At 40.4% G+C, this 72,089-nt stretch overlaps 1 protein-coding gene and 1 pseudogene across 1 annotated transcript; both read left to right on the top strand.

The window, feature by feature from the left end:
* The first annotated feature begins 38,483 nt into the window (after window positions 1–38,483).
* Window positions 38,484–41,180, top strand: LOC111917842 (pentatricopeptide repeat-containing protein At4g39952, mitochondrial). The gene has a single exon (XM_023913479.3). The coding sequence runs from the start codon at window positions 38,638–38,640 to the stop codon at window positions 41,017–41,019; it is 2,382 nt and encodes a 793-aa protein (XP_023769247.1). The 5' UTR covers window positions 38,484–38,637; the 3' UTR covers window positions 41,020–41,180.
* Window positions 41,181–48,058: 6,878 nt separating this feature from the next.
* LOC111917847 (uncharacterized) lies at window positions 48,059–48,789 on the top strand (annotated as a pseudogene).
* The last annotated feature ends 23,300 nt before the right edge of the window (window positions 48,790–72,089 follow it).

The following is a 72,089-nucleotide window of genomic DNA, read 5'->3' as shown; positions in this document are numbered from 1 at the left end:
ATATACTCGCCAATCGCTCCTGCTCTTACCAGGGCTGAAGCTGCTCCCATGGAGTTCCTGTCACAGATTTTTGCCACAACTCACTACGACAAGGTCATCGACATGATTTTCTTCGATGTCTTCGAGCACAAGGCGTCGATTTCCATGCAGAGGTTTTGTACGCTGTTAGGGTTTGAACCTGATTCGCCGAGGGTTAATCCTGAAACCATTCCAATGGGTCATCTGTTCAACATGTTCTACAGCATGGGGTACACTGAGGTGCTCACAACGGTCACGAAATTCAAGAAATCGTGCCTGCCCCCTCAGTGGAATGGGATGTTCACTATGCTTTTCAAGGGCTTGTCTAAAAGAAGTGTTGGATCCAACGGGGCAAGTCATCTGTTCCTATCAATCATGTACGGGATCTACAATGGTATCAACATGGATTACGGGTCAGTCGTATGGAAACAACTAATTCAGAGTCTTTCTTCCACTTCTTGACATTCAGAGATTTCATATGCCCGGTTCTGGACTCTTGTCACTAAATGGGTGATGGACAAGTACCACATCCCCATTTTCGCTGGTGCTCCAATGTCTTCGATTGGTACTTTCCATACCACGAATATCATTGTCTCTGACTCTTCAAAATTTCCCTTCAACGGTTCTATCCCTGAAACAATGTATGGTGATGATCCTGCCGACAGTCCGATCATTAAAACGTACAAGGAGTTCCGACGTTCTGGTCCGAGAGACCTTACTCCAGAGATGCTCAAGTCGATTCATGATGCTGACAAGCCTGCCCCCAGAGGAAAGAAGGTTGATAAGGAAAAGCAGGTTGCAAAGGGAGCAAAAGGCCCATCTCCCAAGAAGAGGAAAACCTCCAGAGACGCCTAATCCCCTCATATGAAGAAGCGAAAAACCCAACCAAAGCGAAAGCTGATCATCGCTTCGTCCTCAAGCGAATCTGAGGAAGAGGGTTCTGATTCTGATGGATCTCAACGTGGTAACACTCCACCACGTTCGCCTACACCAGAGATTCATATTTCCACATCTCCAATTTCTTCTCCACCAGTTACAATTCCTATTTCTATTCCCCCCATAACCTCCACCACTCAAATACCATCCACCTCCATCCCAGTAGCACCACCCATATTTACCGAAGCAACCACCACCACCACTGCAGAAGTAAGAACCAATGTATCTGATACGGGGGTTAATACTGACGCACCCAAATCCACCTCAACACCCGAACCCACACCAACAACTGAACACACCACCTAACCCGAACCTACTACTACTACCGAACCTCTAGCTTCACCACCACCATCTTCTCCTGCTCATGCATCAGAGGGTGAAGAACCACTCCTTGGTGGGGAGGACATGACCTTTGATTCGGTATATTACAGTCCATTTCAAGTTCAAAGTGACGATGATGATGATGCTCCTGTCACAAAGAGGCATCTCAAGGAGCTATATGATAAAATCGATTCGCTCATCGCCTCATCTTCTACATCTCAGTCCTCAATATCTGAAGCAGCCATTCAAAAAATTGTTGATGCTTTTTCCAAAGCTCATCAAGTTTCCCTTGATTCCGCCACTGCAGCCATTGATTCCTCAACCAAAGCTTGTGAGCCGGCGACCGAAAAAGTCGATAAACTATTCACTGATGCTTCTTCCTTGTTGAAATCTTTACAGGAAACCGCTGAAGCCACCTCGACAAAGCTGGAACCCATTGTCAACCAACTGGCTCACTCAGTCGCATCAGAGCTGAAGTCGTTCGCTTCACTTCGTCAAACCATCTCTGACGATAACTCAGCTTTCAGAACAACCATTGAGGAGCGTCTCTCCGAGCTTCAAGAAAACTTAGCTGCTGAGAACTCTCTCATGGATGCTCTCGCAAGGAAGACTATCTCTTTGAAGGTCAAGAGTACTCAACTCTCCAACTCTCAACAGGAGATTGAGTCTCTTCGATCTGAAAGAGAGGTGGTTAAATCGTGTGTTTCGGATGTCCACTCATCTATCTCGAACATCCTTGAAGCACATGACCCGATCCTCAATTATTCTGTGAGGCGTGACCTTGCAGATAAGCTTGCTCCCGCCCTCTCTCTACTGAGGAAAATTGAGGGGCTCCTTGATTTTGTGTCCATTCTGAAACAAGGGGGAGAAAAAGTGAATATGTCTGAACTTCCTCTTACTTCAACAGCAACACACACAACCGAACCTCCTCCAGTAGGCCAAGCCTCCGGTTCCGGTGTAAAAGACAAGGGCAAGAAGATTGCTGAGGAGAGCGATGAAGATGATAAGGAGACAATTGCCGACCTTCTGAAGCGACAAGGTCGAGATAAAGAGGTTGACATCAGTGCTCGTGTGGCTAAAGAGGCTGAACAAGCCGAAAGAAGACAAAAAGAAGCCCACGACCTTCTCGAGAGTAGGAAAACTCTTTTTCCTCCGTGGACTCTTGAGAAGCTGATTAAAGAAGCCATCAAAACACCAAGTATCCTGTGGCTAGAACCTGTGATCTCTTTAGATCGTTCTAACACTGTTGACTCTCAGTTCGATATGCCACTGACCCGAAAGGCGTTTGTTTTTCATGCCTTTGCCAACATTGCTGAGTTCCCCCATCCTCATCCACGGTTTGATCGGGACTTAGTCGAATTTTATCTGAGGGCAGCTCAACCACAATACCAAACTTGGGGGGCTCAGAAAATCGTCAATGTTCGGGTCCTAAAGCCGTTCAGGGAAGGCAACTTCACCAACGTTTGGTTCAAGGTACTACGGGGATCTGCCAAGACCGAACATGTCATCTCACTTGTAGATCTTCACAACCTTAATCCCCATGATTGGATTATCTTGCACAACATCCTTCTTACAAACGAAGCAGAATATGGTCCAATCATCGACCACTTTAACAGGATGCTTGTATGATATGTCATGGAAGTTGCTCTGATGGATCAGGAGATAGCAAGCGTATTCAAGAAGAAGCCTACCATATCTCCTATTGGCTCTGCCAGTGATCTCAACATGATGCAGATGGGGAATATTGACCCAAAGAGAAACTCCGTCATGTTTACCAGGAACGAAGGACAACAATGTCTTTTCGCCTTAGCAGACAAACATGTCTACACCACTGCCTGTTTGGAATACGTTTTAGGGATCATCCATCGATGCAAGCAGAACACAGCGGATGATATCAAGTACTTTGATGATATGATTCAATGGTATATTCGCTTCAGACAGACTATCTTTGCACTTATCTCACGTCTGTTTGATACAACAAAGAAGGTTCCCGCTACTGGCCCAAGCAAGAAGAAATGATAGTCTCGCTCCAAATTGACGCAAAGGGGGAGATTGTTAGGTCCAGTATAGTGTTGCGTCTATTGGGCTCGTTAGCTGGTCCAATATATATCTCCGGTATGGGCCTGTCCATCCGTGAGTTTTGTAGGGTTTATTATAAATAGATGCTTGCATGCATCCTAGATAGAGAGATGATTAGAAACGATTAGAAAAGTATTGTTCAGAATATTCATCGTTCTTATTTTGTAACCCTAGAATCCTCTACAGTGGAAGTTCTTAGTCGAGCTCTGCTGAGGATCGAGTAATCTAATCATTCGACACATTCTGATTCATACTTGTGTTTCGTTTATACTATTTTTACGTTGATTACTTACCTGTTACGAAGATCTAATCGATCAAAGACTTAAATTATAACTCATCATGATATTTGTATGTTGTATGATGATATAGACCGGACCGGAGGGTCCAACGAGCTATGACCGGACCTAAGGGTCCAACGAGCTATGGGAATGGAGGGTCCCGCTGAGACACAGCGACCGGAGGGTCGTACTATATCCTCGAGTGGCGTATGTGCTGTATGTGGTATTTTGGGGAACTCACTAAGCATTTATGCTTACAGTTGTTGCGTTATGTGTTTCAGGTACTAATGATGAGCGCGGGAAGGCGTCGGCATGATTCATACACACACGCATTGGAGTTTTTGTGGAGATTCTGGGGAAATGTTTTGTGATAATAACATTGATACAATGTGTTTAACAATATTTATGAATGAATGAATGTTTTGAAAATGAAAAAGTCTTTTGAAAATTTACGTTGTTACAAGTTGGTATCAGAGCCTTGGTTTGAGGGATTCGGATGCATCTTCGGGCGTATCTGAACTCAAACTGAGGATTTGAGGAAATTTTTTTGATAAGGAAGTAAAACTTTTGAAAAGAGTAAAAAGAGTTTTGAAACGAACAGAGCAGAGTCGTGTGTACGATCAGCCAGCTCCCGAACGGGGAATCCCCAAAAAGTACCCTTACTTTATGTGTTATGCGATATGTTATGTTATGCATGCTAAAGTAGGCTAGGTATACATATTAGGACTAGAGTGGCCTGATTTGTGATGCCTTAGCCTTGGAGATTTTTGCTGCTGAGATGCTTTGAGAGTAGAGTACTTGTAATCCAAGACCTAAGGAGGAGGACTTGGAGTGAATACTAATGCGGTGTGGTCAGTAGTATTGGGCCCGTACTACTGGAGACACTGGATCAGTGGGCATTCCAAGTAAGAATCTTTTGGACAAAGGAGGACAAGTAGGGTTGCGCCATTGAGTATGTGTATGCTCAATTGAGTCTCTGATAATTTTTGTTGTATTTCAGAAGCATCATGGTTGGGACTCGACACACACACACACCTGAGAGCAGTGGTGTCAGCGACGAGGAGATCCGTCGATTGATTCATGAGGAGGTGGCTGCTGCCATTCGGGTTGAGATTCCCGAGATGTTTGGGGACATCAAAACCACATTGATTGAGACATTTGACGAGCGGTACGCCACATTGACTGAGGCTGCTGCAGTTGCAGCTACTGCTGCTGTTGCTGCTGCCAGACCTCAGGGAGGTGACTCGTTGTTGTTCCGGGAGTTCAGCAACACGAAGCCACCAGAGTTCGATGGGACGCAGGACTCGATTGCTGCTATGAGGTGGATCTGTAACATCGAGGGATGTTTCTATACGTGCTCTTGTCCAGAGCACTTGAGGGTTCGGTTCGCCTTGAACCAGCTCCACCTGGGAGCAAAGGATTGGTGGAAGTTCGTGACGGCGAACTTCACTTTGGTTGAGATTTCCGAGGTGACCTGGGAGAGGTTCACCGCTATGTTCAGAGAGGAGTATGTTCCCCTGGTGGAGAGGGAACGGTTGATTCAGGAGTTTTTAACCCTCAAGCAGGGTACTGATTCTATGGCAGTCATCACCAGGAAGTTTCATGAGAGGGCGATGTTTTGCCCTGAGCAGGTGTCGTTTGAGCAGGCTCGTATGAGCCGTTATCTGAGTGTGCTGAGGAGAGATATTCGGGAGTTCGTGGCGAACTCGACTTATTGGACATTTGCTGAGCTCCAGGCAAATGCTCAGAAGAGGGAGATCGAGTTGGAGACTCAGGCCAGGGAGGAGGCCGAGTCTCAGAGGATGGATCGGCGGCCGGCTCAGTCTCAGCTGGCAGCCAAGCAGGCTAAACCCATTGATTCGAGGTCTGGAGGCGCGAAGGGCCGCACTTGTGGGAAGTGCGGTAAGAGTCACGAGGGGACGTACAGGGCTGGGGTGTGCTACAAGTGTGGAAAGGAGGGGAATATCGCAAGGGATCTCCCCAAGGGATTTTCAGTGTGCTTTCATTGCAACCAGACCAGCCAATGGAAGGCTGAGTTCCCGCAGCTTCTTCAGGGATCAGCGCAGGGATTTGCGCCTGCTGCTAGGGTTACCGAGGTTCGGCCGGTGAAGGTCGAGGCCCCGAAGGCTCGTGGGAGGGCATTTCAGTTGACCGCAGAGGAGGTCCGCGCGGCGCCCGATGTTGTGGCTGGTATGTATTCTCTTTCCATCTTTTATTTGAGTTGAGTTTTGTCACACCCCAAAACCACGAACGGCGGAAACGTTCAGGGGTGGAGGACGTCATGTACAATATCACAACAGTGTAATATAATAAACAAGCAACAACATCATCCATTGCATTATAAGTAAAGTTTTAATACATGTGTTTTCTTTCAGTGTAGTAAGACACCAAAAATATACAATCAAAAATAAAAGACGAGACTTGTCTGCTCCGTCTTCTCAAAACCTGGCCTCCGTACCTGTCTACTGGTGACCTGAGAATACAAGTTATTTTGAAAGCGAGTATCAGCTTTAAAGCTGGTGAATTCATAAGTATATAAGTGTCATTGCCTTGGTTGTGAAAATCTGTTATGAAGGTCATGTAAATCGTTAAATGAAAATGTTGATGTAAGTATGAAATCCCTAGAAAAACCCTTATTTTCTATAAGTGAGAAATGTAGTCTTCTACCAAGACCCGAATGTTCTGTACGTATGAAGTGTAGTCTTCTACCAAGACCCAAATGTTCTGTTTGTAAAATGATAGTTTTTCCTTTGTGTAGACTAGTACTAAAAGTGCTTAGTCTAACTCATCGTTTATGTGAATGTGTCACAAAATAAGGTAAGCAGGAAAAACATAATATTGTAAGTGTTGTCACTGGGTACTAGGACCAACACAACATCGCATTAAGCGAAATGTACAACCTAATGAACATCCGAAGATTGTCCAATTTTCCTCTGTAGCAGCAGCAGGTGGGTGGAAGGGTTAGTCCCAAATCGATTTCCTAATATAAGTAGTAACCTTAGACCTCCAAAGATGGTCATCGACCACTGGTGCTAAACAGTGGGGTTCGGAATGGTATGTCCCGTCTAGTTATTCCCATTGAACCGGGATAAAGAAGACAATTTACACAGTATGTACTACTAAATCATCCTCATAGTCCTAAGTACAAGTATCCAGGTAAGTGAATACAGGATAATGCACCTATGTAAAAGTGTTCCTATATGGTATTCATGTATGTGTGTCCATGTAACAGGTAAGTATATGTAAACATATTCATGTATCAAGTAAACATCTGTAAGTACTCATGTATCAGGTAATGTACTAGTATAGACTCATGAATGAACTAACTCTTGTATGACTCCTTGTAATAGAAGTAATGTTTGATACCTTCCCATTATCCCTATGATAATCTACTGTAATATAACTAGTTGATCATGTAAGTTTACACACTCTTACTACTCAAGGGTGTGAGAAAACTAAATGAAAGATGCAAACTATAACATCAATACATATATAAGAATATAAGTGTATATGCATAGTTTAGTTCAAGAATGTAAAAATGGTTTTGTAAGACATCTTATGGGTTTTGAACAATAAATAACAATGACTTGATGTCATTTGAATAAATATTTCAAAAGTAAAACATTTGGTAACAATGTGCTTTTAGGATGTAAAACCATTTCATGCATCACATTTTGTAGTATGTGAAATCTATTAAATGACAAACACAGTTATAAAATACATATCAATAATTTAATAACATGTTTGTTTCTACTTGTATTCCCCCCCCCATTAAAGCATTTAAAATCATTTAAAACATTGATTAGGGGTATGAACTCACCTGTAGTTGGTGATTGGAATGAACTGAACGGTATCGGATTGCTAGGTGTCAAGCGAGGACTTGTGCACACACTACGATCCTAATGAACATATAATCACACATATATGCACTCAATTAGACACAAAGGACTAATTGATAATGTTTAAGACATCCTAGACATAGCTAACACTTTATATAAGTGTTTTAAGTCGTAAGGACTTCATCTAAGCTATTGTGGGACAGGGTACTTGAGTTTAGGGTTTCCAAAGGACCCTACAAGAGAGTTTACTCTCCATAATCCATCACACATGGAGTTTATGGTTGTAAACTCTTGAGTTTACGGCCGTAAACTCCCAAACATGTGTGTTTGGTGTGTTTTGAAGTCCAAAATGCTTTCTAGAATTATTCTAACCTAGTGGCTATGTTCTTGGAAGGGTTTAAGGTCTAGAAGTACTCCAAATAGGAGTTTACGGCCTCAAGGACATTTCCCCTTCGAGTTTACGGCCGTAAACTCCCTTGGGGTGTTTCCTTTGTTTCTTTCAAGCCTCTTGTACTAGTGGGATGTGTTCTAGACTTTTAATCCTAGCATATGAAGGCATTAGGCACACCTTAGTGCCCTTTTTAGGAGTTTACGGCCCAAGAACCATGTCTTGGCCGTAAACTCACTTGGTTAAGTGATTTTGGTGTGGTTTGGTCCTTCCATTTAGTGGGTACAATTTCTTGTAAAGGTCTAGGGCTTTAGGTGTCATGAAAACACCCTTTGTGATCATTTACATGGAGTTTACGGCCTAGGAGAGTTCTGGGCTGTAAAATCACTTTCATTTGTGTCATTTGATGTGTTTAAGACCTTAAGCTACTTGGGAAAATAACCTAGATGCAAGCCTTAAAGTCCTTAAGTCCTCAAATCACCATTTAGGGCTAGGAAATGGAGTTTACGGCCTAAGAGAGTTCTGGGCCGTAAACTCCCAATCTTGGGTGGTTTTGTGTGTGTTTTCATGTCCCTAACATGTATACCTAATGTTCTAAGGCCTTATCCTAGCACCAATGTCAGTTTTGGCTTTGTTTCGGGAGTTTACCGCCCAAGAACACCTTGGGGAGTAAACTCCTAGATCTGATGATTTAGCCATCTAAATCATGTTTTAAGCATCTAAAATGTATTCTAACACTACTAGAAAGAGTTACTCACAATCTGGGATAAAAACCCGAAGATCTGTCAGAGAGAAAATGGCGTTTCTCTAGCTGGAATTGTGAATAATGAATTAATTTAATTCAGAAAACTATTTATAGTCCTGAAATATTTTGACAGAAAATATTTTTATTCTCGAACTTGGATTGTAACATTATGAAACTTGAAATGTCCAAATTTCACAAACTCAGGAGCATCCACTCTCCTGATATCTCCTAAAGTGTAAACCCTAATGTACACAAACTTGTTCGGAAAAGTCTGAAAATCACTGAAATTGGTTTGGCTTCTATTGAATAGATATTGTTCGTACAAATGGAAATTTCGGGTTCTCACATCATCCCCCCGTTAGAAGGAATTTCGTCCCGAAATTAGAATTTAAGCAAGTAAGAAATTACAAATAACTAAGCAAAAAGGTGAGGGTATTTCAGTTTCATTTGATCCTCACGTTCCCAAGTGAATTCCGGTCCACGCTTTGCGTTCCAGCGCACCTTCACTATCGGGATACGGCTCTTCTTTGTTTGCTTGACCTCTCGGTCCATGATCTCTACTGGTTCTTCCACGAGGTTGAGGCTCTCGTTGATCTCGATCTCGTCGAGTGGAATAACAAGAGTCTCGTCGGATAGGCACTTTTTCAAGTTTGACACGTGGAAGGTAGGATGTACGTTACTGAGTTCTTTTGGTAGATTGAGCTTGTAAGCCACAGGGCCGATTCTTGCGAGAATCTCGAAAGGCCCTATATATCTTGGATTGAGCTTCCCACGCTTTCCAAAGCGTATCAAGCCCTTCCAGGGTGAGACTTTCAGTAGGACTCGGTCGCCCACCTGGAACTCCAATGGTTTCCTACGCTTGTCGGCGTAGCTTTTCTGTCGGTCTCTAGAGGCTTTTAGTCATTCACGAATTTGAACGATCTTCTCTGTCATTTCCCGAATGATCTCCGGACCCGTGAGAGTGCTTTCGGGAACTCGTCCCTTAGCTAACTGGGTATCACCCACTTCAGCCCAGCACAGAGGGGATCTGCACTTTCGGCCATAGAGGGCCTCGAATGGAGCTGCCTTGATGCTCGTGTGATAACTGTTGTTGTAGGAAAATTCAACAAGGGGTAAATGAGTATCCCAAGATTTTCCAAAGTCTATCACACAGGCGCGCAACATATCTTCTAAGGTTTGGATAGTTCTCTCACTTTGCCCGTCGGTCTGTGGATGGTAGGTCGTACTCATGTCCAACCTGGTACCTAGGGAACTTTGTAATGACTGCCAGAACCTCGAAGTGAATCTACTATCTCGGTCTGAGATGATAGATAAAGGAACACCGTGCAGTCTTACAATCTCCCTAATGTAAGTTCTGGTAAGTTTCTCCATCTTGTCTGTTTCCTTGATCGGTAGGAAATGTGCAGACTTGGTCAGTCTGTCGACTATGACCCATATGGAATCAAGTCCACCCGTCGTCTTGGGCAACTTGGTTGTGAAGTCCATAGTGATCCGCTCCCACTTCCATTCTGGTATCTTCGGTTGTTGTAGAAGACCGGAGGGTTTCTGGTATTCGACCTTGACCTTTGCGCAAGTAAGGCATTTACTCACGAAGGTAGCAATATCTGCTTTCATGTCAGGCCACCAGTATAGCTTTTTTAAGATCCAGATACATCTTATCTGAACCCGGGTGGACAGAATAACGAGTGTTGTGAGCCTCAGTCATGACCAAGTCTCTGAAGCCACCGTGTTTCAGTGTCCAGATCCGATCCATGAGGTATAAGGCTCCGCCACCCTTGACTTCCAAGTTCTTATCCATCCCTCTAAGGGATTCACCCGCCACGTTTTCAGGTTTCAAAGCGTCGAGCTGAGCCTCCTTTATTTGCGTGGACAAGTGTGAATGGATAGTTAGAGTCAAAGACTTGACTCTACGACCAGTATATTCTTTCCGACTTAGGGCGTCGGCTACTACATTGGCTTTACCCGGATGATAACGAATTTCGCATTCGTAATCACTAAGTAGCTCGACTACTCATAAGTCGAGATATCCCACTCATGATTTGGAGTTGGGAGCAGTAGTGTTCGCTCTCAAGATCTGGCGACATTATATGTATGGGGTTTGGTGTACAATATACACGGACCACAAGAGCTTGAAGTATTTGATGGATCAGCCCAACCTGAATATGCGCCAGAGTAGGTGGTTGGACGTGGTCAAGGATTATGATTGTGAGATCTTATACCACCCGGGCAAGGCTAATGTGGTAGCCGATGCATTGAGCCGTAGGGAGGACGACGCCCCAATTCGAGATGTTTGTTTGAGATTGTCAGTGATGACCTCGGTGTTGGATGCTATTTGTGGGGCTCAGGCTGAGGCTGTGAAGCCAGAGAGTAAGAAGAGGAAGCGAGTTGTCGGGCTGGTATCGGAATTTGTTACCTACAGCCGGGGGCTTATAACATTTTAGGGTCGAATTTGGGTACCGTCTGTGGGCGGAACGCATACCATTTTGATGGAAGAGGCTCATCGATCGAAATTCTCGATCCATCCCGGGGCCACTAAAATGTTTTTGGACCTGAAGAAGGATTATTGGTGGCCCTGAATGAAGAGGGATGTCGCATGGTTTGTAGAGAGGTGCTTGACATGTCGCAGGGTGAAGGCCGAGCACCAGCGTCCACATGGTAAGTTGCAACCATTGGAGATTCCCGAATGGAAATGAAAACAGATTACCATGGATTTCATCACCAAGTTGCCAAGAACCGCGAGGGTGTCGATGCAATTTGGGTGATTGTGGACAGATTGACGAAGAATGCTCATTTCCTGGCCATCAGTGAGAGCTTTCCCGTGGAGAAGTTGGCTGAGATGTACGTGAGAGAGGTGGTATCCCAACATGGAGTGCCGATCTCGATTGTCTCAGATCGAGATGTACGTTTCACTTCCAGATTCTGGAAGAAGTTTCTTGAGGAATTGGGTACGAAACTGCACTTTAGTACTGCATACCACCAACAGACTGACGGACATAGTGAGCGGACGATTCAGACGCTCGAGGATAAGCTTCGGGCATGTGTATTGGATTTTGGAGGGAGTTGGGACACGTATTTGCCCTTGGCGGAGTTTTCTTATAACAACAACAGTCATTCGAGCATTGGCATGCCGCCATTTGAGCTGTTGTATGGGAGGAGGTGTTGAACCCCTATTTGCTGGGGAGAAGTAGGGCAGCATGTGATGGGCAGTACCGAGATTGTGCTTCAGATGACAGAGCAGATCCAGCAGGTCAGACAGAGGTTGTTGACCGCTCAGAGTCGTCAGAAGAGTTATGGGGACAAGCGCCGGTCCGAGCTCGAGTTTCAGGTTGGCGACTTCGTGCTCCTGAAGGTCTCTCCTTGGAAAGGAGTGATCTGATTCAGGAGGAGGCGCAAGTTGGGGCACCGATATATTGGTCCTTTCAGGGTGATCGCTAAGGTAGACAGGGTAGCCTATCGTTTGGAGTTGTCAGCAAAGTTGGGTCAGATTCATGACACTTTCCACGTATCGCAGTTGCGAAAGTGTATAGCCGATGATTCGGCAGTGGTGCCATTAGAAGATATTCAGGTGGATGCGAGCCTGAACTATGCTGAGAGACTAGTGGCGATCAGGGATCAGAAGAGCAACGTTCTGAGGAACAAGGAAGTGCCTCTGGTGCAGGTCCAGTGGCAGCATCGGAAGGGGTCAGAGTTGACTTGGGAACCGGAGCGTGAGATGCGGGAGCAACATCCGGAGTTGTTTGCAGAGTGAGACTTTGAGGGCGAAGTCTGGTTCTAGTGGGGGAGAATTATAACACCCAGATTCTCAGGTATGATATTTGTTTCTTTATTTTTGAGTTTTGTGGGGTGACTCGGCGAGTTGGCGTCTAGACTCGCCGAGTAGGGTCGCGGAATCGTATGCGAGTTCACATCTGGACTCGGCGAGTTCATGGGTGGACTCGGCGAGTCCATGCTGTTTAATGAATCCTTAATTTCCAGGGTTTGAGACCCATTTAAAGGGCATTATGGCCGTCATTTGCGGCCACCAACCCCCAAAGAGAAACCCTAAAGAGATCTAGAGTGTTCGTGAGGTAAGGAGAGGCAATCTTTACTTTTTGTTGGTGAAATTTGAAGGAGAAGGTGTCCAAGGCAAAAGAAGGCTGAAGGAAGTGCAAATCTAGTGTCTTCAGGGATCAAAGGCTTCATATTAAGGTATTCCTTCGAACCTTCTCTAGTTTTGAGCATTGATTCATAGAGTTAGGGTTTTTAAACCCTTTAGAAGAAGAGTATGTAGAGTATTTAGTCCCCTTTTCGAGTTTGTGCTTTCGATCTGGACTCAAAGAGGTCCAGAGACCTAAACCCTTGGAGCTTTATGAGATTTTTGGAAGTCACAAGCTTAGAATGTCATTTTTGGGGCTAAATCACCATTTTGGACCATTTATATATTATATGTGTGTCAAGGTCCAAACTTTACGTGATTATCATGCTTGGGGAGGCCGATCTATGATTGTATGGAACAAATCTGACCTCAGGAGCTGTATAGAGTTTGTGCATGGCATGAACTCGCCGAGTCCGAAGAGCAGACAAGGTGAGTAGTATTAAGATTGCCCATTAATCACTCAGTGAGTGGACTAGCTGAGTTGGGTTATAACTCAGTGAGTCAGGGAGAGTCGGGGGGGGGGGGTCTGAGTTGAAGTGGAACTCGCCGAGTTGTTCTTGAGACTCGGCGAGTTGAGTCGGGGTGACCCCTCGATTCATGGAAGGTGGAACGCATCGAGTCAGGGGAAGAACTCGACGTGTCAAGAGAGGGATTAAGAGAGTCAGTGGACACGTGTGGACTCGCCGAGTTGCCCTTTTGCACTCGCCGAGTCGGGTCAAGTTCGACTGTTGACCTTGTTGACTTTAGGGTTGAGTATAGTTGTATTTATGGGAGTATTACTTTATGTGATTAGGCGGAGGCTAGATCATACTTCTTCCGAGTCAGATATTTTCCGAGACATCGAGGTGAGTCTTCTCACTATACATTACCTAGAGTGGTACTGTGCGATGACCAGAGGGTCTTATTTGTTATGTATGAGATTATGTGCTATGTGATATTTGTATGTTGTATGATGATATATACCGGACCGGAGGGTCCAACGAGCTATAACCAGACCTAAGGGTCCAACGAGCTACGGGACTGTAGGGTCCCGCTGAGACACAGCGACCGGAGGGTCGTACTATAGCCTCGAGTTGCGTATGTGTTGTATGTGGTATTTTGGGGAACTCACTAAGCATTTATGCTTACAGTTGTTGCGTTATGTGTTTCAGGTACTAGTGATGAGCGTGGGAAGGTGCATGCATGATTCGTACACACACGCATTGGATTTTTTTTGTGGAGACTCTGGGGAAATGTTTTGTGATAATAACATTGATACAATGTGTTTGAAAATATTTATGAATGAATGAATGTTTTGAAAATGAAAAATTATTTTGAAAATTTACGTTGTTACATTTAGATCGGTCGATTTTTAGCCAAAGTAATCTAAACGATAAGTGAATATGTCATTAATAGGAGTTAAACGATAAAAAGACAGTCGAAAACGGAGCTCATATGCGAAAGATATGGACGAAGCTTAGTCTCTACTCTTCGAGCGTTGCGAATTCGATACAGTTTTGTAAATCTGAGATAGAGTGAGAATTAGCCGACGGGATCTAAATGAAAGTTGTAGTACTCGTAAATACCAATGCGTGGATATACAGAACGTCGATAATAGAGCTCGTATGCGAAAGTTATCGACGAAGCTTAGTCTCTACTTTTCCAGCACGACGAATTCGATATAGTTTTGTAAATCTGAGATAGAATGAGAATTAGCCAACGAGGTGTAAATGAGAGTTGAAGATCTCATTAATAGGAACTCAACGGTAAAATGACAGACAAAAACAGAGCTCGAATGCGAAACTTATGGAGGAAGCTTAGTCTCTACTTTTCGAGCGTGGCGAATTCGACACAGTTTTGTGAATCCGAGATAGAATGAGAATTAGCCAACGAGGTCTAAATGAGAGTTGAAGATCTCATTAATAGGAACTCAACGGTAAAAATACAGACAAAAACGGAGCTCGTATGCAAAAGTTACAGACGAAGCTTGGAGACTACTTTACTATACAATTCCTATAAATAAGAGATGAACTCTTCATAATTTCCTCACACCTTCAAACCTTTCTTTCTCTCTCTAACTTCTCTCTAACCTCCCTAAACCCCTCCCAAGTCTAGGGAACCTCCCTATCACGAGAAGAAAGCCCCGGAGCGCCCGACGGCTCCGAGAAGAAAAGCTTTCGGCTCGGAAACGCTACTCCAGCAAAGCCCGGTTTTTAATAAAAACCCGTTGTAAGTGAGTTACCCCTATACTATATTTAATATAGCTTTTATTTAATTATAGTAACATTATTAGGACCTTAAAATAATTATTTGGGATATTATTATGAGTTATATTGAGTGTTATTTAACGCTTCTATAATAGTAATAATAGCTAGACTATTAATTAGTCGCGATTAACGTTCAAACTAAACTCTAGTGGTATTAATATTAGGTTTTGGTCAAGGAAAAATTGTTTTGAGATAACGAAGTGTTGTTCAAGTACCGAGTGACCACCTAATCAAGTGAGTGCATAGTTACTTTCAGCTTACACATAGATATGAAGTATTTTATATAAACTACGTGCTATGTGTGCTTATTATCTGAATACTTGCTATATATGTTGGATGAACGTTTTATACATGTTTTCAATGATTTAAACTGTATATGTATTTTACATCTACAAAATGTGTTGGGTAAAACATGGGTAGATGTAATAGTTGTTGTGTGACAAAATAAAATAATGAGAAGCCTTTTATAGATGTTATTGATGATCCAGTCATCTAGCGGAGTGTAGATGATGACCATGGACTATTCTAGACAGTCCAGTGGAACACTAGCAGGCTCGCAACCTGTAGGTGTTTATTTGAACTGTGTGTTTATTTGAACTGTGTGCTCACCAGATGTACTCCATCCCCCACATGGTTGCCTTATGGACATTTGTTGCTGAGGAATCCCCTTAGCAGTAGTGTCCATCCCGATGATAGTCCTTAGACTAGGTCCCTTGTGTTAGATGTTTTAGGGACGTAAAATGAGGATAACAGGAACGGGTAATCGGGTTTGTTTGGTTTGATAAAGCTAATAAATTATTTATTGTGGGTTGAAAACCCTATGTGCTCACCAGGCTCCCAAGCCTGACCCACTTAGTTTCTTGTATTACAGGTAGTGGCGCATGAGCATAGATGTTATGTCTTGGGATGAGAGATTAATGGATTTTAGGCCTGTAAATACGGAATAATGTAGTAAGGCCTATGTTGTATTGTTTATGCTTATGATCTGTATCGAACATGACATCCCGAGTCTTTTGGCAATAAAGCTTTTAAAACTACCTTAATAAAGACTATTTTGGGAGATGCAAGCCCACAACCATCTACTATGGAGTATGATAATCCTCATCATGATGCCACACTAAGAGCTGTCTGTGTACCATTTCCATCATCACATTGTAAAGGAACAAATGGAGCTTTCTATGGTTGTATTGGTCCAAATATAAATATTTGCATAAGAGGCATTAGTCTGTGTAATACTATATGTTCTTCAAATATGAGTAGTAAAATTTTTTATATGTAGGTTAGTCATTTTCAAAATAAAATTAAACGGTTTTGTGCTTACAATATGTCAAAAAAAATTGAATTCATATGTTTTGAATAACACATAATCCTTATTTTGTACCCAATAATATTTGTTTTCTTAAAATATGTAATTGATGGTTTTGAATAATTGATAAATATTTAAATTTTTTCTAATAAGACTTACAAACAATATCAATGATATATTGATTAAAGTTAAATTAATTTAAGTAACAATTAATAAGTAAAATTAAAAACTGATATAAAACTTATAGAAAAATATATGGATGCTGAAGAAAACAATTTGAAAGCTATCATATTATCTAAAAATGAAGAAAATACAAAACAATGAAAGATAAATGTACCTCCCAATTTTTGTAAATTTTATTTAACACTACATAAACCAATACAACAATAAAATGATAAGCTACTAATATTTCTATTATATTTTCCTAACATGTACATGCGTATATGTGCCTTGAGGACATGATTTGACAGACATAATCAAACAACTACAAAATTTAGTTTTATAGAAGTGAAGAAAATATATATCTTAGCTATTAAAGACGTAGAATTAAACGAAAACATACATCTAAAAACTTAGATAAGCCAAAAGGTACTTCTGGTAGATTTCGGATTATGTGTTTTTTATTTAAAATAAAATTTAAGAGTTTGTACATTCGAACCTATTTTATTTTTTATTCGAGTTTTCTTTTGTAAATCTAAAACCTTCAAAAATCCAAGAAATCTCAACCCCGAGCACTTCCATATCATTTTCAAATAGATACGTATTACAGCGACCTATTGTAAATAATTTACATAGATAGTTATCCTCTAATATATTAAAATGAAAAGAAGAAGACAAAATAACTACTTATGAAATGGTTTATTGGGTCTTAGTGACATTGTTCCTTTCACATTCATAAACTACTTGAAAAGAAAGTTAAAATTTAAAAGCAAAAATAAAATCAATTTTCAAAAAATAACTTAATTACTATCAAATAAACAAAACATATGAATTTAATTAGACTATAAATATGTTGTAATTATGAAGGATACTTAGTTAGACATAATTTACGAAATGCTCATTTGAGTTTTGTATACATTGCACTCACTTCTAGTAAATTAGTATAAATATATTCACTTCAATAATTCTTGAAATGTCCTCTCATATGAAGATGTTAAGGAATAAGCAATTTTTGTTTTCGTTCTTTATTCTTGGCCTTCTTGCATATGTGAGTTGATTTTTCATTTTATAAATCATTAGAGTATCTTAATGGAAATATCGTAGTTTAGAACTATAATCTATTATGAAAAAGTTGGATGACATAGTCGCAACACCTTATGATCATCTTTTACAATGTCAAGATAATTTGAAAATTTTTACATTCATCTCCATCAATATTTTACGTGTTAATTTGTTTACATGTGTGGTATAATCGTTATATTTGATGTTATGAAATCTTTTGTGCAATTGTAAATGGGAACAACATTGGCGACAAATCTTTTAAAACTAACTTAATAAAGACTATTTTCGGAGATGCAAGCCCACAACCGTCTAATATGGAGTTTGATAATCCTCATCATGATGCCAAGCTAAGAGGTGTATGTGTACCACTTCCATCATCACATTGTAAAGGAAAAGATGGAGTGTAACATCCCAAAATTCAAGGCTAAAAATTTCATTTTAATTAAGTCAATATAAAAAAACCGATAGTATAAAAACATCCATAGCGTCATCCATATCAAAACTAGTATGTCAATAATAACAACATGTCATAATGAAACATCATCAGAGTATAATCCCAAAGATCTCATATGCGGAAAACATAGTGTGATGAGCAGCGATCATGCTGGCTCCTTTCCTTTTGAAGAAGAAATACCTAAAAGCAAAACTGAAAACCGTAAGCATAATGCTTAGTGAGTTCCCCCATCATACCACATGCAATACAAATCACATACTGTCAGGCATACCGGGGTGCCCGGCCTACCCTATGTTGTGACATCCCCAAAATCTCGGCCAGAAAAGACCGATTTCATTGATGCTTTTTAAAATAATTTCATAGTAAATCCTTTTGATTTAAAAGAGTTGTGGAATTTGTTCCCAAAAACAAAATATGATAAAATAATATTTATCAAAGCATTTCATCAAGAGATGTGTTTTCATTATATAATGAAAAACTCGGGATGTCATGTTCCGATACAGACCATAAAGCATAAACGATAACATTACAAGTCATTGAACAAATATATACATATATAGACTTGTAAACAAAACAACTTGATGATTCATCCATCTTATGCCCTTGCGCCACTACCTGTAATACAAATATACTGAGTGGGTCAGGCTTGGGAGCCTGGTGTGCATATAGGGTTTTCAACCCACCATAAATGATTATATTTAATTTCACCAACCAACAATAACCCGATTACCCATTCCCGTTATCCTCACTTTATGTCCTTAAAACAACATCTATCTCAAGGGACCTAATCTAGGATTTTCATCGGGACAGACATTACTGCTAAGGGGTTTCCTCAACAATAGATATCCTAAAGGCAACCATGAGGGGGTAGAGTACACCGGTGAACACATCGTTCACAACACCTACAGGTTATGAACCTGCTAGCGTTCCACAGGACTGTCTACAAAGAGTTTGTGGTCGTTTTCCATACTCCGCTTAATAACTAGATCAACAACAACAAGATCGAGGCCTCTCATCTGTTTATCACACATCAACTATCTACCCAACATATTAGTAGATAAAAATATATATTTTTATACATAGTTTTAAAACTTGTATAGCATTCTCATTCAATACATATTTCAAACAACAGATAAGACACATACACATAACACGTATTTCATAGAGAATAAATCATATCTATGAGATGGAAGAAAGTGAATATACATTCACACATATAACAACAAAATATACACATAACACGTATTTCATATAAAATACTTCATAATTATACGTTAGAAGAAAGTAACTACACACTCACTTGATCAGAAGATGATCGGACAGCACTACGGCTCTAAGAGTGGTATTCTTCGGTGAAACCGGGATCATTTCACACACCGGGCTTCTCGCGGGCAGAGCTTCAGCCCAGAAACTCTTTTCTTCTCGGGATCTTCGAGCTTCAGGACTTGCTTCGGGTCTCGGGATGAACACCGGGGCTTCGGGGGTTAAAATAGGGCTTAGAGAGAGTATCGGGAGTGAGAGAGAAGAGATGGAGCAACCGAAATCGGCTGCCCCTTGAATTCTATTTACAGGGCAATAATTTCAGGTGCACCTGGTGAGTTTTTAATTCTCACCTCGTGAGTTTTGCAATTCTCACCTCGTGAGTTTTCTCACCTCGTGAGTTTTGCAATTCTCACCTCGTGAGCTCGATATGTCATTGCGTTGATCATGGCCACTTGCCCTAGAAGACGCCCATCAACTATTCACCTCGTGAGTTCTGCAATTCTCACCTCGTGAGTTCTGACACCACATTGGGTTTCGTACCCCGAACTTCATAAATTCATAACTTTCGCATACAATCTCTGTTTTTGACGTTCTTTATATCCACACGTAGGTGAGATTATGCTCTACAACTCTCGCTTAGACTCCATTGGCTAATTTTGACTTTAATTTTAATATAGTATTAACATATTGTTTTTAGTAGGCCGAGACAGGTAAACTCCGTTCGAAATTCATAACTCCTTCATCTGAACTCCGTTTCCGTCTGTCTTTTTATCGTTTCACTACTATCGATGAGATCTTCGATTCTCATTTAGATTGTTTCGGCTAAAAATCAATCGATCTCAAATCGAGGATTCGGGCTGCATACTGTTAAGTCGAAACTTCGGAAAATCATAACTTCCTCATACGAAGTCAGATTTGGGCGTTCTTTTTATGCACGCTCTCGGTTTAACGAACCCTACAACTTTCGTTTAGATCACTAAGGCTAGATACTGCTCTATCTTAAATTCATATTTTACGTCATTCAGCGTCGTGTCGGTTCTGTCACGAAACTTCGACAGGTCATAATTTCTTCGTTATAACTCGGATTTCGGCGTTCTTTATATCTCCGGAATTCTTGTTTCGACCACTACACCTTTATGTAAAAATATCGGGCTTCTCTCACACTTTACTTTTGACGTTTATTTTTATCCTTTATTAATTATATCTTTATAATTAAGTAATAAGCACACAAATACACATAATTCACATAATACTCAAATATTTTATCATTAATACTTAAAAAAAAGTTACAAGGGTTAACCTAGACTATTACATCAACGAAAATGCCTTGCCTGGAAACGCAGGCGTTACATATGTCAGGCATATCTTGGTGCCCGACCTACCCTGTTGAGCATACCGAGGTGCTCTTCCTATCCCATTCTCAGGCATACCGGGGTGTCCGACCTACCCCATGTCAGACATATCTGAGTGCCCGACCTACCCTCCGGTGTATCTCAACCGGTTACAGGGACTATTTAACCGCTACCACTACCACATAATAACATAACATAAACATATTGTTGTTGGATTAGGTGTCTAAGCCTATAACTATTTTGGTATGTACTTGACCTGATTATGAGTATGGTCCTTTGAGTTGCCTTCACCATAGCAACTGATAGGATGAACTAAGGAGAAAGAGGATTAATTATGATTTATTAATATATTATATGAATAATATATTAAAAGAGAAAGCATATTGTTTAATTAATATTGATCAAGAATTAATTTATAACTAAATTTATGGTCAAAAGAGATTAAATAAATCAATGGGACTGATACTATAATTATAAGATTGTTAAGAGTTGGGCTTAAGATCCATAAGGAAGCAATGGACGAATTCTATATGTGAGTCCATATAGAAATCGTCCAAAGCGGCCTTCTGGAAGGATCCTTGGGTTGCTTAGGGCCTAAGCAGCTGGATTAGGGTTTCCAAGTTGAAAAACACTAGAAGCCTCAACTAATAAGGACCCCTAAGGCTCCCAAAAATGTGGCTAACCTTCAAAGAGAAACCGTAGACGTTTTGGTGCCTCCTCCTTCCTCTCCTAAGTCGTCTTGTGCTAGTGGTGTTTGTGACTCCATTAGAGGTGAAACATTTGAGGCACTAAGCTTTCAGAAGTCAAGATAAAGGAGGTCTGTGATTGTTATTGCTACATAACAATCAAGGTAATGATTCTAACCCTAATCATATGTCAATTTCAGATTTGTATGCTAATCAATTAGGGTTTATTGCTTTGGAATTCAATGTTGTATGTTTACTAAGAAAAACTAGATCAAACCAATTAGGGTTGCATGAACACCATTGGAATGATGTTATGCTCATAACCCAACAGTGGTATCAGAGACTAGGTCGGTTTTCTAGTGAATAGATGTAAAAGTGAACCACCAAAGATCAAGAAAATCGAAAATTTTGGTTTCTGTCTGCCAGACTCGCCAAGTCCCTATATGGACTCGACGAGTTCCAAAGTGGACTTGACGAGTCCAAGGATCTGGTGCCTAGAATTTCGATTTTCTAGCCAGATTTTGTGGAGGATAATTGCCAAAACTCGTTTTTCTTGACAAAATCTGATTTTTTAAGTTTTGAATGGTTATCCTCATCAAAATTGATGAATTTGGTTAAATATGGATAATATAGGATTATTATTAGTCAAATATTTGACCTAGTAAGATTGAAAATTTTCAATTTACACCCCTTAGGTTTTATAGTTTAAATTTGAACTTAAAAGTTATAGTTTTTCAAATTTAAATAGTTAAACCCTAATGTTTTGAAAAGTTTCAAAATTTTCCCTGAAGTTTTGGAATTTAAAATTTAATTAAAAGGTATTAATTTTGAAATGTTAAATTCTAAGACCCTAGTATTTTGAAAAGGTTCAAATTACGCCGTATGGTTTTATTAATTTAATTAAGAGATTAATTAAAAGAGATAATTAATAAATCCATAATTATATAGTTTATGTTAATTAAATTAAAAGTATAATTTGTTAATAGATTAAACCAATTAGTATTTTAAAAGTATAAAATACACCCTTATACTATATAGAATTAAAAGTTTAATATTATATATGTATAAGTAAATGTCAGTCTTACCGTTAGTAGGCCTCATTCACGAAGCTTATCTATAAGGGGTGTTTAAGGAAATTGCCTATAAAATTGCGATTGAATGGGTATCCACTCTTACCCACCACACTCTTGACTAGTAGAGGGTTGTTATCCGAACGGGTAGGATAGGACACAACCTTCCATTATAAGTATAATGAAATACGAAGTAACTAAACAATCTCATAAATTCCCAAATCTTAGTCACTTTAGGAAAAATTTCGAGTTAGTGCTAATCCATGAAATTGCACATTGCACCTTGTTGGTCGTTAGTGAGCGTGTGTGGTTAACCAGCACACTAATATAGGACCAATGAAGGATGGAAATGGTTAGCTTGATGTTTATCAAAGATCAATGGAGCATGTGTGGTTAACCGACACATTGATTAGGTGATTTGTAACATCGAGAGTACCAAACTAATTTTCATGGTTATCCACACCTCGTTTGTGATCCTCGACATCCAAGTCACAAACTTGAAGGGAACAATCAAGATTTAAACATGCCATTGAAAAGTTCAATGAATATCAAAAGATCTAGGAGTTTCAATTCGTTTAAAACTTAAATTTCTTTTTTGTTTTTCATGGTGGAAATTGGCAAATCATCATTTACCTACCTTCAAATATTCTGCAATTTGGATTACGACATCCCTCTTCTATATTGTAGGATATTGTGTTGGATCCTAGCCTTGATATTTCATTTGGGTGTGATATCAAGGATTCTAATCAACTAACTTGAATTTATCCCGTTTTGTAGATGTCAATTTCTATCAACTATGGTCTTCCTGAATCCATCGGAAAAAGTTTTCCACTTGAAGATGATGTTCCATAATTAGATTGTGGAAATTGAAATCATGTTTTACTTCCTCCACCTCCTCCAATAATTCTCTCTGACCCACATGCTCGAAGACTTGAAAAGTTCAAGGTCACTCAAGCCCTATTGGCAAAAAGACACGAAGATGGAAAGTTTGTGTGTGCATACGTCTTAGAGATGAAGTCACACATTGACAGGTTGAGGATGTTGGGTGTCGATGTCTCAAGGAAGTTGGATATTGACTAGGTTCTTCAGTCATTTCCTGACTCATATAGTGAGTTCATTAGAGAGTATTATATGATGGACGATGACGTGACCCTCATTGATCTTACCTATTTGCTTATTGTTGCTGAATCAAAAATGATTTGGCGGACTGTCAAGCAAATTTGTCTGGTAAATCAATATCCCAACCTTCTATGGACAATGGCAACATTGGATGTCCAGAAAAGTTTTCTCTAAGAAAGAGAAAGGTTGATTCTGAGATAGTCCCGTGTACCATTCCAGAAGAATTCATATGTTTCTACTGCCAAAAGAGGGGGCATTGGCTACGAAGTTGCCCTGAGAGATCTAAAAGATGGGAGAGTCAAGATGTATGACTCTGCTTCAGGTAAAATCCACTATCTAACTCTATTAAGTTTTCTATTTTAGATTCTTAATACATGATGTGATAAGATTGCATTTTGATGTGTTGTAGGATCGAAGAAAAGAGAGGAAGCTTAAAGGAAGAAGTGAGCTAAGTCTGTTCATGAAGAAATGGATTTCGATCGCATGATTCGATGATCGGATTTTTGAGATGCTACTTAGAGAGTTATGATAGATTGCTTAGGAATATGTAATAGCATAGTTTTCATTTGAATTGCATTGTGAGGACAAGTTTTTCCGCACCTTTTTATAAATAAAATAAAATTTGAGTTTTGTCTTATTTATATCTCCCTGCAATGTTATTTGTGAAAATTAATGCTTGTGTGTTTCTATTATAAGCAATATTGAGTGGATGTGATTCTTAGTTATGTTATTTATGGTAGTGTCATAATTTTCTAAGTAAGGAAGGATTCCCATCGCCCAAGTTTCAATTGGATAGAAGCTTGGAATCATATGATTTGAATGATGTGATGTATGGAAATCTAGGTACTTAGGAAATTAAGACTAATTCCTTGATCACACAAGTATGTGAGTCAGGTGAAGGACTAAAGGACTAGAACACAATGTTGTGTACTGGTCAAGTCCACTACAAATAAAAATAAGATTATTCTTCATAATTTACTAAAAGTCTAGCAAATATGATTATGCTTACAAGATTAAGTGTAATTTTGAATCATTGAAAAGTTTCAATGAATGGCAGAATGAATAAGAAGAATCAATTAGACAGAAAGATAAAAGTTTATCCAATCTGAAAAGATGGAAGAGTACTTTAGTATCATGTTTTATGATCGTCTTATTGATTATGAAACCATATCACAATTGATCCTCTAAAGACACCTTAGTGCCTAGTATGGCTAAGAAGAGGAATCGGAAATTGTTGAAATGGTTAAATCAAATGGTGAATCATACTTCATTCCAAAATCAAGTCTTAGAGTCATACTCCAAGATTGTGACTTGAGTGGCACATCTTAAAAAGTTTTAACACACTCATCAAATATAGAGTAGGAAATTGGTTTTCTTACTCGTGAACGTTTGAAATTGGTAAATTGTGATGTCTTGGACAAGACAAAGACTAACTAAGACCAATTGTGTGTAGTGTTTGTCTTGATAAGAATACACACTAACTCTTGAATATTTGTTTGTCAAGAAATGTTTCTTGACAAGAGAATCTTATATGTCAAGAGGTCAGTGGAAGCAATGGTGGGACCTTTGATGGCAAGAAATTAAGAATGAACAAGTTCAGTCCATATAAGTTTGGATTTGTCACAAACATTGTCTTATGATTATGGTTATGACAAATTAACATGGATAGGAACACATACACCATAAAATCTAAGTGTCATAAGGTTTCTCTCCATGCCATGTAAATGATTGTGAGGAAACACTTTCACTAGGAAGATTCTAAGGAGTTAGATGTTGTGTAAATTGCATTCTCAAATTCGATTACGATTACGACATCCCTCTTCATAGTTCGAATTGTGAGATTTGGGAATTAGTTTGAACATTTAAGACTTATTCCTATAAGTTCTAAAATGGTTTAGACACACATATGAGCTTTCTAAGGAAAGGTGCATGTGTTTGAGAAGCTTGATAAAGGTTTATCAAAGCATCGCGTATCAGAAATATGAACTTTGGGAGTCAATAAGTATTGATTTATAGAAGTCCAACTATTTTCTGAATACATGTGAAAGCTAACGGGAGCATAAGTATTATGCCGGTAAGGATATAATTATCATGTTAGTGGGAGCATGATTATTATGTTGCAAGTTAGCAATATTAATTATAGAAAACAAAAGTTTCATTTTGCAAAGTTGCAGGGGTTGAAAAGTTGTTTTTCTATAATTAAGGGAGAGACTATTATACTTCATTTCAAATCTAAGAGCTTAGATTGTGATATTTTAATTGAATTTAGTCAAAAGACATATATGAATGTTATGTTGAAAAGGTTTAACATAGGGGCATTCTATATATGGCAGTATTATAAGGCACCAGTGTTGGCCCACTGGTAGTTGATTATAGTTGAGATGATTTTCTTTGTGATAATTGTCCGTATGCCACTATCTGTTATGCTTTATATGCTAGTACGCTATGATGTTATGTGATAGTGGTAAGAGGGGTAGGTTAGACCCCGTAGCCAGTTGAGATAAACCGGAGGGTAGGTTGGGCACCCAAATATTCCTAACAGTATGTTTATGCTATGTATTATGTGGTAGTCCCCATAGCTGGTTGAGATAAAATAGAGGGTAGGTCGGGCACCCATATATGCCTGGCAGGGTAGGTTGATGTCGAGCACCCGAATATGGTTAGCAGGATAGGTCGAGCACCCAAATATGCTTGGCAGGGTAGGTCGAGCACCCATATATATCTGACAATGTAGGTCGGGCACCCAAATATGCCTGGCAGTATGTGATTATGTGGTATGATGGGGGAACTCATTAAGATTTGTGCTTATAGTTTTCAGTTTTGGTTTCAGGTAGTTCCTCTTCGAAGGGAAATGAGCCGACATGATTGCAGCGTATCACACCAGGATTTCCGCACATGAGATCTTTGGGATTTACACTCTGATATTGTTTTATCATGACATCTTTTGACTATTGATACTTTGATTTTGTACTATGGCTGTTTTCAGACAAATGATTTTATAATTAGCATATTAAAAATGAAATTTTTGGACCATATTTTTGGGATGTTAAAAGACATCATAACAGGTAAAATCATTTTGGTACGATGAATTCCTAAAGTTAATTCTAAATATAAGAAGGATTTTCAAAGAAAGGAAGGAAGAATCAGTGGGGAAGGTAGGAACAAAATCGTTGCTTCCTTCTTCAAAACTCGATCCCAAGTGTGTGTGTGTGTGTGTGTGTGTCTATCAGAAACTAAAAAACAAACAAAAAAAACACACACTTTATCCTGATTTACATTAGAGTCGAATACTTACAAGAATCGTAGAAATTTTCTGCTATGGTGGAATAGAAAATTAGTTGGCATGTGTAGTGGAGGGGAGTACTAGTCGGTGTTAGTTGTGGAGGAGGAGGACTCGTTAGTGCCAAAATCGAATAAGATAATGTCGCCGAGAATCATAGAAGACAATGTGGTGGAGGCGGACTCACTTCAGGAAAATTGCAGCGACATTGGGATGTATTGTGTTTTGGAGTTCTAATTTGGACTTTGATATACTTTAACCCTAAGGCTAGTGGGAGTGGTTTCGGCATTAGGGTTGTCTACCTCGGCAAACATCGGGCCAAGGACTCGGCGTGTAACACCGTGAATTTCAAAATAATTTTTCGCAAAATATAAAAATATTTTCATTTAATTTTCGTAAAACATCAAGTTTAAATCTCCAATTCACATCATACAAAATCCCAAGATCACATATAAAAATCCCATGCGTGTGTACAGATCAAGCCGGCGCCTTCCCACGGTCATCACTAGTACCTGAAACAAACAACACTAACACTGTAAGCACAAAGCTTAGTGAGTTCCCCAAAATACCACATATAACACATATTAGCCACTCGAGGCTATAAATCTGTGGGTCCGTGCACCCAAACTCTGTGAACCCCCAGGTTCTAACTCTGGGAACCTTCCGGTTCCAACTCTATAAACATGCACATCATAAATCACATAGACATCATGCAGTACAACACATATCATACATATAACATACACATACTCTATCACATAACTCTGATTACCTACTCAAGGTAAAGTATAGTGAGAAGACTCACCTCGTATATCTCAATAACTCGCGAATCCTGGAAATCACTCGTGCCCGATCCTCCGAGCTATAATCCTCCTATAACATCATATATCTCTAATTAACACTTTTACCACTAAGGTTGACTACCCTTATCAAGTCAACACTGGTCAACCCTGGTCAACGGTCAACGGTCAACTTTGACTGGACTCGGCGAGTGCACTAAAGCGACTCGGCGAGTCTAAGCGTTTTTACCAACTCTCTAGGATTCCCTTTTGACACGTCGAGTACTCCCATGACTCGACGAGTTCCACCTGGCATGAGTCGCGGGGCCACCACGACTCAACTCGCCGAGTCTCAAGAACAACTCGGCGAGTTCCAGCTCGACTCAGTCCACCTGTCAACCCTCTCTAACTCTCCCTGACTCACTGAGTCAACCCATAACTCGGTAGGACCACTCGCTGAGTGGTTAAGGACAATCTTCATGCTACTCGCCAAGTCTGTTCTTCAGACTCGGCGAGTCCATGCCATGCATCAACTCAATCTAGCTTCTGAGGTAAGATCCGCTCCATCCACTCATAGATCTGGCCCTCCTAGGCTCATTCATCACGTAAAGTCCATGTCTTGGCTACCATGCAACACTTACAAGGCTCTTTTAGGAGAAATGACCTCTAAGATGGCAACCCTAGTCTCCAACCCAAAAGGAAGGACATAAAGCATGACATTAGGGACTCTCTGGACCTACTAAGGTCTAGATCTAAGCACCATATCCCCATGGGACCTCTCACACTTCAAATACAAAGCAATTAAGGCATGAAGAAACCCTAGATTAGACCATATCAACAAAAACACGAGAATAAGCTCTGAATGATACCTCAAGAAGCCTCCTCTTATGAAATGGAAGTAGATCCAAGCTCCCCAACTCTTCTAACTTGAATTTCCTCTTCCTTTCTTGCAAAAACACACCAATTTGGTGAACAATGGCCTCTTATCTCACTCACAAGAACCCTCAGCTGCTTTGGTGCTCTCAAGATCAAGGTAGCCGCAATGAAGGGCCATAAGGTCCTTTAAATAGGGCTTAGGACTGGGAAATTAGGGTTTCATTAAACAGCGAGGACTCGCCGAGTCCATCCCTTGGACTCGCCGAGTCCAGGCGCGAACCCGCGTCCTGAACCGCGATCCTACTCGGCGAGTTTGAGCTCCAACTCGCCGAGTCCCCTCACAAAACTCCATAAATATAAGCATAAAAGATACCTGGAAATCCGGGCTATTACAATTCTCCCCCACTAGAACTAGACTTCGCCCTCGAAGTCTCGCTCTGCAAATAGCTCCGGATGCTGCTCACGCATCTCACGCTCCGGCTCCCAGGTCATCTCTGATCCCTTTCGATGTTGCCACTGAACCAACACCAGGGGTACCTCCTTGTTCCTTAAAACCTTGATTTTCCGATCTCTGATGGCCACTGGTCTCTCGGCATAATTCAAGCTCGCATCCACCTGAATATCCTCTAATGGAACTACTGCCGACTCGTCGGCTATACACTTCCTCAGCTGCGACACATGAAAAGTGTCGTGAATCTGCCCCAACTCTGCTGGCAAATCCAAACGATATGCTACCCGGCCAACCCTCCCGGTCACACGGAAAGGACCAATATATCGGGGCCCCAACTTGCCCCTCTTCCTGAATCGAATCACTCCTTTCCAAGGAGAGACCTTCAGGAGTACAAGGTCGCCAACCTGAAACTCAAGCTCGGACCGGCGTCTGTCTGCATAACTCTTCTGTCAGCTCTGAGCGGTCAACAACCTCTGTCTGACCTGCTGAATCTGCTCTGTTGTCTGAAGCACGATCTCTGTACTGCCCATCACCCTCTGACCAACCTCTCCCCAACAAATGGGGGTCCGACACCTCCTCCCATACAACAGCTCAAAGGGTGGCATACCAATGCTCGAATGATGGCTGTTGTTGTAGGAAAACTCTGCCAAGGGCAAATATGCATCCCAGCTACCCTCGAAATCCAACACACATGCTCGGAGCATGTCCTCGAGCGTCTGAATCGTCCGCTCACTCTGACCGTCTGTCTGGGGATGATATGTGGTACTAAAATGCAGTCTAGTACCCAACTCCTCATGAAACTTTTTCCAGAATCTAGAAGTAAAGTGCACATCACGGTCTGAAACAATCGAGATCGGCACCCCATGCCGAGATACCACTTCCCTCACATACACCTCCGCCAATTTCTCTGCTGAAGAACTCTCACTGATGGCATGGAAGTGAGCGCTCTTCGTCAACCTGTCCACAATCACCCAAATTGCATCAACTCCCCTGGCAGTCTTTGGCAATTTGGTGATGAAATCCATAGTGATCTGTTCCCACTTCCATTCGGGAACCTCCAATGGCTGCAACTGACCATGCGGCCTCTGGTGCTCGGCCTTAACCCTACGGTAGGTCAAGCACCTCTCAACAAACCACGCAACATCCCTCTTCATACAGGGCCACCAATACTCTTTTCTCAGATCCAAATACATCTTAGTGGCCCCCGGATGGATCGAAAATTTCGACCGATGAGCCTCCTCCATCAAAATGGTACGCGTTCCTCCCACAAACGGCACCCAGATACGCCCCTGAAATGTCATAAGCCCCCGACCATCGGTAACGAACTCTGAAACCAAACCAACAACCCGTTCCCTCTTCTGCATCTCGGGTTGCACAGCCTCAGCCTGTGCCCCACGAATGGCGTCCAACACTAGAGCTATCACGGTCAATCTCAAACATACATCCCGCAGTGGGGTACTCTCCGCCCTGCGGCTCAATGCATCGGCTACCACATTAGCCTTGCCTGGGTGGTATAGGATTTCACAATCATAATGCTTGACCACATCCAACCACCTTCTCTAACGCATATTTAGGTTGGGCTGATCCATCAAATATTTCAAACTCTTATGGTCCGTGTATATCGTACACCGAACCCCATACAAGTAGTGACGCCAAATCTTGAGGGCGAACACCACTGCCCCCAACTCTAAATCATGGGTGGGATATCTCGTCTCATGAGGCTTCAACTGCCTTGATGCATATGCTATCACATGCCCTCTCTGCATCAGCACCGCTCCCAACCCCAAGATCGATGCATCACAGTATACCACAAAGTCCTCCATCCCTTCCAGGAGAGCTAACATCGGGGCTTCGCACAACCTTTGGCGAAGTGTCTCAAAGGAGGCCTGCTGCTCGGGGCCCCATGAAAAAGCAACACCCTTCCAGGTCAATCTGGTGAGTGGCACTGCGATCTTAGAGAAATCCCTGATAAACCTCCGACAATACCCTGCCAACCCTAGGAAACTCCTGATCTCGGAGGGTGACTTCGGCACCTCCCAACTCATCACCACCTCAACCTTGGCCGGATCGACCAATATGCCTTCTTGGTTAACGAGATGTCCTAAGAACTAGACCTCCCGCAACCAGAAATCACACTTGGAGAATTTGGCATAAAGCCTCTCCGATCTCAGAACTCCGAGAACCTCTCTCAAATGCTCCTCATGCTGCTCTCTAGATCTCGAATATACCAGAATGTCATCGATAAATACAATGACCGACCGATCCAGCATCGGCCTACACACTCGGTTCATGAGATCCATGAACACTGCCGAGGCATTGGTGAGCCTGAAAGGCATCACCACAAACTCATAATGCCCATAACGCGTCCTGAACGCTGTCTTCTGGACGTCCTCATCCCGCACCCTCACCTGATGATATCCAAACCTCAAATCGATCTTGGAGAACCAAGATGCTCCCTGCAACTGATCGAACAAATCGTCGATCCTCGGCAACGGGTAACGGTTCTTGACCGTCAGCTTGTTCAACTCCCGGTAATCAATACACATCCGGTGTGAACCATCCTTCTTTTTGACGAACAGGATAGGCGCTCCCCACGGCGAGCTGCTCGGCCGAATAAACCCCTTCCCCAGCAGCTCCTGAAGCTGTGAGGATAACTCTTGCATCTCTGGAGGTGCAAGGCGATAAGGCACCTTAGCGATAGGCGCGGCCCCCGGAACCAAATCGATACTGAACTCCACTTGCCTCACAGGAGGCACACCCGGCAACTCCTCGGGAAATACATCCGGGAACTCACGCACCACCGGAACCTCCTCAACTGATCTCGGCCTCTCTAAATCTACCCGCGTATCCATCACATACGTCACAAAACCCTTACAGCCCTGCTGTAGACACTGCCTCGCCCTAGAGGCCGAACAAAACGTTGATCCTGAACGTGTACCCTCACCGTACACCGAAAGAACTCCCCCACTAGGGTCTCGTATGGTCACCAGCTGACGCTCACAGTCGATAACCGCACCGAATTTGCTCAACCAGTCCATGCCCACAATGACACAGACATTACCCATCGCAATAGGAACCAAATCAATCGGGAACTCAACACCGAAAATCTCGACTACGCAACCTCGGAGAACCTCCGTGGCATATATCACCCTCTCATCAGCTATGGAAACTCTCAGAAGTCGACTCAACACCTCACGACTAACACCGATATACTGACTAAAAGCCAAAGACACAAAAGACCGACTCGCACCCGAGTCAAATAACACCAAGGCAGGTACAGAATTCACAAGAAAAGTACCTACGCATAACATAACATAAGCATAATATCTCAACATCAAAATAAATACATGAAAGAGTACATACTAGCCATAACATCGGGCGCTGTGCGAACCTCCTCCGCGGTCAACTAAAAGGCTCTCCCTCGTGCCCTCGGCGCCTCGGCCTTCACTAGCCGACTCTCTGTAGCTCTGATGGCGGCAGGGGCAGATCCCTGAGGTGCTCCCTGAGCTGATCCACGCAACTGCAGACACTCCGCCTTCCGGTGTCCGGTCTGGTTGCAGTGAAAACACATCGCAAACCCCTTGGGGCAGTCCTTGGCCATATGCCCCTCCTTGCCACACTTGTAGCAAGATCCCGCTCTGCAGACTCCATCATGACCCTTGCCACACTTCCCACAAGTGCGGCCCTTCTGGCTCCCTGGTTTGGGATCAGCGGGCTTGGCCCGCTTGGCTGCCGGTTGAGACTGTGCCGGCCGTCGGTCCCTCCCCTAAGACTCCGCCTCCTCCCTGGCCTGAGTCTCTAGCTCAATCTCCCTCTTCCGGGCATTTGCCTGAAGCTCAGCAAATGTCCGGTACGAGGAGTTCGCCGTGAACTCCTGAATGTCTCGCCTCAAAATACTCAAATATCGACTCATACGTGCCTGCTCAGTGGACACGTGCTTAGGGAAGAACATCGCCCTCTCATGGAACATCCTGGTAATCGCTGTAACTGACTCAGTACCCTGCTTGAGGGTCAAAAACTCCTGGGCCAAACGCTCCCTCTCCACCTGGGGAACGTACTCATCTCGGAACATGGCAGTGAACCTCTCCCAGGTCACTGCCGCAAGCTCAACAGGCGTAAAATGGGCCGTCACAAACTTCCACTAGTCCTTCGCTCCCAAGCGAAGTTGGTTCAGCGCGAACCGAACCTTCAAATGCTCAGGGGATAAGCAAGTGAAGAAACACCCCGCTATATCAGAAATCCACCTCATAGCTGCCATCGGATCCTGGGTCCCATCAAACTCTGGTGGTTTTGTGTTGCTGAACTCCCGGTAGCAATAGCCGCGCTAGCAATAGCCGCGGTGGCCGCTGCAACAGCAGCCTCAGAAAGAGCGGCATAACGCTCGTCAAAGGTCTCAATCAACATGGTCTTAATAGACCCGCACATCTCTGGTATCTCTGCCCTGATGGCCGCAGCCACTTCCTCATGGATGATCCGGCGGATCTCCTCATCACTGGTATCACTGCTCTCAGGCATCAAACGTGTCCTCACCATGATCTACCTCTGAAATACAACATACGAAAAAAATCAGAACCCATTCGAGCATATTCACACTCGACAACTCATTCCTCCTTGATCCTTGGTATTCCAAAGATTCTTACTTGGGCTGTACACCGCTCCGGTGCTTTCAGTAGTATGGGCCCAATACTACTGTCCGCATCGTATCAGAATACACCCCAAGTCCTCCTCTTCGGATCCCAAATTCCAAGTACGCTATCATGCATAGACCACTCTCTAATAGATCTCTCATAATCCCCTCGCTGCTACCTACTCACTCTCAAGCATCTCGTAACAGCTTACCTCTTCTTAGGCTAAGGCATCATAAATCAGGCCACTCTAGTCCTAATAGGAATACCTAGCCTACTCTAGCATGCAAATACATCATATCAGTAACATTATCATATAACATGAGGGTATTTTGGGAAATCACCGTTCGGGCGCGGACTGATCGTACACACAACTCTGCTCTGCATTTTTCAAAAATCTTTTACTCTTTTTCAAAATACTTCTCAAATCCTTAGTTTAAGTTCAAATACGCCCGAAGGTGTACTCGAATCCCTCAAACCAAGGCTCTGATACCAACTTGTAACACCGTGAATTTCAAAATAATTTTTCGCAAAATATAAAAACATTTTCATTTAATTTTCGTAAAACATCAAGTTTAAATCTCCAATTCACATCATACAAAATCCCAAGATCACATATAAAAATCCCATGTGTGTGTACAGATCAAGTCGGCGCCTTCCCACGGTCATCACTAGTACCTGAAACAAACAACACTAACACTGTAAGCACAAAGCTTAGTGAGTTCCCCAAAATACCACATATAACACATATTAGCCACTCGAGGCTATAAATCTGTGGGTCCGTGCACCCAAACTCTGTGAACCCGCAGGTTCTAACTCTGGGAACCTTCCGGTTCCAACTCTATAAACATGCACATCATAAATCACATAGACATCATGCAGTACAACACATATCATACATATAACATACACATACTCTATCACATAACTCTGATTACCTACTCAAGGTAAAGTATAGTGAGAAGACTCACCTCGTATATCTCAATAACTCGCGAATCCTGGAAATCACTCGTGCCCGATCCTCCGAGCTATAATCCTCCTATAACATCATATATCTCTAATTAACACTTTTACCACTCAGGTTGACTACCCTTATCAAGTCAACACTGGTCAACCCTGGTCAACGGTCAACGGTCAACTTTGACCGGACTCGGCGAGTGCACTAAAGCGACTCGGCGAGTCTAAGCATTTTCACCAACTCTCTAGGATTGCCTTTTGACACGTCGAGTACTCCCATGACTCGACGAGTTCCACCTGGCATGAGTCGCGGGGCCACCACGACTCAACTCGCCGAGTCTCAAGAACAACTCGGCGAGTTCCAGCTCGACTCAGTCCACCTGTCAACCCTCTCTAACTCTCCCTGACTCACTGAGTCAACCCATAACTCGGCAGGACCACTCGCTGAGTGGTTAAGGACAATCTTCATGCTACTCGCCAAGTCTGTTCTTCAGACTCGGCGAGTCCATGCCATGCATCAACTCAATCTAGCTTCTGAGGTCATATCCGCTCCATCCACTCATAGATCTGGCCCTCCTAGGCTCATTCATCACGTAAAGTCCATGTCTTGGCTACCATGCAACACTTACAAGGCTCTTTTAGGAGAAATGACCTCTAAGATGGCAACCCTAGTCTCCAACCCAAAAGGAAGGACATAAAGCATGACATTAGGGACTCTCTGGACCTACTAAGGTCTAGATCTAAGCACCATATCCCCATGGGACCTCTCACACTTCAAATACAAAGCAATTAAGGCATGAAGAAACCCTAGATTAGACCATATCAACAAAAACACGAGAATAAGCTCTGAATGATACCTCAAGAAGCCTCCTCTTATGAAATGGAAGTAGATCCAAGCTCCCCAACTCTTCTAACTTGAATTTCCTCTTCCTTTCTTGCAAAAACACACCAATTTGGTGAACAATGGCCTCTTATCTCACTCACAAGAACCCTCAGCTGCTTTGGTGCTCTCAAGATCAAGGTAGCCGCAATGAAGGGCCATAAGGTCCTTTAAATAGGGCTTAGGACCGGGAAATTAGGGTTTCATTAAACAGCGAGGACTCGCCGAGTCCATCCCTTGGACTCGCTGAGTCCAGGCGCGAACCCGCGTCCTGAACTGCGATCCTACTCGGCGAGTTTGAGCTCCAACTCGCCGAGTCCCCTCACAAAACTCCAAAATATATAAGCATAAAAGATACCTGGAAATCCGGGCTGTTACACAGCGTGCCAAACTCATCTCGACAACTCGGTGGGGTTTTACCGATGAGAGAGAAGCATTAATACCCATTTTTCTTTTTTTTTTTTTTCTTTTTAACCATTTACTCAGATTCCTTTTTTCAAACAATACCATCTTTTCAAAAAAGAATACCCATTTTCAAAAATATAATCGTTTTTTTTTTTCCTTCAAAATTTCAAATTTTAAACCCTCAATCTTCAACTATATATACAATTATTCTTATTCATTCTTCATCATATTCAAATCTTCATAACTCAATTAACATTAACGTCAATACGCGTAGTTTTTTGGGGAGAGTCGGTGAAACATACAACTGTCAAACCTATGTTCCTCGAAGTGCATCAGAGTACAAATCAATTCTTCTCCAAATGGAGACATACAAACACACTTGCAACTCATTTTAACAATGTGTTTCGTAAGGTGATGCATGAAGCCGAAAATGGTGAAAATAAAAATAGTTTGCTAGAGAATGCTCTTGAGGCTTACCGTGTTGAAGCTGGAAAACATTTCCGGCTTGTTGACTTTTGACAAATTGTAAGGCGGTCCCTAATTCAAGTTTTCATTTCAACTCGTTGTCTTCTAATTCAACTTTTCATTTCAAGTTGTTATGTTTTTTAAATGTAAGTGTGTATTAGTTTAATTTCAAATGTGTTATGTTTTTTAAGTTAAGTATGTAATTTTCTTTCAAGTTAATGAAATTTAAGTTTTTATTAAATAATTTATTTATATTAATTTTTTTATATAAAATAAATATTAAAAAAAAGTAATATAGCAAGCATGTCAATTCATGCTATGTAACTCCAAGTTTTTGTTATAGCATGACAAATCTAATGTGATATCTACATAGACCACACACCACTCCCTCGAGCTAATCGGTAAATATTTCTATCTACACCTTTATATGGTAAATATGTTTTTAAAAATAATTGTTGACAAAAAAAAGTCTGGGAATAAGAGCTGAGAGGGCTAATGTGGGTCCATTTCTCGAGTTGTTTTGTTTCCACATCCCACCATCTAAAATTGCATAAAACCTGCAATATCAATCAATATCGCGATTATAAAAATCTATGCAATTATGGAAATATATTTCCATGGGCCTGAAATATTGTTCTTATGAGGGATGAATTTATAGTATCGATTATACCCATCGGTAACCACTAAGTGATGGGTGTCACATCATCACCACATTCTCTATCACTAATCATATGACACATACCATTAAACACACCACTCCACCTCATTTTTTTATTTAAATTTAATTTAAAAAATGCATTAAAAACAATAAAACATATTTTTTTTATTTAAATTTATATCAAAAACACAATAAAACATATTTTTTTTAAATTAGTTTTTTATTCAATGAAGTAAAGATTACATTAATTTAAAACACACAACATTTCATTTTCTTTATTTATTGACCAATTCATGGAAAACATTTCCAAATTTTACCCAAAAATTAGGAGACATTTATAGGTCTTCTGAAATAGCTATCCATACTAATACTAAGTTATCTTCTTTAATTTCTAACTAATTCATCTTTTTATGAGTCATTGGTTTTAAATTTAGGGAAAATGACTCTTGAGGGTAATTAACTTTTGAGTTTGTACTCATTTGGTCCCTTTTTTTTGTATTCAATATACCATCGAACTTGTTATTGGTGTTTACCATAGCCCTTTTGACCGGCTTTTGACTCGTGATAGCCGGTCAAAAGGTTATGGTGAACACAAACAACAAGTTCGATGGTATATTGAGTACAAAAAAGGAAAGGGACCAAATGAGAACAAACGCAACAGTTGGTTACCCTCCTGATTCATTTTCCCTTTACTCGTTTACAACAAATCTCACATCATCTCCTATTGGTATTAATGACTTTATAAGATTCATTATTGCTTCTCTTCAAAACATAACCTACGAAAGGACATTATTCATACATGTACAACTTTGTAATGCACTTGAATATTTATTAGGGGAATCTTGACTAAGCAGGCGCATTTCACGACTATATTTACATTTGCAATCAAATGATTTATCGTATCATGGATTCTAGACAAGTCTACAAACGAGTGGAATCACAAGTGCTGTGATTTTTGAGTTTACTTAGCTTTAAGATCGAACTCATGGGATAAGATACAACATCAATATGTACAATATCATGCTGCTTTTGTAGACACATCACCATAATATTGTACATATTGATGTTGTATCTTATCCCATGAGTTCGATCTTAAAGCTAAGTAAACTCAAAAATCATATCACTTGTGATTCCACTCGTTTGTAGACTTATCTAGAATCCATGATACGATAAATCATTTGATTGAAAATGTAAATGTGGTCATGAAATGCGCCTGCTTAGTCAAGATTTCCCTAATAAATATTCAAGTGCATTACAAAGTTGTACATGTATGAATAATGTACTTTCGTAGGTTATGTTTTGAAGAGAAGCAATAATGAATCTCATAAAGTCATTAATATCAGTAGGAGATGATGTGTGATTTGTTGTAAATGAGTAAAGGAAAGATGAATCAGGAGGGTAACCAACTGTTGCGTTTGTTTTCATTTGGTCCCTTTTTTTTGTACTCAATATACCATCGAACTTGTTGTTTGTGTTCACCATAACCCTTTGACTGGCTATCACAGGTCAAAAGCCGGTCAAAAGGGCTATGGTAAACACCAACAACAAGTTTAATGATATATTGAATAAAAAAAAAAAAAAAAAAACCAAATGAGTACAACCGCGTTAGTCATTTTCCCAAAAGTTTAAACCCTAAAATGACGGTTCCACAAATAGTGGCCACTCACACTCCCTCGGTTGCAAGCCCGATATGAATCACCTTCACAATTTGTAGTATCAATTGTGGCAATATATTTCCATGTTCTTCCGGATGCCATTCAATACACTTCAAAAAATACCGAAACTCAAATTCATGAATAACCTAGATGATGTATAGATACAAGAAAGTCATCTCAATCGCCATTCATGGCGGTTCCAAGCTTTCAATCTCTCATTCGTACTCAACCACTGGCACCATCAGTCATCACTTTACTCACCACATCGACCAATTTCTCTCAATTAGATCTCCTAAAACCCTCCAATCACTCACAAAGTACCACGCTTACATCATAACTACAGGACATCACTCAACTAACGTTTTCATCTCTTCAAAACTCATCTCCCTCTACGCTTATCTCCATAAGCCCGTATCATCGAAACACGTATTTGATGCATTTGATGGTGATAAAGATATCTTCCTATGGAACTCTATCATTAAAGCTTACTTTTCCAATGGAATGTATCCACAATGTCTCGAGTGTTACGCTTCCATGAGAGGTTTTACTTCCCTTCTCCCAAACCAGTTTACAGTTCCCATGATCGTTTCCGCCTGTGCCGAGCTTGGGGATTTGATTAATGGCACGATGGTACACGGTTTGGTGTTTAAAGTTGGAATTTTTCAAGAAACCTCTGCTGTTGGGTCTTCATTGGTGTACATGTATTCAAAATGTGGGTATGTCGAGAATGCACAACAGGTGTTTGATGAAATGCGTCTGAGAGATGTGGTTGCTTGGACTGCTCTTATTATCGGGTATGTGCAGAATGGTGAGAGCGAGAAAGGATTAAGGTGTGTTTGTGAGATGTATAGGACATGTGGAGAAGATGAAAAGCCGAATTTTAGAACATTAGAAGGTGGGTTTCAAGCTTGTGGCGATTTAGATTCAGTAAATTCAGGTAGATGCTTACATGGAGTAAGTTTAAAATCTGGACTTGGATGTTCGATAGCTGTTCAATCTTCAATCTTTTCCATGTACTCCAAATGTGGAACTCTAGAAGAAGCTTGCATGTCCTTCTGTGAAGTTCCAATAAAAGATATCAAGTTATGGACTTCAATTATTGGTGTATATGGAAAATTTGGATGTGTAAAACAAAGTTTAGATAAATTTATGGAAATGCTTTTTTCTGGGATTGATCCAGATCCAATGGTTATCAGTTGTGTGATATCTGGTCTATCCAACTCTACATGTGTATCTTTTGGAAAAACATTTCATGGGTTTTTAGTGAGAAGAAATTATCATGAAGATCATATGGTTCATATTTCATTAATGACTATGTACTTTAAGTTTGGACTTATAACTTATGCTGAAAATGTCTTCAATGGTGTAATTGATATAGAACTTATGAATACCATTGTTCATTGCTATGGTAAATTAGGATATGGAATCAAATGCATCGAGTTCTTTACAAAGATGATAAATTTAGGCATGAATCCAGATTGTTACAGTTTAGTATCGGTTATTTCTTCATGTTCAAAAATGGGGGAAATGAATCTTGGAAAATCTCTTCATTGTTATGCTGTGAAAAGGTTTATGACAGAGTATACATTGGTGTCGAATTCACTCATAGACATGTATGGAAACACTAACAATGAAGAACTAATGATAGCAAGGAAACTATTTTGTATAACAAAAAAAGATATTATCACTTGGAACACAATGATTTCTGCTTACGTGAATTCTAAGCATTATGATGAGGCGTTTTCTTTGTTCAATAAAATGGTTTTTCAAGGGATTAAACCTAATTTAGCAACACTAATTAGCATGCTTTCTGCATGTGCCCAAATCGGATCATGTGAAAAAGGAGAAGAGATACATTCAAATTATATCGATCAAGAAATGATTTTGACTAATGTAACACTTGCTACTTCATTAGTTGACATGTATGCCAAATGTGGGAAACTCGAAAAATCGGAAAATATATTTAACCAAATGAGTGAAAAAGATGTTATTTCGTGGAATGTGATGATTTCTGGTTACGCGATGCATGGAGACGCCACGTCAGCAATAGAAACTTTTGAAAAGATGGAGGGATCAAAATCGAATGTTAAACCAAATGAGCTTACTTTTCTTGCACTTCTTTCGGCTTGTAATCATGTAGGGTTTGTGAAGGAAGGAAAGTATTTATTTAGGAGAATGGGAGATTATGGTTTAAAACCAACACTTAAACATTATTCTTGTATGGTGGATCTTCTTGGTAGATTGGGGAATCTTTATGAGGCTGAAGATTTGGTTTTGACAATGCCTATTGTTCCTGATGGAGGTTTGTGGGGTACTTTGTTAAGTGCTTGTAAAACACATAACAATCCCGAAATGGGTATTAGGGTTGCAAAGCGCGCGATTGAATGTGACCCAAAGAATGATGGGTATTATGTAATTATCTCAAACTTGTATGATTCGGTAGGGATGTGGGAGGAAGCTGAAAAGATGAGAAACTTCATGAAGGAAAGGGGAGTAGAAAAGGCAGTAGGTTATTCTTCTAGCAACCCTTAAACTGGTCCACACTAGCTGATGTAATTCATCCACACAAGTCCAATCATAATAGATAATTACTATAAATACAAATACAAATACGAGTGATATTCTGATACTAGTAATGCATGTCATTTTTTATGTTCTAATTTATCTAACATCGGTGTGACATAATCTTACAAGTGGTTGTATATCTATCTTCTCTCCATAAAGGTTCTTTTATAGAGTTAATATGGGGTTCATGTATGTTTAAAGTTACCAATCTCACATGTAGCATATTAGGATCTAGGGTAAAACATCACATAAAGATTTTAAGTAGAATGTTACGCTTTCGGGTAAAACATCACATAAAGATATCAAATTGTGTTTTAATATAATTATAAAAAGGCACAAAAGATAGATAATTTTGCATTACATGTTTTATGGAAGAAAACATATTTTTCATGAAAAAGTTGTCAACAAACTTAATAATAAATTTTTAAACGATTAGTAGAATTAACATAACGATTTTAAGAAGTAGCATATTAGGCTCTCGGGTAAAATATCACAAAGATTTTAAGAAGTTTTAAAATCAGAGGAGAAATATTCTTCGACGTTATTTATATAATCAAAGTGTTTTAATGAAGATATCAAACTGTGTTTTAACATAATTATAAAAAGACACAAAAGATAGATAATTTTGCATTACATTTTTTACGAAAGAAAATACATGTTTCATGAAAAAGTCGTTAACAAACTTAATAATGAATTTTTAAACAATTAGTAGAATTAATTAAGAAAACAAATGCATCCTGCTTTCATTTTATATGAAAATGACGTGGTTGCTTTAATTAAGTAGATTTTTTCAAAATACAAGATATGAAAATAGAATGTTGTGATAAAAAAAAAATCAATAAAAGTTCATTGCTATTTCTTGCAACTAAAACTTGTCTTTTCCTCCCTTTGAATGATCATATGATATGCAATCTCCTTCATGTTTCACACCCCAAAACCGAGAACGGCGGAAACATTCTGGGATGGAGGACGTCATGTCAAGTATCACAATATATGCAGTACAGTAATCAAAGTACAACAATCATTGCATTAATAGTAATAATTTTACATAGGTTACATTTCGCAACAACATCAAGTGTAAAATACAGAGAATAACATAAAGTGCAGCTCGGTACAAGGCTGTCTTCGCAAAAGCTCTCGGAGTTTATCTGTCTACCGATGACCTGAGAATACAAGTTATTTTGAAAGCGAGTATCAGCATTTTTAAATGCTGATGAGTTCATAAGTATTTAATGGCATTGGTATAAATACATGTTTTTCCTCAAAATAAACTTAGAAAAGTGGTGGTTTAGAACCTACAGAGTGTTAGAATTCTTTCCAGAAAATCCTATATTTTCTAATTTTAAAAGCAGTCTTCTACCAAGACCCAATCGTTATATGTTTAAACCAAGGAGTATCTTTATCAAAAGCAGTCTTCTACCAAGACCTAACAGTTTTATGTTTTAAGGAGTAATTTCCCAAAAATACTATCATTATCAAAATATAGTTTTTACTTTTAAAGGAATTGTGAGGAACATCACAAGTAAAAGTAATAAGGGAAAATAATATTATACCTCATCAGTAATACTGCTGGCTAAAAGTAAATAAAACATAGACTCCAGGCGGGACGCCTCGCAAAGCCTAAAAGTAAATAAAACATAGACTCTAGGCGGGACGCCTTGCAAAGTGTAAAAGTGAATAAAACATAGACTCTCGGCGGGACGCCTCGCAAAGTCTAAAAGTGAATAAAACATAGACTCCAGGAGGGACGCCTCGCAAAGTCTAAAAGTGAATAAAACATAGACTCCAGGAGGGTATCGAATGAACAATACGTCTGGCTCAATCTAAAGGGATATAAAAGGGTTGAATGTGAAATCGTATGTAACCATGCTGACTGACGATTGAATCCTTGATGACCCTCCAGGTCATGCGTAGAGTTAGTAACATTATGTCACCCATGGGCCATACCGGCTCAGATTGTAGCTAGCAGTCAGGATGTCGGAGTGTCTGTCCCGTATAGATCTATACACATGGTGTCCGCTCTCCCTCCAGGAGACTCTGGTTACACGGCGATGGCACTATGAAGCGTCGTATCGGGAAATAGTGCGTCAAATTCCATTTAAAGTATTATAATAATAGTATAGACACACGAATGAACTGACTCCTGAGTAATTCGTCGTACTAGAGAGAGAGAGAGTGTGTGTGTGTGTGTGTGTGAGAGAGTAAATAGAATCCCTTAACTATTCCTATAATAGTTACTAGTGTTCTAAAAATATGAATAATGGAAGGATGCCTTTGTTACCCAAAGGAGATGAACTGGCTGAGAGAAATTTTATGACCATACATGTATACATAATATATATAACTAATATTTAAACGACCTTCGGACGGATAGCCGATACCCTAGAGCCACATCCAAACAAAGAAAAGGAGGTAGGGAGAGCTGGCCTTCCTAAGTCCTTTATACATTACTTATATAACTATACATAAACAGGCATGCATTTTATAATATAAAAGCATAAAAGAAAATTTGGTAAAAAGCTTTGGAAAACTTATGAATAAGAATTTATAACTTGATTTCCTTTTATAAAACAAGCTTTGAAAACCTTTGGAAAATCTTTAATAATCTAAAAAGGGACATTCGTACTTTAACGAGACTCGAAAACATGATTTGAAACACCTTTAGTTGGATAAAGCACTTTAACATGCAAAAATCTATTTTGCTATACAGTTATTAATCACATGTGATTGATCTAATAACTATATAGTTCAACTTGTATTCCTCCCCATAAAAGCAGTTAAAATCATTTAAAAGGTTAATTCAGGGGTATGAACTCACCTGACGTGGGCGATTCGGATGAACGGACGGTATAGGACGCTAGGTGTCAAGTGAGGACTTGAACACACACTCGGATCCTATTTAACATGTAATGATACATTTAAGTATCTAATTAGTCATTTAATAACTAATTATGAAAGTGAGGACATCCTAATGTATGAAAACACTTAACTACGAGTGATAGGAGTACCAAGGGTTGTATATAAAGAGTGTATGGCCTCACATTGGAGTTTACTCCTCAAATGGTGGCCCTTAGGGGTGTTTACGGTTTCAATACCACTTCCCCCATGAGTTTACGGCCGTAAACTCATGGAAGTGGTGCCATTGGGTGTTCAAAAGTCTAATACCACTCAAGGGATTAAGCTAGACTCGAATCTAGGGCATATGAAGTGATTTGGGGCTCCAAATCGACCTTTGGAGGAGTTCACGGTCATAAACACATGATTTTACGGCCGTAAACTCATGTTTTCCCATTCATTTTATGTTTTTTTGTTCCTAGATTAAGCATGCAAGGTTCTAGTCAATTATACAAGCCATAGGGGTGTTAGAGGCATCATATGACCCCCTTTATGGAGTTTACGGCCCAAGGACCATTTCCTTAGGATTTTACGGCCGTAAACTCTATGAGGACATGGTTTCTTTGATGTTTACAGTCCCTACTTCAATGGTGGTTGGTTCTAGGTTGAATTCTGGGCATAAGGAAGGAAGAAAGGGCAACTTTGCACCCTTAAAGGGAGTTTACGGCCCAAGAACATCCATTGGCCGTAAACTCTCATTCATCCTTGATTTCTTGCTGTTTCTAAGCCCTAAACATGTTAAACCTAGTGTAAAATGAGTTAGGATAAGAGTACTTACGATCTAGGAGCTTGAATGGTCGTTTGTGGCCAAGAACACTAGTGTATGTTCTTGGTGTTCTTGGTGAAACTTGAAGATCTATGAAAACATGAATTTCATGGATGAAAACATGTAAGATCACTAGCTTAAGTAGTATATCAACTAGTTGGGACAAGAAACTTACGAGTTTTGAAGATCGGGGACGAAGAGCGGGATGATAGTTGAGAGGATTTGAGCCAAAGGAAAGGGTGGAATGAACAAATGGCCAACTTTCCACATAAGGTGGAGTTTACGGCCCAGATGGAGTTTACGGCCGTAAAGTCCCATGTGCTGGCCATGAACTCCAGGTAGATGTGTTTCCGGCCCGTTCGTTGTACTATAGCTTCGGCAGATAAACCCCAACACTTATTCCTTAAGTGTATTGGGCTCAGAATGCTCGAACAGACTTTAAATGGTGCCAAATGATAGCAGGAATAAGTCTGACACTAATTTGGGTTGAGTGGCTGAGCATTCAAAGCAATAGAAAATTTTTGGTTGTCACATCATCCCCCCGTTAGAGGGAATTTCGTCCCGAAATTTAGTGTTTAGGCCAGGAAGTAGGTATGAATAACCGAGTAAAGAGATGAGGGTACTTCCTACTTGGTTGGTCCTCACGCTCCCAAGTGAATTCAGGGCTTTGCTTGACGTACCAGAGAACCTTCATGATTGGAATGTGGATTCTATTCATTCGCTTGACCTCTCAGTCCGTGATTTCTACAGGTTCTTCTACAAAGTTGGACTCTCATTGATTTTGATCTTGACGAGAGGGGTTTCGAGAGTCGCGTCGGACAAGTACTTCTTCAAGTCTAAGACGTGGATAGGTTTGGGTGGATTTCATGGAATTCCAAAGGTAGTTGAAGTCCGACGGAGGTTAGACCAATCCTTATCAAGAATCTCAGATGGTCCTAAACTCTTGGGAAGATAGAGCTTTTCAGTACTTAGAACATAATGTACTTACATGGTTAGATCATCACTCGATGTGACCGCCATTCTGAAGTTCCAAAAGTTCCTTCATACTGGGGGGGGGGGGGTATTCTCCGGTTTGGTTCTTAGAAGGCTCGGATCGTCTTTGGATTCATACTTCTTAAAGGTTGGCTTTCGGAGGTTTTCTGGATCATCGGATGTATCGGCTATGTTCTGGCCTCTATTGGTTACGTGACATCTATCTCGACCTAGTGCAAAATGGACCTGCACTTCTAACTCTTGCGGCGTTTCTAACGGAAGCTCTCGAGGTTGGTGAGATAGGGGGGTTTTACCAGAAGATGCTTAGAAAATTTAAATTTTCATAATCATCTAATAGATGCTTTCACAGCACGATCTCTAAATGGAAAGAATCATGCTCTTACTCATTTTGTTGCTTCATGGATAGCGGTCTCCGATCAAGGCTAACTTGGCCCTTCGAGATTTTCTAGAAGTGCTGGACTATTCCAGGAGGTGGTTCTACTATCTCTTTAGAGATAGTATTCCTTGGAACACCGAGTAGTCCAACGAATCTCTAAGACATGCCCTATTCTCTAAGGTGTCGGCTCCTTCCAGTTTGTAGGAAACGTGCGTGCTCTTGTATAACCCATCGACTAACACCTAGACTGGTGTCAAGTCTACAATCTCTTTGTGACTTGGGTTATAAGGCTCAACACAACATACCATTCTACTTTATTCGAGTATTCTTGGTTGCGGAGGTGGTCATGTGGTTCTGGACATTCTAGTATTTAACTTTGGAGAGTGCAGTCTAACGTCTATAGGGCGACGGTGACTTTTCTCGCACGAGGAGGCGGTGTGTCCTATGCACTACTCGTCTGTAACTGGATGGACGAAGTGCCTGAGTAGCGCGAGTATTACTTGCAACTGCTCTTCCGGTGTTTCTGAGTTTTCTCGATCTAGATTAAATCTAGAGAGTATAGGGTTCCGTTTCTCAGAACATCTGATTATTCTCATCCACTTCTCTCAGAGTTTAACATGTCATAACTCTCAGGTTTTCTAGGATCCCTACTGAGATGCTTAACTCGTGGGGTTTACGCATGAATGGATGGTCGTAGTCAATGCTTGACTCACTACTAGAAAAACAGCCTTTTACGACGCGCAAAACACGACGCTCTTTGATTTATGTTACGCATTAGAGAGTGACATTAAAAAAGTGTCATCTCTTCAAAAATTTTAAGGATTTATGTCGCGCATTACTGAGTGCCTTTAAATTAGTGTCTGATGTAAAAATATTAAAAACACGGAAGGCACTTGTGCGTCATCTGTGAATGTCGTTTTATATTTTTTTTAAGAAACGCGCGTGTCCGAGGGAAAATGAAATCCCCCAAAATTTTGAACACCCGCCATCCTCCCTGTGTACTCTCTACACCCGCCAAATCGATTTCATTCTCTCCCTTCCTTCTCTCTGCAACCCCTTCCTCTGCGATCGACTTTCACTTCCTTCTCTGTGTAAACCCTAATCAAACATAACGCATTTGCAATGGTAATGTCTTCTTTCACAAAATAGACGATTGAGCGAAGAACTAGGGCTTCTGATGAATCGAACATCACCAACAATGATAGCTACCCATCATAATTTGTTTTTTCTCTCGGACTCCACCATTCCAACATCGCACCACAACAGCGCTTGCATCTGCTGCATCTTCTCCAACATTGGATTCTGGTTCTGGAAAGCGCTTGCATCCACCTTCTCGTCTCTCCCCCTCCACCGTGTTTTCTCTCATCTCTCTCCTCCATAGATGGAGATTGTCGGAGACATGAAGGGAGTAACCGAAGGAAACCCTAAAACTACTCTGATTGCATAAACACTTCTTCTCCTGCGACTTTAGGTAAGTCTCTCCTCCATAGAGTATAATTTCTGCTTTCATGTTTTTTCATCTTTAATCTTTCAAACCCCTTTCTTGTTCTTCTTTCAGTGTTAGAATTTATCTGGATTTAGCTCTTTGATTTTATAAGATCTTCATAAATTGTTCGGGTTTCTTGATTTTTGGAACCTGCATGTTTATTTTCCTTCCCAATCTGGGCATTTTTATCTGTGATTAGTAAACAAATTAGGGTTATGATTCTTAAACATCCAATCCTTTTGCCTTTGTTCTTGTTCTTAATGTTTTTCTTTTTTAGAAAATTCCATCGTCTTTAGTTCTTGATCTTGACTTTGAAGACACCCATGTGTTGTTTAGTTGAAATTCAGTTTCAAGATCATGATTCTTCATTAACTAAATCAACTTGTCAATCTTACCCTGAAGTTGCTAGTGCTGGAGAAAATTACCATTTAGCGTTTGAGAGTTGGAATTGAAGATATGGAATGGAATTGAAGCTCATTTAGTTGCAATAATGGTCACATCTGTGATCTGTTATTGCTAGGCAAAATGGGTCCCAATCATCAATTACAACAGCAAGGGTAGTGCCCTATGCTTCTTCAGTTCCAATTGAAGGTTTAGTAAATTAAAGCTTTAACCAAGGTAATCATCTGGGGTATCAAAGTTACTGGGATGCAACATATGCACATGAATTGACAAATTTTCGTGAACATGGGGATGCTGGTGAAGTTTGGTATGCATATCTAATTGACTATGACATATACCTTCTTTGACAAGATGCTTTTTTGTATGACTTTTTAAATTCTTTCTAAAGGTTTGGGGCAGATGTCATGGAAATGGTTGCTTCATGGAAAAAAGGACTATGTGCTGACATTTCACAAAGACATTTACAAATTCAACATAAAATTGATGACTCTGAGTCTGTTAGTCAAGAGGATAAAGATTTAGCAAGATGGAGTGTTCTTGATGTTGGAACAGGAAATGGGCTACTTCTTCAAGAGCTTGCTAAACAGGGGTATAGTATTATACATAATAAAACTTATTCCTCCTTTTGGTACGATGATAATTGATAAATCATTCTTTATTACTTTTGATGTTAGTATAAATAGGTTCTCTGATCTCACTGGAATAGATTATAGTGAATGAGCAATTAGCCTTGCTAGAAGCCTTGCTAATCATGATGAATTTATTGGTATCAAACTATTGGTTGATGATGTTCTTGATTTTTTATTTACTCATATTTAATGTCTATTGGTAAGTTACAATTTGCATTTACTCATATTTAATGTTTTTTATTTTTGATTTTACAGCTCCTGATATACATCGATCCAACAGCACAAAGTTCCAGGGATATGCTTGGTATTGACACTCGAGGTTGAAAACTTCAACGTCATGTCAGGGATAAATATAAATTTATTTCAAGTTTGGTCCATTATACCCTTGGTTGACATTTATAAAAAACTTCCTGGAAGTTACTAAAGAAACAGTCGTTGCCACCTTTGTGCTATTCATCAGGTGTTAAATGGCTTCTACCAACCTTGGACATGGCGGAGTTGGCAGTTCCAGAGTTGTTACCGGCTTGAATTATTTATCTAGTTCAGTTGACTGGCTCGGGAGAGAGATGCTTGAGATGCGACAAGGTAGAACATGATGATGAAAGAGTGAGTGCAAGTTCCTTTTCCCTTATCATAACTTTTCTTATATATCATTCATAAAATTCTTATATATCATCAGTTGTTATTGATAATCTGTTCATGTTGGATTTATATTGCAGGAAAGTGAACCAGAGATAGTACATGGTGTGGGTTCTGAAGCAAGGCATGTTATAAGAACAACAACACACCCGGTCTTCTTTCTGACTCTGTCATGTAGAAATCGATTGCATCACTTATTCCCTTATTCTCTTGTGAGTATAAAAAATTAGCTACATCATTAACCTAATTTGTGAATTATTGATTTTATTAATTGTTGGAACAGGGGAAACTTGGGGAAACTTGTGATTTCTTTCTTAGGTATCTAATTGCTAATTTTATAGCTACATCATTAACCTGCTACGGTTGCTATTTGAACTTTGAAGTGTTTTCTGCCTTTTTGACCATTTTACCCCTGCTCTGTGTTTTGCTTAGTTGTTGTGTTTGTTGGTCTCAAATTTTTTCCCATGCTTTTGGAGCTGTGTGGAGCTTGCTGCCACCTTTTGGAGCTGTGTGGAGCATTCTAGGTGGTTGTAATGATCAGTCTAAACAGGTTTGGAGTAATGAATTTTCAAGAATTAGCATTTTTCATGGGTTTCAACTACAATCTGTTATTTAATTTTTATATGATATAAAGGCTTAACATGGGTTTCAATGTTTCATGCAATTTAAAAAGCAAATTAAAACAGAGCTTTGAGAATTTAATATATGTACATATGGTGGTCAAATGAAGTTGTGTAAAAAATGTTATATGAAATGGATGTGGGAGTATTATGTGGATGCTACAACAGGTAGGTAAGCTTCAATTTCTACCTTTTAATTTCTCTCATAAGTTGAAAATTTGATTTCTAGTTTCCATGGATCCAACCTTAATGTTTTTCATCCTCAAAGGTAATACATGTTTGCTGAAGTACCAGACGACTACGAATAGATATAGACTCTACAAATGTTCAGGTGGGTATTTTTTTCTGAAATTCACATAACTATATCTTTGATAGTCATGTTTGTTTGTTCGGTTGTGCAAGGACAATTAGATGGAGTTTGATAGCACATGCAGCTAGGGAAGTGGATTGGAGTGGGATAGAAAATAGAACAAATGTAGCTAGGGTAATTGTTTTCTGAATTTGGTGTAACTATATCTTTGATTTTGTTTTTCATCTTACCTTTTATGATTTGAGTATGAAATTTTATTTTATATTATGCAATGGATTGTATTTTTTGTATATGCTATTTTATTTCTATTATGAGAAATTAAATGCAAATTTAATTTGAAAATTAATAAATATATAAATTTATTGTTTTTAAACATTTAAATTTACGATACGCAAAAATGTGTGTCATCTTCATTTATGACATGGCCTTTCTTGACAGGGGCTTTCTTGATACGCATTGCGTGTCATTAACACGCGTGTCGTAAGGTTACGACACGCGAATGCGTGTCATCTTCCTTTATGACAGTGCCTTCCTTGATACGCATTGCGTGTCGTAAACGCGCGTCGTAATTGCGCGTCGTAAATGAGCGTCGTAAATGCGCATCGTCTATAGACGACGCGCAAAAGCGCGTCGTCTCTCTTTATGACAGGGCCTTCCTTGACACGCATTTGCGCGTCGTCTGAGCCTTTTACGACGCGCAATGAGCATCGTAAAAGGCTGTTTTTCTAGTAGTGACTCTTACGACTCAAGTTACTTTCCTAGTCGAGGGTGTTAGCTACTATGTTGGCTCAATCGGGATTACGACAATTTCGGATTTGTGGTCATTTTAGTAGCTCAACCCACAACGGTTTTCTTGACTCTAGCTCCTTTTCTATAGGGTGGGATGAAGGGTCTTATTATAAGGTTCGTGGTAGAGCTCATACTCGGCTTAGTCACTAATACTCGGTATATGCAAGTTGTATATAATTGAGATCGACATGATGTTCAGTTGTGTGGCCCCACCCTAGACCCACAACCCAACGAGGAACAGGGAGTAGGGAGGAAGCACACATCTTAATTCTTATTGATCTAAATTATATAATAATCTAATGCATATACTCAGTAGTAGCAAGTTAATATAATGAGTTCTTTCTCTCATGAACCTGATTGCGAGGTGCTAAGGGTCTTTTTGGGGGATCTACTAAGTAGGCTTCGGGCGGTTATTGTCTTCTGGGATACCTGTAGAGCCTTTCTCTTTGGGTTCTATCTGTCTATGAAGGGGGTTTGGTTAACAGCGCATGGTATCCTTCTCCTAGGTACTTCGGAGGGTTTGGACAAGAGAGACGACTGAAGGTTCGCATTAGGTTTTCTTACTAGGTTCGGAAGAATCTTTATTTGACGCAGAGGCTATGGTGAAAGTTCTCTTTACGCAGCACTATAAATTTTTTTACATGGTCGCACCAAGTCGAACCATGATTGACGGCAGTGTCAAATTTAACAGGCATCGACACGATATGGAATGAAGATCGATAGGACCATGTGCTGAACAGAGCACACAAGTTCTTAGCGTCTCGAGTTTCATCCATGGTATCTCTATCGTGGATACTTGGACCTATAGAACCGACGCGGAACTATAAGGGTCCTGATGTTTTGGAATAGTGTACTTTTCATGAATGGATTCCTCACGAGGCCTTTCTATAAATCGCCTAGTATATACTAGTCATTCATAATTAAGATTGCAAGGACTGTTGACTAAGCGACTCTGCCCTAAATCCATAACTAAACAAGGAACAGGAGATAAGGCAGCATCACTCACTCGAGGTCTATCAATCTTAATTATAAATGGCCTTAACGAATATACCAAGCCACCATAGCTTTACCTGATGGATTTTTGAATTTTACAATAATGTTGCGACTTTCGCCTTATCGAGAGGGTAATTACAATTAGTATTAATCATTTAATTTTTTTGGTTAGTCACTTAGGATCGAGAGACGTACCAAAATTCTACCGGGTTCATTGATGCTTCCCTTAGGCATTAGAGTTAGACTCCTCCCGCGCCTTTGTTATTTCTTTCAGTTGGACAGTCTTTCTTGAAGTGCCCAATTTCACCACATAGGTGGCATACTGGACTGGTTCCCACATTGGTGGTTGATGCAATGAACTCAACCGGGGTTCTACAGAAGCGAGTGGTATGTCCCTTCATGTTGCACATAACGCAAACGAGTCCTCGATAGATACCATGATGATGGTAGTTACACTTGTTGCAGCGAGGGAGGTTTCCTAGGTATGGTCTTCTTGGAGTCGAGGCGGAAGTGTTGACGAAGGGATTGGCCACTTTAGCTTGTTGCCCTTCAGAAGGCCTTTGAGTCGAGGTACTTCCCTACGCGTTCTTAAACTTTCTCTTCAGTGGGTTTGGTTGGGGTTCTGGGGTGGCTTTGCACTCTGGTGCTGGTTGCTGCTGTCCATTGCTTTGATCGGGATTCCCGATAGGGCTCCTGCTAACGTTGGCGTTTTTAGCATTCAGGTGAGCCATGCCAGCTGCTACGGCTACCGAAACTGCAGCTTGGAACGTAGCTTCATCAAATAAGAGAGTCGGTGTTTTTCCAGCGGGCTGGTTACGCTTCTTTGGAGGCATGGTTTTTCCTACACGAAAAAGGAACACAAGCTGATGAGAGACGATGATTAACCCTGGACGTATCTTTCTTTACTATGACAAGCATAAATTTTTCCCGCGTCTCGAGTTATGGTTATCTGAGCGTCGACCTACATCCCTATGATGCAGTCTGGGTAATCGGATAGGAGTAAGTGTATTGGAAAGCCATAAAATGGGTGTCGTTCCTACTGGGTTATCTTTAAACTAGAGAGGTTCACTCTCTGGTTTTGAAAGGGCCTGAGAGAAGCTCGGAACGAAGATTATAGGAGAAAATGATGATGAAAACTTATGGCTAAACACCCTAAATCGAGGGTTTGGGATCCGTTCTATTCGTATTACTTGCGACGGGAAAGGCGGTTTTCTTAGCACATAGTGTGAGTAGTGTAATCACTAACTCACTAAATTGTATTATTTTATTGATTTATTAGCATGAAGATAAGGAGGAAAAGGCACTTCTCGGGTTCCAGGCATTGGCTCCCTCTGTCCACTTCTTATCCCTGACTGGAATAGGTGTTGGTTTTCTTTGGGTACTTACCTAGGGTTCTTTTCTCTTGTAGTCATATTGAATCTCTACTCCGCCTTACTTCTGATCCTGACCCTAAGTGTCATCACTGCCTTACTTCTGATCCTGATCGTGAGTGTCATCCCTGCCTTACTTCTGATCCTGATCCTGAGTGTCATCACTTCATGATAGATGACTGGAATCTCAGATATTCAGGCGAATTCCCCACTGATGTCCCTAAAAGATATAGACACATGGTGGTTTCAATAGTTTCGTCCCTGTTCATTTATTTCCTAATTGGAAACCTTCTCAATGAACCTTTTCTGGGTTTGAATCGACTCTTCTGCCGATCACTGAAGTGGATAAGGTTTTCTAAAGGGTTTTGCGCGAGAATGGAAATGTCTAAAGAATCCAAAGTGATTATTAAACATTTCTCTAGGTGATCCATATCGAGTCCTGGTACAATTCCATAGTGTATACAGATTATATATAACTTAGATCTGATAGGCCTTCGAATCGAATATGTGATACTACTCTATATCCACATCCAAACAAGGAAAAGGAAGTTGAGCGAAACCACACATTCTCAGACTATGAGATCCTCACTATATATAACTTTGGGGGTGTACACTCTGTAATCGTAGGTCTATCAACAAGGATCTTTTTAGTTTTCACACAAGGTTATTTATGATTCCCAAAATACCCCTATGGTATTTTAATTACTTGATGGATTCTTAAATTCTGAACATGATTCTGGGTTTATCGTGAGTCTTTTAGTATCCTAAAATACTCCCCTAGTATTTTAAACTTTATGTTTGGCTCTAGCATTCCTATTTGGTAAGTTTCAGATTTGTTGCAACACCACTATCACTCCCAAGCACATGTTAGTCGCATCTCGAATAAATGTAGTTGATCAGGTTACATTTATTCCAGCTTACGATTACATAACTGCCCAGGTTTGACGGTAATGGTCAACATCCAAATACTTTTATTCTTGTTCTTTCTTGTGATACTTTGTTCGGGTATTTAGATTCTGGATGTTCTTATACTTTGGTAAAATATGGTTATATTTTAAAGTATAATTCTTGGTCAGAGTGTTTTCATCCCAATGTATTTATAGCCTGTATATCTTTTATGATTTGATATACTGAGCTCACTATACACAATGTTCTGATACCAATCTTTCACACCCCAAAACCGAGAACGCCGGAAACGTTATGGGGTGGAGGACGTCATGTCAAGTATCACAACATATGCAGTACAGTAATCAAAGTACAACAATCATTGCATTAATAGTAATAATTTTACATAGGTTACATTTCGCAACAACATCAAGTGTAAAATACAGAGAATAAAATAAAGTGCAGCTCGGTACAAGGCTGTCTTCGCAAAAGCTTCTGGAGTGTATTTGTCTACCGATGACCTGAGAATACACGTTATTTTGAAAGCGAGTATCAACATTTTTAAATGCTGGTGAGTTCATAAGTATTTAATGACATTGGTATAAATACATGTTTTTCCTCAAAATAAACTTAGAAAAGTGGTGGTTTAGAACCTACAGAGTGTTAGAATTCTTTCCAGAAAATCCTATATTTTCTAATTTTAAAAGCAGTCTTCTACCAAGACCCAATCGTTCTATGTTTAAACCAAGGAGTATCTTTATCAAAAGCAGTCTTCTACCAAGACCTAACAGTTTTATGTTTTAAGGAGTAATTTCCCAAAAATACTATCATTATCAAAATATACTTTTTACTTTTAAAGGAATTGTGAGGAACGTCACAAGTAAAAGTAATAAGGAAAAATAATATTATACCTCATCAGTAATACTACTGGCTAAAGGTAAATAAAACATAGACTCCAGGCGGGACGCCTCGCAAAGCCTAAAAGTAAATAAAACATAGACTCTAGGCGGGACGCCTTGCAAAGTGTAAAAGTGAATAAAACATAGACTCTCGGCGGGACGCCTCGCAAAGTCTAAAAGTGAATAAAACGTAGACTCCAGGAGGGTATCGAATGAACAATACGCCTGGCTCAATCTAAAGGGATATAAAAGGGTTGAATGTGAACTCGTATGTAACCATGCTGACGAACGATCGAATCCTTGATGACCCTCCAGGTAATGCGTAGAGTTAGTAACATTATGTCACCCATGGGCCATACCGACTCAGACTGTAGCTAGCAATCAGGATGTCGGAGTGTCTGTCCCATATAGATCTATACACATGATGTCTGTTCTCCCTCCAGGAGACTCTGGTTACACGGCGATGGCACTATGAAGCGTCCTATCGGGAAATAGTGCGTCAAATTCCAGTTAAAGTATTATAATAATAGTATAGACACACGAATGAACTGACTCCTGAGTAATTCGTCGTACTAGAGAGAGAGAGAGAGTGTGTGTGTGTGTGTGTGTGTGTGAGTAAATAGAATCCCCTAAGTATTCCTATAATAGTTACTAGTGTTCTAGAAATATGGATAATGGAAGGATGCCTTTGTTACCCAAAGGAGATGAACTGGCTGAGAGAAATTTTATAACCATACATGTATACATAATATATACAACTAATATTTAAATGACCTTCGGACGGATAACCGATACCCTAGAGCCACATCCAAACAAAGAAATGGAGGTAGGGCGAGCTGGCCTTCCTAAGTCCTTTAAACATTACTTATATAACTATACATAAATGGGCATGCATTTTATAATATAAAAGCATAAAAGAAAATTTGGTAAAAAGCTTTGGAAAACTTATGAATAAGAATTTATAACTTGATTTCCTTTTATAAAGCAAGCTTTGAAAACCTTTGGAAAATCTTTAATAATCTAAAAAGGGACATTCGTACTTTAACGAGACTCGAAAACATGATTTGAAACACCTTTAGTTGGATAAAGCAGTTTAACATGCCAAAATCTATTTTGCTATACAGTTATTATCACATGTGATTGATCTAATAACTGTATAGTTCAACTTGTATTCCCCCCCATAAAAGCAGTTAAAATCATTTAAAAGGTTAATTCATGGGTATAAACTCACCTGACGTGGGCGATTCGGATGAACGAACGGTATAGGAGGCTAGATGTCAAGTGAGGACTTGAACACACACTCAGATCCTATTTAACATGTAATGATACATTTAAGTATCTAATTAGTCATTTAATAACTAATTATGCAAGTGAGGACATCCTAATGTATGAAAACACTTAACTACGAGTGCTAGGAGTACCAAGGGTTGCATATAGAGAGTGTATGGCCTCACATTGGAGTTTACTCCTCAAATGGTGGCTCTTAGGGGTGTTTACGGTTTCAATACCACTTCCCCCATGAGTTTACGACCGTAAACTCATGGAAGTGGTGCCATTGGGTGTTCAAAAGTCTAATACCACTCAAGGGATTCAGCTAGACTCGAATCTAGGGCATATGAAGTGATTTGGGGCTCCAAATCAATCTTTGGAGGAGTTCACGATCGTAAACACATGAGTTTACGGCCGTAAACTCATGTTTGCCCATTCATTTTTTGTTTTGTTGTTCCTAGATCAAGCATGCAAGGTTCTAGTCAATTATACAAGCCATAGGGGGTGTTAGAGGCATCATATGACCCCCCCCCCCCCTTATGGAGTTTATGGCCCAAGGACCATTTCCTTAGGGGTTTACGGCCGTAAACTCTATGAGGACATGGTTTCTTTGATGTTTAAGGTTCCCACTTCAATGGTGGTTGGTTCTAGGTTGAATTCTGGGCATAAGGAAGGAAGAAAGGGCAACTTTGCACCCTTAAAGGGAGTTTACGGCCTAAGAACATCCCTTGGCCGTAAACTCTCATTCATCCTTGATTTCTTGTTGTTTCTAAGCCCTAAACATGTTAAACCTAGTGTACAATGAGTTAGGATAAGAGTACATACGATCTAGGAGCTTGAATGGTCGTTTTTGGCCAAGAACACTAGTGTGTGTTCTTGATGTTCTTGGTGAAACTTGAAGATCTATGAAAACATGAATTTCATGGATGAAAACATGTAAGATCACTAGCTTAAGTAGTATATCAACCAGTTGGGACAAGAAACTTACGAGTTTTGAAGATTGGGGACGAAGAGCGGGATGATAGTTGAGAGGATTTGAGCCAAAGGAAAGGGTGGAATGAACAAATGGCCAACTTTCCACATAAGGTGGAGTTTACGGCCCAGATGGAGTTTACGGCCGTAAAGTCCCATGTGCTGGCCATGAACTCCAGGTAGATGTGTTTCCGGCCCGTTCGTTGTACTATAGCTTCGGCAGATAAACCCCAACACTTATTCCTTAAGTGTATTGGTCTCAGCATGCTCGAACATACTTTAAAAGGTGCCAAATGATAGTAGGAATAAGTCTGACACTAATTTGGGTTGAGTGGCTGAGCATTCAAAGCAATAGAAAATTTTGGGTTGTCACATCATGCTTGCATGCAATAGATACTCCAGGCGTATTTTACAATCTAATGTGACTTATTGTTTACGGGAATCATAGCTCAAGAAATATCAACACACTTTAGTTTAGTTTATTTATCAACATAGGCAATGTAGTAGATTTTCTTTTCCATAATTTTGTACACATAACTGTAACATAGTTACACTTTGTACTGATAGTAACCGTATGTTAATTGAACTTCATGTTTACCTAGACAATACCATACATACGTTTCCTTACACCTTTGGTTTTAACACCAAAAGCAACAAAAATTATGATTATTAGGCTATAAGGTATACCTATAATACCATAAAGCTATCTGGAGTGGCGATACAAAGTCACGCGTGATGCTAATGTGTCCGCACAAAGGACACGTAAACACCGCCCCTAAGGGCGGTGGGTAGGGTGTGACGTAAGTGCGAAGAAGGACGAACACAAAGGTCGTGATTGGGTGTTTTTTTTACCGTTGTCACTTCTTTACTAATCGTTGCATTATAAAAAGTAAAAATAAATAAATAAATAAAATTCTTTTTCGGTTTTAAATTTAATCTCTCTATATATACATACATTTTATACATTTCTTTTTATATCGGAACAAACACACTTTAAAAAGAAATGGATTTTGCTTTTTTTTTTTTATGTTTTAAATTTTTATGTTTTTTTGTTTTTATGTAAGGTAATGTTTTATTTAGTTTGTTTTATTCAGAAGGGGAATTCGGGGGCAGGGACGGGGGTGGAAAGGATGGAGATTTTGGGGGTGGGAACGGGGGCGGGTGTACGGGAAAATTTTGGGGCGGGGGCGGGGTATGCAATCTCCGTCCCGTTTGCCCCCGTTGACATCCCTAATATCGTCTCACCACCACTTCCCAACCACATAACCATTGATATAATTATTAATCTCTAATGATATTCTCATTTAAAAAAAAAGAACTTGTTAAAATGAGTGAATATTCAAATGTATATTATGGTAAATGTTTCATAAATCATAAAAGTTTATTAAAATTTTAAATATTCAATATCGGTTTACCTGTTCCATCTTCTTGTCGTGTCTTTAATGTTGGAACCGGTCCTCAAGAAATAACAACATACGGTTTTGGTTTTTGTCGGTTCTACCGGTTCCGGTTACAAAAATCCACAAAACTATCGTCCCGGTCCCGACCCGACCGGTTCCATCGGGTTCCGACTCCGGTACTGGTTTCGACTAGTTCCTCGGTTCATATGTTCATCCCTATCGGTTTTACTTTAAAGACTGCAATGAAAACTTTTTAAGTAATAATTTATTTTCTTTGTGTATGTTTGGAAATTTTTTTTCAAGAAAAGAATGTTGGATTTGTTTTTGATATTTGTGGGCCTTGATTATTCCATAACCACACACGTTTGGTTCGGTCTGGTTTTTAAAGCTTTCATGTCATATTTGAGAACCATTTCAAACTACTCTAAGTCTAATATTATGATTTTGACTTGAGGTTAAACGCTAACGTGGTGATCGTTGGAATTGACCACGGAACGGATGCCCACAAACGTGTACCACCTTAATGCTATATGATTTGTAAAAGTCATGTCCATCCATTTTTTTTTATCAAATTCAAGACAATTAAATTTTCAAAAATATGTAGTAGTTAATGGCTTATTATTTTTTGTTGTCATATCATCTATCTATTAACTTTTATTTAATAAGAAAACTTTAAAAAAATATATTTTTAATGGTTAATCATTTTAAAGACAAATTCTCAATCTAACTAGTTTATATTTTATCTATATTAAAGGTTTTATTAAGCTTTTTCATACAATTTATGATTTATCATCTTTGGATATTTTTTCATGAAACAATAAAAGGTTATAAAACTACAAGAACAATAAAATATTATGTAACCGAAATGTTATATATATATATATATATATATATATATATATATATATATATATATATATATATATATATAGGGGTAGGTTATTTTGTTTTTACTAAGTATTGTGTGTCAGAATACACAAATCTGGACCAATGGATGAAATTAATCAATTAATATGATTTGAGAGTGTATGATATTATAATGGGGTAACATGTACCATATAATCACACAATTTTTAGCAAAATGGTATTTTGGACAATTAACTACATTTATAAAAGGAAATTTTCGGATTTTTAGGGATGACTAATTCTCCTAATTTAAAAAAATCTGAATTTTTTAATTAATTCAATTTCATTTTTTACCGATTATATTCTGTCAGAATATTTTTTGTTAGAATGATGCTATTTCAGAATTTTATTCTAATAGAATATTATTTTGTTAGAATGATGCTATTTCAGAATTTTATTCTAATAGAATATCATTGAAGAAAAACGAAATTGTTGAATCAGATGTTGAAAAATAACAAACATTCTAATATATTCTTATACATCCGAACTTAAATACAAATTCATATATATTCTTACAGACTAAAATCCTTATACATTTTAATATAATTATACATATTCTAAAAGAATATCAAGGTCTTCAACGCCTTCTTCCAGCCATTCCTATCACAAATAAAACAAAAACTAATAATTGTTAAAAACATGTTACTTGCAATTAACTATCATTTAATATATTTTCGTAGAATCAATAGAATATGACAGAATACATATAATACATTCTGGCAGAATACATCGATTTTATTCTGGTAGAATACATAAATTCCAGCAACATATTTGATTTAAAATGCATACCACAAAGTTCAAAGAGTAAATTAATTTGTGTTGATGAAAAATAAAAAAGGCACAAACAACTTAGAATTGTATTCCATAATCGAAAGAAAAAAAATATATGTCAGACCCAATAAAGCATAGAAACTTGGTTTTCATATAAGATTTGAAAACATTATTTTGTAAGAAAGAAGAGCATCCACATAAGAGAAACTAAAACTCATCAACTTGAACACATGAATACATAATATTACTTACATTATAAGGCCCTGATACAAGAGCTGGAACCATACAAACTTACATTTTTTTCTATGCTTCCTTCTAACTGAAAGTGACTCATTAAGCAAGAAATAACCAATTTTGGAATAAGTAATTGAAGTTCACTGAGACAAATTAACAAACAGTTGGTGTGCAAATCAGAATATTTTCAATTCCACCAACAGGGATGCCATTGTTTATGATATTCTTCTATATCTTCGAACCTAAAATCAAGAACTGGGAATTTAGAGAAAAATCGAACCATATAAAAATCTCAGCTGATTGGAATCGAGAATTGACAATTTATGGGGCTATCCTTGTCACTCTACTTTCTTCCAAATACCCACAATAAAGATGATACATGAATAAAGAAGATAACATGATACCTGAGATGCCATTTACGATTCGTGGAGGGAAAATGAAGCAGAAGAGCTGTTGCAAAAAAGGAGCGGACATCTCTTCTCGCTGGTTGTCTTCTAGAACTCCGACAGGTAGAAGATAGAATAAGAAACAGGGACATAATAGACTTACCAAACGAGTAATATGCCTTAGACCTTCCAACCTTTCTTCTCTCTGGTTGTCTTCTACAACTCCGACAGGTTGCTAAAGAAGGCCGCAAAAAGAAATAGATGTGCTAGGGTTTGAACGGAACAATATGCACGCCTATAAATGAGAACACAAATGACTAGGTCAAATATATTACTTTATTTCCTTAATTGCAAGATTTAAATTAAATGATTTCCTTAATTAAAAGTATAAAATGTCCACAATACCCTTTAATGATTTATTTAATGATTTATTATTTCTTGAATTCTCATTGGTGCATTTAGGCACACAATACTTACTAAAAACATTTGAACCTAACTCTCTCTCTCTCTCTCTCTCTCTTTATATATATATATATATATATATATATATATATATATATATATATAAATTTTGATGATTTTAAGAACTACTTTTAAATTATATATATTTTTAGGTATATTCATTTTTGTTTTTTGTAAAATCTTTTGATTAATTGCTAAAAATATAGTTTATGAATATCATTAGTGTAGAAAATATAATGTTAGTTAATATATGGATGAAATATGACAAACACGTCAAAGAAGATTAAAATGTTTGTGGATAATAAGTGTTTGGGTTGACCTTTAGGAAATGTAACACCTTGTTTCCCGTCATTTCTTATTTCACGGTCGTTGGCCGGAAGTCGATTGTGTAAAAGCTTTGGGCCTTAAGGAGGTAAATATTAGACGTTGTGGAATGTGGTAATGATGGTTGAGAGATCTAACCCTTGAACTGTGTTTCGGGTTGAAGGGTAAAAAAGGAAAAGTCATACATCGGGTTCTTGCATGAAAGATTGATTTTTTTGAGAAGTTTTTAGTCCAGTATATTTAGATAATATTGTAGACCTCTTCAACACCTTTTCGTGGATATAAAGAACGTTGAAAACGGATTTGGAACGAAGAAGTTACGACAATTTGAAGTTATGACGATTTTTGGGTTAGCCACATACGCTGAGTGTACGGGGAGTATGTTGGGCGTACTAGGACATCCCTAGTATTTTGGGCGTACCAAGAGTACGTTGGGCGTATGCGTTCAGAGCCCAAACTTTATTTTTGTGGTTTGAGCCAATTTAAGCTCCTTAACTCCCCCAAACACACTCCATTCTCAGCCTCTACCTCTCCAACACCCTCTCTTGAAACCCTAACCCTAGTTTGAGCCTTGTTAGCAAGAAGAAAGTTTTTTTTTTAAGTGCTTTGGAGTGTTCTTGGTGCACCTTAGAGAAGAAGGAACTCAATGAAGAACCATTGGTTGCATTGGAGCTTGTAGATCCTGACCATGTTCACCTTGATCTTTCTTCTGGAGGTATAAAGTTTGAATATTGATGATGAAATTGTTAGATGTAGCTAGTTTTGGGTATTATGAGCTTCTGGTCACTTTAAGTGCATAAATTTGAGATCATGGAAGTTTGTGACCTTGTTATGGATAAAGTTGGAGACTTTTTCCATCTAAACATCATATTGATTCAGATATAAAGGTTGGAGATTTGAACTTAATGGAATAAGTTGGAAAAGTTGCACTTTTGGTCCCTTTATGACTTAAAGACTAGATATTGTTTGTTAGGACCATTCTAATGGATAAAGTTGGAAACTTTATCCATTATGGAGCAATTATGAACCATAAAAATGTGATCTTGGTCCTTCTATCCCTTCCATGCAAGAGTTGTGATGCCTTAATGGATTAATAAGTTAGGGTTTTAGCTTTTGGACCTTCCTTAGCCGTGGAAAGTCATAAAGGTGGAAACTTTATGACATAAGACAAGGTTTTGACGTTAGATATGAGTTTGAGTGAAAATTCCTTAATGGATTAAGTATATTATTCATTTACAAGAACAAGAAGGAACATACATACTATAACAAGAACAACATAACTAAAATATGAGATACTATTTCATGGCATAACAATATCCTTGCTATGTCACGTTTTATAACCAGAGTCTCTTGGAGGGAGAGCGTGAGTTTGTGTATAGATCTATACGGGATTGACCATCCTACACCTTGCTGCTAGCTACATTGGGACCTGCAGGTCTACGGGTTACAAATGTCATACCATTTTCGACGCCTGAAGAACGTCGTGTTTTATACTAGTCTATTAAGTATGGTTATAACCTTATCACATTTTAACCTTAATTAACAATTTGGTTTTAAGGTAATTAAATGCATTAGTAGTGTATTTTATACAACACTACTGCAAATCTTCATTTTCCATTACATTCATACAGTGATATTCTCACATGAGAAATGCATACTATTTTTCAAGTAAATATAGTTACCCATATGGAAAAACATACATTTATACTATTTCAAGTACAATCATATATTTTACACTTTATTCAAGAGAACGGAACATACCAAACAGTTGAGTCTTGGTAGAAGACTACTTTTCATTTTAGTAGAAAATATAGGATTTTCTAGGAAGTATACAATCATTTTCATCAAACCATTACAAACATTTTCGTAAAACAAATGCACTCACCAACTTAAATGTTGATACTCTCTTTAAAAATAACTTGTATTCTCAGGTCACCAGTAGATAGGTATACCGATCCAGTTTTTGGGAAGACGAAACATGTTCAAGTCTCGTCTTTTATTTTGATATATATTTCTTTTTATTACAACTATACACAGGACACACTTATATAAAATATATTATTAATGCAATGGATGTTGTTGCTTGTTTTACTATTGTGCATTGTTATGATTCCGCCATCTCAGTTTGGGGTGTGACAGTTTACCTTGCCATCCTTGATATCCTACCAGTATTTTGAGCATCTTCGTTTCCAATGCCCCTTGTCATTGCAATAGAAGCAAGTGGCCTCTATTGGGTCAGAGACAGGGGAAACATCAGAATTGGATTTTCATTTGGGTCCTGTACTTGACGACCCAACTTGGGACTTTCCCTTCCAGTTTTTTTTAGGAGGACCTTTCCTCTTCTTCCCTTTCCCTTGCCCTATGGCCAAAATAGGAGCACTATTAGGAGTGGAGGCAATACCTTTTCCCTTCATACCTGCTTTAGTTGTTCGCAGGAGGTTGTGCAATTATGTCTAAGTAGTTTCATTATTTTTCAAATGATAAGTCAATATGAACTAATCATAACAACTAAGCAAATATTTCAACACTATGTCGATTGCCAACTCTTCATCAAAATTCACGTTGAGCTTGATTAGTCTATCCACATATCATTGCATTCCCTGGAAGTGGCTACTAATAGACTCACCCTCCTTCATCATGGTATCAATGAGGGATTTTACCACTTTGTACTTTTCCTGACGAGCTCGCTTATGGTATTTCTCCATAAGGTCCTTGTCTATCTCGTACAACCAGTAATCCTCATAGTGCCTTTGCAGTTTTGGAGTTATTATGGCCACCATGATGCATGTAACTTTTGTGGTTACACATTTCATGGAGGTTTGCTAGTAGCGGGACTATATGTTATGAGAGGACTAGTAGACGGTAGTGAGTTGTATGATTGATTGTTTATATGTCGGCATATGGTAGTGGTGGGTTGAGGTGGTCCTGCTTTGTAATGTAGGCCAAGATACCCGGTGAGGTTCGACTGTAAGCTAAAGGCACGGAGGCTCGGGAGCAGCGGTTGGGTTGAGGCAGTAGGCCAACAAACCCTAGTATTCCAACCTAGATAGACTAAAGGCCTGCAAGGCAATCCAGTCAGGATGAAGGCCCAAAGAACGGTCGTTAGCATGCTTGTACATTTATATCTAGGGTATTTTAAAGGAAACTCACTAAGCTTTGTGCTCACCCATTTGTTTATAATTTCAGGTATCATCGGTCATCATGGGAAGCCGAATGCGTGGCTGTACACATTCATCAGCAACAATGAAGATTTCACACTTTAATATTTCTCTGATTTTTATAAATGTATTTGGAATAAACAATTTTCTCCATAATGGATTTATAATGTAACATCCCGGAATAGCAAGAGTATAGTTGAAGGGCTAAAAGAGTAAAATTGGAAGGGGAACTTGGCGAGTCCATGGGTGGACTCGGCGAGTAGAGTCGCGACTTGGTCACGTGTTAAGTGGCCGACTCGGCGAGTCAGTAAGATGGACTCGGCGAGTAGGCGCTGAATGGAGAAAACCCTAAATCCGGAGGTTGAGCCCTATATAAAGAACATTATGTTTCCTCCCCAGCCTCCTTATCATCCCTTGAGTTCCAGAAACCCTAATTTCGTACACGATTGTTGAGTGAATTGGAGCTTGGAGAGGTGGTTGTTGAAGAGATCTTGAAGGAAAAGAGACTTGGATCAAAGGGCTTTGCAAGGATTCAGGTTAATCTTCTCTTGGAGCTTCCTTTTTGAGGTATCATTTCATTGTTGAGCTATTATCGTCTAGACTCTTCATTTTGGGGGTGTTAGGGATCATATCTTTTGGTGTTTTGGAGTTTAAAGGTTAGATCTGAGGTTGCTACCTTAGATCTGGAATGGAGAAGGGTTGGAATGCCTGAAAATCCCTGTGTTTAAGTGTGTAGTGAAGCTATCATGTCCCAAACCCTAAAGTGTAAAAGGCCTAGATCTCTTTGGATTCACGTAAAGTTTGCCACTTTACGTGATGGATGGGTTGTAGGAGGCTAGATCTATATTTTGGATCAATTGCATGGCCTGGAATGCTTCTGTATGGATTCAGACCGGTGGCACTCGGCGAGTCACATGGGTAGACTCGACGAGTTGCTTGAAGATAGGCTGGAACTCGACGAATTGGAAGAACAACTCAGCGAGTTGGATGAAGATGGCCTGGAACTCGACGAGTTGGAAGAACAACTCGGCGAGTAGGTTGAAGATAGCCTTAGACTCGACGAGTTTGTTCTTGGACTCGGCGAGTATTGTCGAAGAGTCCCAATATTTTCTGGTTGAGTCGAGAATCGGTGAGTCAAGGGGTGACTCGATGAGCCGTGTGCGAGTGGACTCAGAGTTGTTGGACTCGGCGAGTCTCGGGGTGACTCGGCAAGTTAGGTCGCAGATTGAGGGAAGTTCTGAGCTTGGGGACTCGGCGAGTCATCGCGTTGACTCGGCGAGTAGAGTCAGTCAGGGGTTGACTTTGACTTCGTCCAAGGGTTGACCAGTTGTCTTCCAGGGGTATTTTGGTAATTATGGGTATTTAATGAGTTCAGTGCTTTATTGTTGTTCAATGGAGGAGTTCGTGTCGGAGTTTGGAGTAGCGGGATCTTATCCTTTTAGCCGGCAGTTTCGAGGTGAGTTATCCTCACTATATCAACAGGGTCTACGGCACCAATGCCGGCCCTTATCAGATTGAGATCCGGGTAGTTGTTGTTATGTTGTTGCCTTGATATGTTTGCATCCTGGTAGCTAGGATGGTATATGTAAGAGACCTGATTGAGATCGGTATCCTGAGAGATAGGGTTATGCTATGCTAGTGACCGTTTAGGTCGGTATCCTGGTTAGGATGATGATATGTTATGTGATCTGTTTGATCTGCTTGTTGACTGTGAATTGCTATATGATTGTATGTATATGTGCACATGGTTTTTTGGACTGGAGTTGGGTTGAGGCGGGTCCTGCTTTGTGCTGTAGGCCAAGATGAGCACGTGCGAGTTGGATGCGAGGATTCGTGAGATCCTGCGTGATGAGATTGCTGCTTTGTTCCGGGCTGAGTTGTCGGAGCTATTTGGGTCGATCAAGACCGCCATGGTTGATCATTTTGATGAACGCTATGTAGCTCTCACAGAGACGGCTGCCGCGGCGGCTACATCAGCTGTAGCAGCGGTAGGGGGAGGAGCTGCTCGGGGCTTTCAGTATCGGGACTTCGATAGTACGAAGCCTCCCACCTTTGATGGAGTTCAGGACCCGATTGTTTCTATGAGGTGGTTATCAGACGTGGAGGGGTGTTTCTTCACGTGTTCATGCCCTGCTGATCAGAGGGTGAGGTGTGCTCTGAACCTGTTGAGGCTCGGGGCGAAGGATTAGTGGAGATTGACCATGGGGTCATATTCGGATGCGTAGAGGGCTGCGGTTTCATGGGATCAGTTCAGGGAGATGTTCAGCACTCGCTATGTTCCGCGAGTTGAGAGGGAGAGTTTGGCTCAGGAGTTCCTTGAGCTGAAGCAGGATTTGGAGTCGGTGACTGAGATCACCAGGATGTTCACTGAGAGGGCAATGTTCTGCCCTGAGTTCGCTTCGGAGCAGGCTCAGATGTCTCGATATCTGAGCATGCTCAAGAGGGATATCAGACAGTTTGTGTCTACATAGAGGTGCGAGACCTTGTTGGAGTTGTAGGAGGCCGCCAGGCGGCGCGAGTTAGAGATTGAGTTGCAGATGCGTGAGTTGAGGCAGGCTCTAGTGCAGTTGCAGCCAGTGCCAAAACGGTCCAAGACCGTTGATTCTAGAGTGGGGGATCTGAGTAGCCACACTTGTGGGAAGTGTGGAAGGATTCACACCGGAGTTTGTAGGCCCGGTGGTGCATGCCGCAAGTGCGGAAAGGAGGGGCACTATGCGAGTGATTGTCGGCAGACAGCGCCGGTTCGGGATTTGAGGATTTGTTACCATTGTCATCAGGTTGGACATTTGAGGGTCAACTGTCCACAGCTCGCTGTAGGACCGGTTGAGGCTCCAGCACCGGCCACTTTGAGGATCACGGGTGGAGGTCAGGGTGGAGCAGAGCCCCCAAGGGCTCAGGGTCGTGCTTTTCAGCTTGCGGCAGAGGAGGTCGGAGCAGTGCCGGATGCAGCTGCAGGTATGTTTCTTCCTTGATGTCTTGTTATCTTATGATTATTGTGGAGTATTGTTTATGTGCTAGTATCTTTGTGCGGTTCTTGGTGTGATATTGTTGTTTATAAGAGTTATGGTATGATTATGGGTTAGTGTTGGGAATTTTGTTGGTTATCATTCATGGGGTTGTTAGTGGGAATCTGGCGTTGGTCTGAATGTCGGGCAGCATCTGGCTTCTGAGGAGTGGGTAGCTATAGATTGAGTTTCTTTCGAGTGGGAGGATCAGTGTGGAATTGTGATTTTGTGATGGTTGCTAGTGCTAGTGGGAAATCAGTCCGCGTGTAGGTGTGGTGTTGTGCAGGGTTGTTTTGGGAGGTCGGTGATAGCGACCGGTGGTTGATAGTCAGTGCCCTAAGTGGGGGAGAATTGGAAAATTCTCCGGATGATCGATGAGTATGTGAGATTGTTGAGCTGTCTGGGATTCAGCAATGTTCTGTCAGCCAAGAGCGTAGGCTGGCATGAGTAAGTGGCAGGCATGCGGGGCGGGATACAGACCTAGGGTACTTATTTGCGGAGGGTCTGGGATCAGGCTGGGATTGAGTTGTGTGATGGAGATAGAGTTCGGAACCCCTAGAGGGCTAGAACGATATGCACGGGAAGATTTCTCGGAGAGATAGCTCGGAATGGTGAATGTTAGTTGAGCGGTCCGGATAGACTGAAGGCCGGTAGGCGTACCAGTTAGGCCGAAGGCTCAGAGAATGGTCCAGCTAAACTGAAGGCACTGAGAGCGGTCCAGATTGGCTGAAGGTTCTGAGAGTGGTCCAGATTGGCTGAAGGCCTGGTGAGGCGGTCCAGTCATGCTGAAGACTCTGCAAGTATTGTTGGATCGGTTCGAGGATATGGTTTGTGTATGTTGCGGTGTGATAGCATTTGAAGGTCTGGCCCCGGGTAGTGATCTTGATTAGTTGAGATAGTGCATGGGCTTGAGAGTCCCTACGATCAGAGTCAGAGCATGTGTGTTGGGTGGATAGCGGTTACGCTATGAAGGAGTGGTGTAGCGTTGGGCGAGCACCGTGGCACTTGTCGGAGTGACAAAGTGGCCAAGTAGATTCCTTGGTAAAGGAATAAGAGAGGAGTGTAACTCCAAGAGGGAGTGCAAGTTCACGGAAGTGAAAACGGCAGAGCAGAGTTATGATTAGAGTGATCTGAGTATGGTTGTTGAGCAGCGTGTTTGCGGCAGTGGAATGGAAGCACATCCGGTTTGGGATGTCTGCTGTGGTCGCGGAAGGGATTCCACGGGTGTAGAGCCAAGAGGCTCGGAAGGGATGCAGGGAAGGAGTCTTAGGCTCTCAGTGTGATTCTGATCAGGGAATTGTTTATGTAGTAGTGGTTCATCCTGGGGGATGTTTGAAGATGTCATCAGTGTATCGGGTTTTCCCAACCTGAGGGTGCTAGAGCTAGTTCAGCATGTGTATGTGATTGCGAGAGGAGAACTCATGGGGGTTGCTCTGAAGAATGTGTCTTTCTGTCAACAGAATGATTAGAGTTGGACTCGGATAGGGAATCCGGTGGTGCATAGTTATTTTCTAGCTCATATGGGTCGAGTGATGGTTGTGAGTTGGAGCAGTGCTGCATCATGGGTAGTACCCGATGGCTGAGTGTGATTATCAGAGGGTAAAGCCGGTGGCCGGCTTGGGACGGTGGTCAGGACACCGTAAGAAAGGAGAAAGTAAGCTTCTGGCTTCTATGGTTGTGTTTTGAGGAACCTGGTCGGGTTAATGCCAGGTGGTGCGTGGCGGGGGTATTTCTGGAATTGAGTTGCCGCAGGCTTCGAGGACGAAGCCTAATGTAAGTGGGGGAGAATTGTAACATCCCGGAATAGCAAGAGAATAGTTGATGGGCTAAAAGAGTAAAATTGGAAGGGGAACTCGGCGAGTCCATGGGTGGACTCGGCGAGTAGAGTCGCGACTTGGTCGCGTGTTAAGTGGCCGACTCGGTGAGTCAGTAAGATGGACTCGGCGAGTAGGCGCTGAATGGAGAAAACCCTAAATCCGGAGGTTGAGCCCTATATAAAGAACATTATGTTTTCTCCCCAGCCTCCTTATCATCCCTTGAGTTCCAGAAACCCTAATTTCGTGAGGAAACCCCATTGTTGAGTGAATTGGAGCTTGGAGAGGTGGTTGTTGAAGAGATCTTGAAGGAAAAGAGACTTGGATCAAAGGGCTTTGCAAGGATTCAGGTTAATCTTCTCTTGGTGCTTCCTTTTTGAGGTATCATTTCATTGTTGAGCTATTATTGTCTAGTCTCTTCATTTTGGGGGTGTTAGGGATCATATCTTTTGGTGTTTTGGAGTTTAAAGGTTAGATCTGAGGTTGCTACCTCAGATCTGGAATGGAGAAGGGTTGGAATGCCTGAAAGTCCCTGTGTTTGAGTGTGTAGTGAAGCTATCATGTCCCAAACCCTAAAGTGTAAAAGGCCTAGATCTCTTTGGATTCACGTAAAGTTTGCCACTTTACGTGATGGATGGGTTGTAGGAGGCTAGATCTATGTTTTGGATCAATTGCATGGCCTGGAATGCTTTTGTATGGATTCAGACCAGTGGCACTCGGCGAGTCACATGGGTAGACTCGACGAGTTGCTTGAAGATAGGCTGGAACTCGACGAGTTGGAAGAACAACTCGGCGAGTTGGATGAAGATGGCCTGGAACTCGACGAGTTGGAAGAACAACTCGGCGAGTAGGTTGAAGATAGCCTTAGACTCGACGAGTTTGTTCTTGGACTCGGCGAGTCTTGTCGAAGAGTCCCAATATCTTCTGGTTGAGTCGAGAATCAGTGAGTCAAGGGGTGACTCGGTGAGCCGTGTGCGAGTGGACTCAGAGTTGTTGGACTCGGCGAGTCTCGGGGTGACTCGGCGAGTTAGGTCGCAGATTGAGGGAAGTTCTGAGCTTGGGGACTCGGCGAGTCATCGCGTTGACTCGGCGAGTAGAGTCAGTCAGGGGTTGACTTTGACTTCGTCCAAGGGTTGACCAGTTGTCTTCCAGGGGTATTTTGGTAATTATGGGTATTTAATGAGTTCAGTGCTTTGTTGTTGTTCAGTGGAGGAGTTCGAGGTGAGTTATCCTCACTATATCAACAGGGTCTACAACACCAAGGCCGGCCCTTATCGGATTGAGATCCGGGAAGTTGTTGTTATGTTGTTGCCTTGATATGTTTGCATCCTGTTAGCTAGGATGGTATATGTAAGAGACCTGATTGAGATCGGTATCCTGAGAGATAGGGTGATGCTATGCTAGTGACCGGTTAGGTCGGTATCCTGGTTAGGATGATGATATGTTATGTGATCTGTTTGATCTGCTTGTTGACTGTGAATTGCTATATGATTGTATGTATATGTGCACATGGTTGTTTGGACTGGAGTTGGGTTGAGGCGGGTCCTGCTTTGTGCTGTAGGCCAAGATACCCATGGCGGACCGATTGTCCCGAAGGCCCAGCGAGCGGTCCGGATAGGCTGTAGGCCCCAAGAGGGCGGTCCAGACGTGCCGAGGCTCGGAGAGTGGACCAGGACGACTGAAGGCCTGGTGCGGGCGGACCAGTCATACTGTAGACTCAGAGAGTGGACCAGGTGGATTGAAGGCCCGGTGCGGGCGGACCAATCACACTGCAGACTCGTTGTATGTAGATAGATTCGGAGAGTGGACCAGGTGGATTGAAGGCCCGGTGCGGGCGGACCAATCACACTGTAGACTCGGGGTATATGGCTAGACTCGGAGGGTGGACCAGGTGGACTGTTGACCGGTGCGGCGGACCAGTCCCACGGTAGACCCGAAGTGCATGGCTGTTCTGTGATCGGATATGTTATGGCATGTTATGCGTGTATGGTATATGTGGTTGGTATTTTGGGGGTATCTCACTAAGCTTTCGGGCTTACAGTTGTGGTTTAATGTTTTTCAGGTTCTTCAGGAGACCGTGGCAAGGCGAAGGCGTGATCGTACCGCTCCTCGTGTTTATATTGTGATGAGATTCTGGGAATACTTAAAATAAATTGTATTGAAAACCTTTTTGTAATAAACTTTAATGGAATCGGGTTGTTTTTGAAAATTTTAAATTGGTTGAAGTTTTTGGTTGTTACATATAATTAGGAAGATTTACTTAAATAAAATGAAAATTTTTGGT

Source organism: Lactuca sativa, chromosome 5 (genome assembly GCF_002870075.4).
Source record: "Lactuca sativa cultivar Salinas chromosome 5, Lsat_Salinas_v11, whole genome shotgun sequence".
Lineage (NCBI taxonomy): Eukaryota > Viridiplantae > Streptophyta > Magnoliopsida > Asterales > Asteraceae > Lactuca > Lactuca sativa.
This window is presented reverse-complemented; position numbering and strand designations above follow the sequence as displayed.

Coding starts and splice junctions, on each gene's coding strand:
- LOC111917842 (XM_023913479.3), top strand. CDS start 38,638: ATGATGTATAGATACAAGAAAGTCATCTCAATCGCCATTCATGGCGGT.